This window comes from Pseudonaja textilis, chromosome Z, assembly GCF_049901715.1.
Source record: "Pseudonaja textilis isolate UNSWEBS1 chromosome Z, rPseTex1.2, whole genome shotgun sequence".
Classification (NCBI taxonomy): Eukaryota; Metazoa; Chordata; class Lepidosauria; order Squamata; family Elapidae; genus Pseudonaja; species Pseudonaja textilis.
The window spans coordinates 134,780,003-134,851,355 of NC_142008.1; the positions used below are offsets into that span (position 1 = coordinate 134,780,003).

The following is a 71,353-nucleotide window of genomic DNA, read 5'->3' on the forward strand; positions in this document are numbered from 1 at the left end:
TGATCTTTGGCCAAGAATCTCACCTTTAGCTCGATATTTCCCCTGCTGCCCGGGCACAGAATTGGAAACAGGATAGGGGTACATTTGAGGTGTCTGCAGAGAACAGCAGCAAACTAATTAATTCTAATAGTATCCTTACCTAATATACACTGTAAAGAACCAATAATATACAGTGAAAAGATATTCAGGTACCATTCCTCCCACCTCACCTGCACAGCTGGGCTCATATGAATCTGTGGGATGTAAGAAATATATTGAGTGCTGTACATGCCACTTTGCCCTGGGGTAATCACTGGGATGGAGGGTGTAGAATGGGTGCGTGGCCCTGGTGATGTAGGCGTACTTGTTGATTTGTTCTGGGAAAAAAAGACAGCAGTTATTAGATATGTGGCTATGAAAGCAAGTGCTGTTATCCCAAAACCCACCCCATTCCCAGAGCTAGTTATGTACCACAGAAAGAAGCGTCTTTGAGGGGTTGAATTCTTTTGCATTAGGATTCAATGTTGATTTCTTCACCTGCCTGGATGAGAGTACAATGGAAATGAGACAGGAACATAAACACGCAGCAGTATTACATACAGGTAGTCCTCGACTTATAACAGTTCACTGAATTACAACAGCTCTGAAAAAAGAGACTTACGACCACTGCAGCATCCCCATGGTTACATGACCAAAATTCAGGCACCTGGCAACAGACTCACATTTATGATCGTTGCAGTGTCCCGGGGTCATGGGATTACCTTTTGCAACCTTCTGGCAAGCAAAGTCATTGGGAAAACCAGATTCACTTAACAACCATGTTGCTAGCTTAACTGCATTGCTTTGCTTCACAACTGGGGCAGGAAAGATCATACAATGCAGCAAAACTCACTTAAACCTATGTTTCACTTAATAACATAAATTTTGGGTTCAACTGAGGTCATAAATCAAGGACTACCTGGACTCCGGTTTCCCCTCTTACTCACTCTGAAACAGGACCCTCTTCCTTGTCCTCTGCTTCCCCTTTACCCAGAGGACTGGCAGTCTGGGTCTGGCGTTCCATGCCCTCAGAGGATCCTTTCTCCTCCTTGCTGCTGCCTTCACAGAAATCCAGGCTGGGCTTGGGAGACTCTTCAGAACCTTCACACGAGCTGCCTGCCCCAACCAACACCTCTGGCAGTTTGTCTTTGACTTTCCCTTCAAGAGACTCCTTTGGCCGGAAGGGGTCATGGGTGGCCTCTGGAGAGGAGCTGGGCTGTAACTAGGAAGAGACATGGGGTAAGCAACTGTGGTCAGAAAAACTGCTTTTATTTTAGATTTCTATTTTAAAAGTGCTCAATGTTTTCCTCCTCTTTAAACAAAGGGGAATAAGAGAATGAGCTCACCTTAAACTGGGCTCCAAACTTCCTCAACTCCTCGAGCTGATTCCTCTTTTGTTCATTTTGGAGACCTAGAGCAGTGCAATTGCCACAATTGAAGATTTAACCAATCTCCAAGTTCTGTTAAGTCTTCTCAAAGCTGGTACTTTAACATTAAATGGGAGTAATTGGCTAAGGATTATGGGAGCTGTACTCCTATAAATCCAGATCGCATTGGTTTGTTGGCCAACTAAATTATATGCACCCGGTAAGATTTTTTTTTACTTAGCAATGATTATTCAATTTTGTATTAATGTTCCACTTCTCTGAATGAGCAAGGTTGGGGGGTGGGGGGATAGTCTTCCTTCATTTACCTCCAGGACAATCCTATAGGTTATACTGAGATGAAGCAGCTGGCTCAAAGTCATCTAGTGAGCTCTGAGTTTATTAATTAACTGTTTAGTTCATTACACAGAATAGAATAATAGAATTGAATTCTTTATTGGCCAAATGTGATTGCACACACAAGGAATTTGTCTCCTTGTGTGTGTAGACTCTGCCTGACTTAGCTCCCAATTTAAAAAAAAAACAGCAATGTGCAAAATATAATGTATCATAGCAATTCCATAGCAATAATATACAAAGCAACTCCAATCTGACATTTAGAGTAACAAGCAAAAAGCTCAGAGTCAAAAGAAACAAACCTTTGCTAGCCTGTTTGACCAAGTCTGAGGGGCCCATAATTTCTACAGTCCTGCCCGCTTCTTTGGTGGCAGAGCTAGGCACCTCTTTAACTAGAAGAGGAAGGAAAGGGTTAGGAGGCAAAACATATGCTACGTTTTACATCCAGATACTGGGCAAGGAAATAGGAACAAAAACTTGAAATTCACCTGCAAAGTATGGCAACTTCCCAAAGAGCCTTATCATTTATTCAAATCCCCTACTCTGCTTCTTCAGACAGACAAGAATTTGTTTACTATCTTAAAACTTTTTCAACTGATCAAACCTATTTAAAAACTGTAAAATTTCAAATATTCTTCTTATTAGGGTAAAAATAGGAGGGAAGAAAAACCAAGTGAGAACTTCACAAGTCAGCAATCTTTTCAGGCAGCAAGTTTCAAAAATCTAAACAAAGTTCTCAACCTTCTCAGAAACACTGAAATCATGACACACTGAGGAGTTTGGTGCAACACACCTAGGATTCTCTGGCCAGCTAATACCTATATAGGTTGCTTTGTTTTAGTCCATCCTTAGTTCCTTCAACCCAACCTGCTTTACTCTGAATTTAAGTACTTACCTTCAACAGCAGCTACTGGGATAGATGCTGGGACTTTAGGTGAAGGTGGGGTTGGGGAAGCACTCGATTCCATGGTAGTCCTTGACTCAGAAGGTGATGCAGGAGCAACAGGGATAGCTGATCCCATAGGGGGATCTTGGGAAGAGACTGGAACATTTGAGGCAGACTTCGGTGAACGAGGAGCATAGAGACGGCCCACTATACGTACAGTAACAGCAAAGATAATTAGATTAGGGCTAATATGTGATTTTTTTTAAAAAAATCAAGGCTCTCACAAAAAAAGACATCAGATTTGCTGCTTATTCTTTCTTCTACCTGTAGGAGATGCAGCAGAGACTTCCATGGGTCGGCTGGTTGCGGAAGACATATTCTTGGCCCCTCGAGTGGGTCGTTGAGACTTTGGAGACATTCTAGATGGACCTAAAACAACAGTGATGAATCAAATTAGACACACACCACAAAAAAAAAAAAAAATGTTCCTTTGACATCTATGGCTGTCTCTTATAGCAAACAATGGAAATTCTATCATGCCAATGAAATTAGAAGGCACCTAGTTGCAACTGACATTTACAAACTGACTAAGACATTTAAAATAAGTGAATGATGATTGAGTCAAACCACTAAGCTGAACCCTTATCTACAAGAGGCAAACTAATGAATGTGGGTAAATGATTGACCCTGCAGTCTGTGTGTGTGAGAGAGAGGGAGGGCAGGGGGAGGGAGGGAAGGAGGGGAGAGAGAGAGAGAGAGAGAGAGAGAGAGAGAGAGAGAGAGAATGGGAAGAGGCACTAAATGCTGCACCCTATCCAGGGGTGGGGGATTCAACCAGCGTTACTACCGGTTCAGTGACTACGTTCTGAGCATGCATGCAAAAAGTGCTTTTGAGGTGCTCCATATTTTTTAAAAACGTGAAAAGTCCTAGAGAGAAAAAAGTTTAAGAATACTGCTTTAGAGTAAAAAGTAAAGCAGAACAACTTCATTACTATGACTTTTCATCTTATCCTTTACCACTTAAAATTACATCATAAGAGACAGGAAACTGGGGTGGGATGGGGGGTGCTATATGAACTTCCAGTCAGATGGGCCAACTTTCTCCAAAGCTTTTCTGCCTGTTAAAGTGACTGTTTCAATCCATTCCAGTATTTCCCTTTTAAGCCTAAAATTCTCAAGCCTCACCTCCATTGATACCTCGTTGCTCAGGAGCAGAGCCAGTGTTGCTTTCTGAATGATGTGAACTCCCACGGGGTGGCAAGGAGCCCATGCCTGGCCTCCCTCCTCTAGAACTACTGCAGCGTATGCCTCCTCTGGAGCTTTCTCTAACACGTTGGGGAAGTGGAATATATTTGCCCTCTCTGCAAATAGAGAAATAGCCCGGTAATTTCTAAGAACAATGAAAAAAGAAACCACTATAACATTCCTCATCCCAGAAGCTGAGTGCAAAATGCAAGGGAACATTTGAAGCAAAGAGATTGGCAATCAACAGGTGAACCATTTTCTAAGTCACAGTGGGACGTTAAGATTATTTCTACGACAAATATATAGAGCACACTAGCCACAATTAGCATCATTTTATACTAGAGAGACATATGGCTATCCAAATGTTATTTGTTTTATAGTTTTGAATCACCCTAACGAATGCTGTCTGAGCTATGCAGAATAGCTAATATACTAATTACAAAACAATTGATATCATTGATATTAGACTAGATTTAAATATATACTTTTATTCATTTCACCAATACTGCAAACTTACCTGGAAGCCAAACTGGGACTATCTCTTCCGGACACTTGTCTTTGCACTGAACTGTGCTTCTCTTCTTCTGTCCGCCCATCATCATTTTCCATTGCAATACGCAATCTATATTGGGGGCTTGACTCAATTTCTCTAGCCAGCTGTGCAGCTCTGGCCTCTCGTTGCCGAAAAGCCTCTGTATTATCTTTTTCAAGAGGGACTCTGTCGTGAAAAAAAATGGGCCATTGGAAGAGAGGAAAAAGGAAATGCAGCAAAGAAATTCTACCGATCTACCCAAAAGAACAAAATAAACTTGTTTTGTTGTAAATATAGCAAAACCTCTTGATTTGTAACATAGTAAAAGACATCTCAGCTCCCAACAGTTCAAACTTTTTGATTGAACTTCCTAGAGTTTGTAAATTTAAAATCCATAACTAATTCTGATAAAGTTCTGCTTATTACTTATTGCATAAATCCATAAATTGCATTTTGAGGAAAATTGGATTGGGTTGGTGACATGCTACTGCAGATATTGGTGACATGTGCCCAAATTGACCAGTACTTACCATTAACAGAGACAACAGACAATAACACAATTTGCTCCTTCTTTCACTAAAAAGGTGTTATATAAAAGCTTTAAATGATGAAAGCCATAACAGGTACACGAGGTCATTTGTTGACCATGAAATATAAGGTTTTGATTTGGAATATAACAGGAAAATAAATTAACTAACTGAAAAAAGAAAATTAGGTAAACTGTATTTGTGAAACTAAAAAAGGAGGGAATAATGTAACTGATCTGTGAGATATTGGTGGATATGGGTATGAAGTAAAGCTGTAGATTTAATGATGAACAAAAGAACTAATATGTCAAACATTATGAACTGGTGCTATACTGATATAAAACCAAACTTAATGAATTTTGGAAAGAGTACTTAGAAATTTAAATGAGAATGACAACATAGTCAAAAGTGAAACTGAAATGGTCAGCTAAAGTTGGTTGGAGAATTGAATGTACATGTACTTTGTTCGCAGACAAAGTTTGTAGTCTGAGACTCTAGAGGAAAAATTGAATGACCATTGCCTATTACATACAAATGGCAAAATATTACGGCCAGGAGATAACGCTGTTCATTTTAGAAGTATTTTTTTATATATTTTGATAAATCAATAAAAATAAAAAGTAAACAGAAGTGTATCCCTAAAGAAGGGGACACAGATATGAAAACATTAAAATTTATATATGATAATAAAAAGATGGGTAATACATAGTCTACCACATCTGCTAAGAGGAATAAATGTTTGTTCAAAGACAGCAATAGCACTTACTTATATATAGGTTTACAGCCCTCTCTAAGTGGTTTACAGAGTCAGCATATTGTCCCAACAATTTGGGCCCTCATTTTAGCAACTTAGGAAGAATAGATGGCAGAGTCAACCTTGAGCCGATGAGAACTGAACTGCCAAACAGCCGGCAGCAGGAGTAACAAACTGCATCACTGTTTGGTTTGATGGTAGCAGTGCCTCAGATAGAAAGTCCATATAGAGAGTGGTAAGGACAGCTGAGAAGATTAAAGGAAGTTCACTTCAAATTATTCAAAATGCTGCTTATAAAGCGCCATGTGCTTAGAGCTCAAAGCATTGTTAGAGATTCCACACACTATGGTCTGTTTCTGTTGTTCCCCTCTGGGAAGAGGCATTTCTAGCAGGACTATCCCATTCTATAACAGATTTGTTCCCTATACCAGCCGTCTGGTAAACTCGCAAGATTCATTTTTCTCATTATGTGCACGTATACATCCAAACTAGACTGTGTTATTTCTCTGTGTCATAAATGTGGGTATATGCATAATTTTATGTTTATTTATATTTTTGTCATGTTTATGTAGTTAGTGTATATTGGAGATGGTGATCCTTTGAGAGCTGAATGCAACGAAATTTCATTTTAATTTATGTAGATTGGTGTAATTTAAACTGACAATAGTTAGTCTAAGTCTGCAGTATTGCATGCTAACCACTGCGTCACCATCAAGGTTCTTTAAATGTAGTAAAGAAAAAAAAAGATAAGGTCAAGAATGAACAAGCAGACTTGATACAAAAATCAGAAATCAGTATGAAATTAGTACACTGAGGTGGCTTAGCTATATAGAATGAATATCTAATAAAAATACCTTTATAAATCAAGAGTGAATAGATGTAAATGAAGACTGAGAAAGTAATGCCCTGAATTTCTGATCCTCAAAAAGAGGAGAGGAATTTAAAAAACAAAGGGAATATATAAACTGATGTAAAGGCAAAGAAAGCTAGTGGCTTGCATAGAAAGGTTTGAAGAGAGAATGATAACTCTTTTTATTTAAGAGTTAAATTTTCTTTTATTTCCTGATTTAATGTTTTTGTCCATTACTCATTTTTAATGTTTAAATAACAGTACAAAAGAAATAAGTTGAATATATATTTGCGCATACACACATATATTTATATTCCCTCCTCCCCCTATGGATCATAACTTTTGGCTTAACTTATTTATGTTTTTAGTATATGTATTTATCTTTTATGATTATAAGCCGCTCAGAGTTATCCTGTGGTATGATGGGCATCCAATAATTTTTAAAAAGAAATAAACAAGCAAGGAAGGAAAAGCAGGCTTCTGCTATGTCAGTATACTGTTAAATTCTTAGGTGCATAACAAAAACTAGTAATGTCATGAAACGAAGTGTTATATTAACTACACAAAGTACAACTGAATTTGTTAGTGGTCCAAAGTGGCCAGCTTGCAAGAGCCCTAATATTTAGTGCATTTGTATCGTCTGTGTTTTGTGCACTATTTTGTGCAATTCAAGAAGGCATAAATATGTGCCTTAAATTTTCCCCATAACAGCAGCCCTGTGAGGTGAATTGGGCAAGAGTGTATTTCTGCCGCAAAGTCATCCAACTGGCTTCCACTCCAAGAAGACTAGAGTGGTCTCTCAGTTTCTAGTCCAGCACCTAAACTAAACTGAATCCTGGAATCCACCTCAAGTGTAGATAAAGCAAAAGTAACGTTATTATAATATTCCAATGGATATGTCATTGAACATTCATCATGGAACATTCACTGTTTCTATCAAATATTTCATTTTTTAAAAAGTAGCTGTCAACAGCCTGTAATAAACAAGTGGAACTGAGGATTGAGAAAGGATAAAACTATTCACAAATACTGATATTCAAAGGATTGAGATGATTACCTTTTAATTGTCTTGACAATCTACTTTTCTTTATCCACTGATTTCTGCCAAATAATTAAAGACTTACAAGTCCTGGTATATTAACTCTCTTTTATTAAGTGTAAAAGAAAGAAAAACAATACTCTACTTTAATAGCCCAGCAAATTGTCATCAGGTGCTCTCTCCCCTTCACACACACACACACACACACACACACACACACACACACACACACACACACATATATAAATCATTAACTTACGTATATGAGGAAAGACTGCTATCATAAGTTGTCTTCACACCATAATTTTCCTCATTGAATTTGAACATCTCGTTGGGGTCCCAGCCATTAGACTGAAATCACAGATAAATGCTTTAGAACCTTTGCTGCAACAAAGCTTAGCAAAACAGCTCTAAATAAATCTATTTTGAGGACTCAAGCCTTATCAGTTACTTACCATATCTGATTCTAAGTCATAATCATCACTGTTGCTATCTCCCCCTTCCCAGCGTTGAAGTACTTTCTCTTTGTGCTCCCCATTCACTTTAGAATTCATGGCAATGGCAGAATCTGTGAACTTATCTACACAGGACAGAAAGAAAGGCCAGGATAAAAAGGATTCAAGTTCTCCCTCATGCCTCCTCCCATCACAATTCTGTTATTTTAAGGCTGTATTACCTTTGGTGGCGTAGTTAAAATCAACATTGCGGAAGTGCACTAACATGACATCAGAAGGCTTGAAAACCATAGTGTCTACAATATCCTCCCTCCTCGGCCCTACTGGCTGGTCGGGCACCTTCTTGTGCACAGCATCCACAGCCAGCTCAAACTGTTAAAAAAGAAATCTTAATTAATACAGGCTGCCTATTCCTGCTATAGAAAACCACATAAATTGGAGGGAAAATGCCATATCACAATCCATTGGTCATTAAGCACTATCTGTTTCTAGATATTAAACTTTGTAAATTCAAGCTGCTTAAGCAAGTTTTGTGAAGTTTGGGGAGAAAGGATGCTTCCTGTATCCAAAGTTCCAATATAAAAAATCAAACTAAATACAATTAAGCAATACACTTCACTGAACCTGTTAGCTAATATTCTAAGAAAACTAGTCAGCAAAAAAAAGTATTCACCTTAGAACTCAGGGTCTTAAAAATTCCTTCAAATGTGCTTCCACTTTTCACTTTCACATCACATGTTGATCCCTGGGAAGAGAATAAAAGGGTAGGAATACTTAAAAAAAGGAAATATGGATACTTCAAATTGCAAATCAAAGACCGCCCCCCCCAAAATTATACACCTATAATCTATTTATTTAGAAGGCTGTTAAAATAAAGCAAACTAAACTGAAGATATTCAAGAGAAAACCCTGACTCATTTGCACAATGCTCAATACAAACAATTCTTAAGGCACATATTACCGTGATAGCTGGAAGGGGAAACAGCAAACTGTTAGTCTTTGCAGGTATCCCACCTTCCTTTGGTTGAGAACCTTGCAATTTTTGCATTGTCTACCATTTTAAAATCAAGCCAAAATAGCTGGAACTAAACTTGTTAATATGAGGATCTGAGTTCAAAGAATAATGTAAATAAAATTACAACATGGATTAGTACATCATATGAGCAATTCCTATATAAAACAAATGTTCAACTCTTCCTGCAGGACAACCACATAAAATCAAAGTATTGAAAGAAATTCTATCATGTACTTTCTACCCTATAAACTTGCACCATTACATCTATCTTTCCCACATTCTCAATTTATTACCAGGAGACTCACCACAACTGCTGTTAGAAAGTGCAGCATTCGGGAATTGTTATAAACACCCTCAAATGCCTGGGAGGAATGAAAAATAGGATATCTGTAAGCATCCCAATGTTATAACACTCCCAATAATTAGATATGCAACTGAAAGATTCCAGAAAATGTATACACCTATTGTAACAAATATAGGCCTAAATAACTATTATCTCATTTGTTTTCACAATAAGAAGCTTGCTTCATGAATCTTATTATATAGGAGGCTTGGCACAGGTTCAAACTGTATTATTTTTCCTCATAAGTTTGGATAGAGGGTTCTATATTGAAAATAAAAAGTATATTGGGATTTTCACAATTCAGTATCTAAAACTGAAGCATTCAAATATTTGTCACAAATAAATCAAAATAAAGTGGTTTATGATACAGGTTGCGATAAAAATACACTTTTCTTTTTCAAAACAAAAACGGCCTCTCAGTGATTTAACTCCATCAATCTTTACAAAGTTGCAAATTTAGAAAAAAAAAAAGAGGTAAGTATAAGCAGACTTTGCTGCACCTTCACATGCTGAAAATCTACAGATAATTTAGTGTTACAAATTTGAACTACCTGTACATTTATTATATAAATAATGTATTTATTATTTTAATCCCGATATTATTTATACTTTGCTACTGTTATAGAAATTGCAAATAAATGAAATGTAAAGGCACAGAAATAGTTTTAACTGTAGTCATAGCAGATAAGGTTCTAGGGAGAGTTAAAAAAACACTAAAAAACTGAACCCTACTTACAGATATATTTATTGGCAAAGATGGTAGCAGAAACCTCAAATCTCCAGCATTTACACAAATCATACATATTATATATGACAATCCCAAATGGTTTATAATACAACTTACAGGAGATTGTGGAGGTCCTTTGCCTGTACTCTGGCCCCTGAAAATAAATCAGTCACACATGTAATTAATAATTCAAAATGTAAACTCTTCAATAGCCAAATTTGGTGTATAAATTCATCCTTCCTTAAGAATATAAATGAAAGGAGCTCTCTCCACTAACAAGAACCCCATAGTTTATTACCAAAACAATTATATAGACTTCCTAATTCAGCCAAAAGATAACTTTCTAAGTGCATGTACTATACATGAAAATTCATCCTCTACATATATATAAAAGTAGATATTGCTTCAATGACACAAAGTGTTACTGGCACATGCACCCAAGAATTTTCTGTGTATGAAAAGAACCTTAGAATGGTTTGCTTTGCCTCCAATTCATGATTTCTGAACTTTCTACATTACTTTATCTAAATTCGGAATAACATTTTGCACAATTCATTAAAATTCCCCAAGCAATTCAATTGATATATGGCTCAGCAAATGTTATTTGCTCCTGCTCTTTCCTAAACTAGAGATATATCCTAGGATAATGAAATGAAAAAACAAAACAAAACCCACCACCTTTAACCAGCATGCTGGGCAAAAGTCATTTTCGGAAGGCATTAGGGTTCATATACTGTATATTGGTACTCCTTAACTTGCAACAGTTTGCTTAGTGACCATTCAAAGTTACAACTGCACTTAATAAAGTGACATGACCATTTTTCAGGAAGGATCCCCAGTCACATGATTTACATTCAGATGCTTGAAAAGTAGCTCATATTTATGATGGTTGCCTTGTCCCAGGGTGATATGATCACCTTTTGCAACCTTCTGACAAGCAGTCAATGAGGTAACTAGATTCACTTAGCAACCAAGTTATTAATTTAACAACTGCAGTGACTCACTTAACAAACGTGGCAAGAAGTCATAAAATGGAGCAAGACTCACTTAACAAATTTCTCACTTAGCAACATTAAGCTCAATTGCAGTCGTAAGTTGAGGACTGCCTTTATAAGGAAGTTCTTTTAATTAAGCAGACCAAACCAGCCCACGACACTGCAATGTCTGAATAGATCTTTCGGATGTCTTGCTTTCTGATATTGTACATTGTCCTGCAATGAAGTCAACCGCATTTATTTCAGAGAGAACATGTCATGGTGCTCTGTTGGCACCTGAAATTAATCCTTGCCAAAGCAGTCAAAGTCTACTCCACGATAAGGCATCGCATCTCAGCCCAGGAGGGATCGATCTTTCTTTTTCGAAACACGGAACCGCTCCATGCAGCTTCCAAAAATCACACAACGCCAGAGATGGACGACTGGGGAAGACTTTTTGTGGGGGTGGGGGAGATCTAGCGGTATTCGCTTTCGGGTCTCGGCAGGGCTTACGCTGAGAGGAGCGGCACCCAGTCAGCTTGGCAAAGCAGCCCAACTCCACTTATCGGGTCTTCACATACTCCCCCCCCCTCCCACCTACCCCCTCCGCCAAGTCCTCCCCTCCCGTCAACTCTTTTGGGGCGGGAAAGCGACAGTATCTTCCCTTTCGGTCCTGGCCGCCAGGAACGCTTCCTTCACCTCGTTCACACAAACCCGCACCTTTTCGGTCCAAAGCCTTACCTGGTGCCGCTTCCTCCAGGGGGGGGCCCCTCCGCCGCTACCTGGGGGAGCCACCATTGTGGCTCTCGGTCCGCCCGCCGCCCCGGGGCTGAGGTTCCCGTTGGGGCTGGGCGGGGGTGGGTTGGCTTTGCGGGAAGCGGCGGCGGCAGCAGTCACGGCAGCGGCCGGAGGCGGCGTCGGAGGAGGGGGGCCCGAGGGAGGCGCAGCAGGTTGAGGGGAGGGCGGCGGCAGCGGTTGTTTCAACATGGCGCTGGCGGCGGCGAGAAAAAGGGCCCGGCGCCCCTACTCTCTCCTCAGCACGCGTTCAAGGCCGCCGAGAGAAAAGGAGGGCGGAAAAAAAAAGAAGCGGAAGAGAGAGGGGAGGACGACCGAGACCCTTGCCCCGCGCGTTTCTCCCGGGCTTTGACTTTATACGCTGCCTCTAAAGCGGCGAGTTAGAAACAAAACAAAACAGGAAGGTGAAGGGAGGGAAGGAAGAAAAAAGGCAGCCACCGCACGTCAAGAAGCCCAGCCGTTTCAGACTTTCAAGCCCCGCGATACAGGCAACACCGTGCGCTCCTGCCGGCCCGGAAGGGGAAACTGACTGGCTGGCAGGCTGTCGGGCGGGCGGGCCGGCCGTCGCGGAAATGGGAAAGGGTTGAACGCTACGAAACAGTGGACGTGGAGGGGGGGAGGAAAGAGAGCGAGACAGCGAGCAGAGGGACGCGTTTGTCCCCCCCCCAATACACCCGCGTTCTGTTGGCTTCGCCCGCGCGCGCGCCAGCAAAACAGACGCCTCGAAGGTGGGCCTCGGTCCCACCTGCTGCTGCCGCCGCCGCCGAGGGATCAGTCCTCCGGGAGGACGCGCGCTGTTTGCCCGCTTTTGCTCCCTCTCCGTTAGAGCCGGCAGCGCCTCGGGAAAGAGAAGAGGGGAAAGTCTCGAGCCCCGCAGGCAACGTGAAGGGAATGGCAAGCTCGCGTTGGGAAGAAGGGGCGGGCGGGGAAGAAGATGGAAGAGAGCGAGGCCGCAACAGAGAGGTGGGGGAGAGAAAAGAGGGAGGGGGCGGCTGTGATGTTGGCGCTCAGGGTCGCGACGCGAGCGGTCTCAAACCCCTTCCTGCCGAGGGAAGTGGACGGCTCTGTCCCCTGTCAGGTTCGTGCTTGCTTGTGAAGTAAGAATGGGGGGGGAAGGGCGACACAAATCCCGCTGGCCCGCGCGCACGAGAAGAAGTCAATCCAGTTGCTGCACAATGAGTCCCTGGGGAGGGCGGGGCCTCGCTCTGCGCCTGCGTTCTTCGCGCGTCCTCCTGCAGCGCACGTTCGGTAGGAGTTCTTATCGGCCGCCGCGCGCGCACGCCCTTCACGTTAACCAATCGAGAAACGAAAGCGAGCCCCTTCAGTTCCTTCAGAGCTTTGGGGAAGAGGGGGGCGTTCCTCCGGTAATGGCTGAGACCTGTGCACATGCATAAGAGGAAACAAAGGCTTACGCCTGTCGTTTCCCTCGGATCGGTCTGAGCATGTGCGAAACGAAAGGAAGGAAACGTGTCGCCCATGTGGGGAGCGCGTACAAATGGTAGGTTGATTGAAAATGCGCATGCGTGGGGGACGAGCACGCCAACTGAGACCAAAATGCCAGGATGTTGGTTACCCTGTTGACCCCGGATGACCTCATTCTCAGTATGATAGCTTTAGCTTCTGTGACCTCAAGGGCAATGTGTCTTAAGATGTCTAAGATTCGATAGAAATATTAAAAACCACAAAGAAAATATGTACCTCTATCAGATACACATCAGTAAGGGTTGATGTGACTTGAATGCACATATTACAAATATGCATAATAGTGATATACTGTTAGCCATGTTAGTATTTAAGAAAATTTTATTATTTTAAACTCAGTCAACAAATGCTGCAATTCCATAGATATGTACAAGAAAACCCCACTGATTAAATAAATGTGGACACGAAAACACATTAGATGCATTTTTATTTAAATTGTCTCTGAAATATGTTCCATTATCCTTCCTTTTTTAAGGTACTGTTATACAGAAATAATGAAATTGCTGTTTCTGACATTCTGAAAGAGGAATTACAACATGCAAACAGTCACAGGACTACCAATCACAAAAGATCTGTTATTGTCAAGTCTATTATGCTGTAATTGTGATAGGAAAGACAAAGAGCCACTAGCAGACTGGATTGGCGATAGGAATAGGCAAACCTGGAGTTTAGCTTAGCCTCAGTGACTCTCAACCCAGACTATTTCATAGCACTGTTGTGGTGAAATGTGGGAGAGGATATTACCATAATCTTCTGAAGGAACATTGAATTAAAAATTAGTTTCCTGCATTCCCTCATGCTCTTCACAGTTGCTGTATCATGAACATAAAGTGCATAACATATACCAAGCTGCTTACCTAGGCAATACCTACTTATACTTTCCTGGGAAAGAGTCATTGCAAAGCAGCCAACAGGAGATACAAGAATGACAGCAAAAATAAATACTTCTGGTGTCTCTAGAGGCATGAGAGAAATGAGCATTGCACTTTACTGAGGATATGAGATTGGGAAATGGGGTGAGGAATTCACTCTTACCTGCGGAAGAGTAACCTGTGAAAAACAAAGGTGAAATAGAATAAGGAACAACAGGAGTACATAGCACCTATAGCTGGATTTGCAAAGTCAAAATTAAATCAGGGTTTCTAGGTCTTGGTAACTTTAAGAGATGTAGACTTCAACTCCTGGAATTGGAGTTCCTTGTCTTGTTTGGGGAATTCTGGGAGTAGAAATCGAAACAAAAGTTGAGAAATACTGGATTAAATGATACCACCCTTTATAAAACAATGCATCTCAACTAGTTTATGTTCTGCTAAGCAAAAGTGCTCATGAGCACTTGGCCAGCAAGATAATCTACAGGGAATTTATCTGCTTGTGGATTGGAGTCTTTTTGTAGGAATTGGATCAAATAATTAGTATTTATACAATAGGAGATGGGGAGAATCATAATTATTATCTATTAATGGAAGATATTTTTCTTCCTTGTCCTCTGTCCTGGCTCTTCCGTTAGAGTGGAGTTGGGGATTTGATGCTTGGTCAAAAAACCCCAGTTTTCCAGGTATTATTGTTTGCTTTTTGCATTAGCCTCCATGTGTCCTGGGATAGATCATTTGATACATTTCGTATGTCTAAGTGCATCTCTCCTTCCTTCCCAAGTTCCTCTTGCTGTGTTTCAAGTATTTGTGAAACCAGAGAGATAAAAATACTGGACTACACATTGACCAGATTCATACTGCGTTAGAAGTGATAATGTGACTCCTTTGTTTGGCCTAAAATCAGATTATTTCACATTTAGAGAGCCAATTTTAACATAGTGGTTAAAGTATAGAAAGCCAGCTGGATGAACTTGGATCAGTAACTCTCCCAGCCCAGCTCATCTTAGATAATTTTTGTTGTGGGGAAAATAGGAGAGGTAAATCTATATATATAAAAGCCAAGTACCACTCACTCACTCATGAAATTTGGCACGTATGTTCCTCTTGGCTTCTAGATGCTCACTAAGAAAGGATTTTTTGAAATGACCATCAGATCATTACTATTTCTTAATACAGTAATTAACACTATCTGATCCTAAGGAGTTCTACTCCCCCTCCCCACCTGAAAAGAACTCTGTTCCAACTGCCAGTTGCTTCACAAGTTTGTGGAAAAGCAGTAGGTAGCATTCTTAGCCATCATGCTCCATTATCCTGTAGCTGAAAAACTCAGCAGTAGACACGGTCTTCTTGAGAGGACTCTTGTTTTTTTGTTGAACTGAGATATATTGATGTAATAGCCATCTTCTCTATGGCAGAACATCAGAAGGTACTGGAGAGCTCAGGAGTGGTCTGGGGCTCCTTACAGTATTAAATGTCAATACCTCATCAAAATATCTATCCCTTACACCTATGGAACTGCTTCCGGCTCAAAGTGGCAGGAGTGATATTCCCTTATGTGTTTCAATCATCGACCACCATTGAGCCAACAAATTATGAACCGGATTTCTCCTGCATAGCTCAATCATATAGTGTCGTTGCGAAGCAGAGATATCCAGCTAGTGTTATATATGCATCCTAGAGTTGCACAAAATAAATGCAGGCATAAACATATTAAATAAATACTGATAGTCCTTGACTTACAATACTTCACTTAGTGACTGTTCAAAGTTACAACTGCACTGAAAAAAGTGACTTATGACTGTTTTTCACATTTACGACCATTGCAGTATCCACATAGCCAGCCGTGGGATCAAAAATCGGATGCTTAGCAACTGACTCATATTTATGACTGTTGCAGTGTCCCAGGGTCATATGTTCACTTTTTGTGACTTCCGACAAGCAAGGTCAGTGGGGAAGGCACTTAACAGTCATGCTACTAACTTAACAACTATGGCACAAAAGGTCCTAAAATGGGCCAAAATTCACTTAACAAATGTTTTCACTTCACAAGAACAATTTTGGGCTCAATTGTGACCATAGATTGAGGATTACCTGTACATAAATACTGTATAAATATATTGTATGAACATAACCAAACTGTGATTTGATGATACAAACCATGACCATGCATATGATTTCAACTAATTTGAATCTTAGCAGATGTTATTTTAGAATTTATACAGCTTATTAGTTTTGAAAAGCTGCAATTGGTTAATGATCAGCATGCTCAGTTATAGAGTAGGACTGTTCTTGACATGGAGGAGTTCTTTCATTTTAACATTTTTTCTTCTTCCTGTGAGAGAGACATGGATTAAATAGATACAGGATATATAAATATTCTCCTCTGCTTCTCTCCAAAATTTTTCTCCAATTTTGTTATTGTAGTAGGACATACCTGTGACAAGTTTGCCATAGCAAACTGAATCAGGCAGGTATTATCCTGAAGGTAATGTATTTTGGGCCCTAGGTATAAAGACATTGAATTCTATTACTGTGTTCTCAAGACAATGCCTCTCAAAGATTATGTGTGGCATCACATCTGCCAAATTTGTTTTGTTCTTCCACAATTCTCTTTTAAACCATGATCAGCTTTTTAAAACCTGTATCCTCTCTCCCAAAACTTTCATGGATTGTCATTCTGGGACACTAGTGCTGCCTCATTTCAACATATTCATTTGGGTAAAAGCCTATTAAATTAGGATTTATTCTCAAGGGTAAACATTTTTTGCTGTTTTATATTAACTTTTATTAATGGTTGCCAATAGTCCTCAAGTAACCAGTTGGGAAAGAAATATATTTTTCTACTCTGTACAGATAAGTAATTAGCCTGGATAAACATTTGGAACATTTTAGGGTCTAAGAAAGCAGCAGTGGTTGCTTTATTGATATTTCCATCAATTCATTCATAAAGTTTTTTTTATCTATAAAGCCTAAAATCTGCTAGTGGTATCCCATTACCAAGTCATTAAAAGGGTAGCGGCCATAGACTACATTTTTCTATTATGTTATTTATATTATGAAATGATCTTACTTGAATAAGATTAGTGCTCACTCTTAACAGCCTTTTGGCAACTAGTACAGAGTTTTTCCATGAAGAAATTCAATTTTGAGTAGGGGGTGCCATCTCAGCTATTATATTGGTATAATGTAGTTTTTGTTTTGTGTTTTCTTCTTTAATTGTTACTTGGAGTTCATGCAGATTGAAGGAAAATATAAAAGAAATTTTTTCATTAATAAGCTCCACACCTGTCTCTTACCCTTAAACAATAGATTCGCTAAGGTGCTAATCCATAATATAGTTTGTTGGTTTACCTTAGATGTTAAGTGAATTCAGCCTTTGTGAGAATTAATAGATTACTGTTAAAACCATGGATTAGCATGATTAGCATAACAAAAACTGTGTCATTTCTGCCCTTTAGTTGTCCTATTGGACTTTTACAGTTGGTCAGATGGCATTGTGCAAAATGGATGCAGTATATGACATAACTTTAACAAGAAAGTATGAATACAGATATTTTCTATAAATCAATTTGTCCTGCATATTCCTAAAAAGAGTTCTAGAATCGATATGGAAGAAAAAAAGTGCCTGTTAGTTGATGATTCAGAATCTACTATTGGTGTAATTAAACAAGGAGGAGCTGAAAAAAAACTTTAAAAAATAGAATAGAAAACATAAGTAAGAGAGAACAGGTCTCAGCGTTTCAATGGAAGAACAGAACCAGAAGAAAATGGCAATGAGAGTGAATATAGCAATAGCAATAAGACTTGTATACCACTTTACAGTGTTTTACAGCCCTCTCTAAGCTGTTTAGAGACTCAGCATATTGCCCACAATTTGGATCCTCATTTTAGCCACATTGGAAGGATGGAAGGCTGAGCCAACCTTGAGCCTGATAAGATTTGAACTACCAAATTGCAGGCAGCCAGCAGGCAGCAGAAGTAGCTTGCAGTACTGCATTCTAGCCACTGCACCACTATGGTTCATCAAATAATTATGAATAAAATTTAAGAAACTACAATATATAAACATTTTGTGGCCAATACATGAATGAATCAACCTAGGAAGTTTATGTCCAGCAAAGGCAGGACTGAAAATGTTCAGAAATGCTATAATTTGCATGACAAATTAGGCAGAAGTGATGGCTTTAGCAGAGTTTGAAGCAGCATCCAAGTTTCCTGCCAAAAAGAAAGAATTAATTATTGGGTCTGGTCTTTGAAGCTAGTCCTTTCTGAAACTGGCCCTTTCTGGAAGCACATGACAGAAACTGCAAGGAGGGAGAAAGGGGGGAGTCACAGCTGCCAAGACAGCTGTGGGGCAATGCTACATGAGTTTTCATGGTGCAGCCCATGCCTTTACATTGCACTCTTTGCTTCAGGTACTTTTAAGGGTGGGAATAAAACTTTTCTCCTCTTCCTGGAAGGGAAATAGACAAGCATGCATAACTGGTTAAGCACTGTCTTGCTAATGAAGCAAAGCAATTTTTTTTAAGCATAGCTTTTGATAATGGCTATACTATTTTGCATATCCCAAGTAATGTTTTTTCTCTCCTCCAAATATCACCTCACTCCATCAGGCTAAACTACTGCTGAAAGCTTTTAAAAGCTATTACATTATATAGGTTACAGATTAATATAGCTGCTTAACTGATAGCATCCCAAAGCTTGGCTTTTAAGGGTTCATGGAAAGAATACACCATTGCTCATGTTGTATCTTCTAGGAGTCTTTAGAGGAAACAAAACAACCTTAATACTTTGAAGAGAAAATGCTGTTGCAAGATTGTTAGTGAATTGATTGGTTTTCATGTTGCTGATGGTTTGATTTCTTGAGAACAGATAGATTAAGCAACTATCCAGACAAAACTGAATCACCAACAGCACAGCCGATGTTAACAGCAATAGTATCAGCAGAACATAAAGACACTTCATGTGAAAGAGGAGGAAACGATTTTCTTAGAAACAGTCAAGCTCTTACCTTCTCCGTCCTCAATATGACACCTCCAGGAATTTCAGAAACATTAAAATAATAAAAAGGGGCCTTGAAACAGCCCCATGAATAGTGATAGTTTAGCATCCCAGTGATTACAAGACCTTGCATTGTCACAAGAAGAATAGAAAGCTGGGTGGGCTAAAATCACATGGGCAGGCCCCGGTATTTTTAATCCTCTTATTTATATTTAAATTTGCATAACCTATCAATGTTAATATATGTAAGGGATACACATATGGAACTCTATGTAGACAGTTTATAGTTTAGAATCATTGATTCTACATTAATTCATTATGTTTGTTTTATGGTTTTATTGATTTTACATACTTTTAATTAGGATTATTTGGAAGTTTTAGTTATTTCTATATGTTTGGTAAATCTCTGAAAGTAATATTTGACTGTAGTAGGATATAAATGTAATATAAAATTAAAAATTGATGTGTGTAATTCAATGTAAGTTAGAGCTGGCATTTCTCCAGGTATGTTAAGACAATTAATCCCCTTCATCCCCCAGGTATTGGCACAGCTATTGGCTATGTAAAGTGGATCTGGTGGTGGTTCTAATCCAAGAAAACAGCTTGAGGAGTCGGAAATACATAGATAAATCTACCAAAAGTTGTAATTACCGTATATACTCGAGTATAAGCCGAGTTTTTCAGCACATTTTTTGTGCTGAAAAAAAAAAAACCCTCGGCTTATACTCAAGTGAGATTCCCTCTGAAAAAAAAAATGGTGTGGAGCTCTGGAGCTGGGCAGCCGCTTCCCTGCTTCCGTGTTTCCTTTGCTACTTGTAAGCATGGGGCTAATCGGAAGCAGAAAAGTTCTTGCATGAGGATATATTGTTTTTTCTTTATTTAACTGTTTTTTGGGGGGGAAAGACCCACCGTCATGTGAGAATGCTCAGACACGAAATCTATCCGCCTGAAAATAAGTGTTTGTGTGTGGGGGCTCACGTTATTTTCTGAGCTCTAGGCTCGCGATCTCAGAAAGCAATGCGAGCCGAGGTGGCCGTTTCCTCAGCCCTAGCTGCTCTCAGTCCGCTCGGGAGGAGGAGGGGAGGAGGAGGTGGCGGCAGCGGCTCGCGTTAGTTTTCTGCGATCTTGAGCCTAGAGCCAGAAAACAACGTGAGCCGCTGCCACCACCTCCTCATCCCCCTCCTTCTCCCGAGCAGACTGAAAGTAGCTAGGGCTGAGGAGACGAAGCCACCTCGGCTCGCGTTGTTTTCTGAGCCTAGAGTCAGGGCGCTTTCATTGCACAGCGGAGCTTCTTGTTTCAGGAAACACCGGGTGTCATTACTGCCCCCTGAGGGAGGGCGATTCTGGGCTGCGCGATTGGGGGACTTCGTGGCTTTGGGTGGGTGGGTGGGAGCGAGGATGGACGGAGTCCGCGAGGCGGGCTTGCCTGCCCTTGCTGGCTGCCTCTGCTTCCTTAGGGGTGGGGAAGGGGCTCATCTGGACCAAGGGTGAGTCTCCCCCTCAGTTTCCCCTGAAGGATCTTCTGTCGCTTTTGCCTTCTCCCTATGTTTTCCCTCTGTTAAAATCCCCCCAACACACACACACTTATTTTCAGGCGGATAGATTTCGTGTCTGAGCATTCTCACATGACGGTGGGTCTTTCCCCCCCCCTAAAAACAGTTAAATAAAGAAAAAACAATATATCCTCATGCAAGAACTTTTCTGCTTCTGATTAGCCCCATGCTTACAAGTTGCAAAGGAAACACGGAAGCAGGGAAGCGGCTGCCCAGCTCCGGAGCTCCACACCATTTTTTTTTCAGAGGGAATCTCACTTGAGTATAAGCCGAGGGTTTTTTTTTTCAGCACAAAAAATGTGCTGAAAAACTCGGCTTATACTCGAGTATATACGGTAATTACAACTTTTGGTAGATTTATCTATGTATTTCCGACTCCTCAAGCTGTTTTCTTGGATTAGAACCACCACCAGATCCACTTTACATAGCCAATAGCTGTGCCAATACCTGGGGGATGAAGGGGATTAATTGTCTTAACATACCTGGAGAAATGCCAGCTCTAACTTACATTGAATTACACACATCAGTTTTTAATTTTATATTACATTTATATCCTACTATATATATCCTACAAAAAATGTGCTGAAAAACTCGGCTTATACTCGAGTCAATAAGTTTTCCCAGTTTTTTGTGGCAAAATTAGGTGCCTCGGCTTATATTCGGGTCGACTTATACTCGAGTATATACGGTACTTCCTAGCAGCTCTGCTTCTAAGGTCCTGGATATGCTTATGGTAAATTGTTAGAAACAGGACATTTCTGAATCCTGAAATTTAATCTTGATGGAAGTGTTATGATTATCTTTCCTATTACGTTTCCTTGAAAATATTTTTGTATTTCCAGGTATGCCACTACTTATCTGATGTTCTTCAGAGTTCCAGGTTTGGCTTTATTTTTTTTAACAGTCCACTATGTGAATGTGTAATCTAAGCTCCCAACATAGATTGACAGTTTTTCAGTACTTTTTTGTTTTTCTCCTGGACATGCATTAGCTCAAGAATTGAATTACCATGGCAATCAGTTATCAAGCAAATTATCCAGCATGTGTTGAATTTCATTACGGTATTTTACATAGGCTTTTTAAAAATTGTTCTTTAAAAAAAATACAAAAATCTCCTTTCCATTAACAGTTATTGTGTCATTATATATACATGTTTCTTATTTTGTGACAATACATTATTTTTATCCTTATCCTTCACCCATTCGTACCACCTCTCCCATGTCGCATAGTATTCTTGATCCTCTTTGCCTTTCAGTTTGATAGTGAATTTATCTAATTCAGCATAGTCCATTATTTTTTGAATCAAAACTTCATCTGGTGGTATTTTATCACTCTTCCAATTTTGTGCTAATGTGATTCTTGCTGCAGTTAAGATGTGTACAATAAGGTATCTTTTATCTTTACTCAAATTCCCTTTGATCATATCTAATAAAAATGTTTGGGTTCCAAATTCAGTTTATATTTTGTAATCTCAAAAAGCCATCTCTGTATTTTCTTCCAGTATTTTTTGACCTCTATACATTGCCACCACATATGGAAAAACATTCTTTCTTTTGTTTGCACTTCAAGCATTCTGGTTTCAAGGTTGGATACATTTTCACCAGTCGTGCCAGCGCTAAGTGCCATCTACAAAACATTTTATATTGATTTTCTTTGAATGCCGTCGACAAAGTCAGCTTCCAGTTCTCGGTCAAAGTCTTTTCCCACTCATCCAAATTTATATCATGACCCACATTTCTCGCCCAGGCAATCATGGGTCCCTTAACAATTTCTTCCTTTAGTTCTACCTCCAGTAAATAATTATATGTTCGTGTTATAAATTTTATATCCTTGCCTGTCAAGATTTGGTCCAATTTTTGTAAATCTTTATCTATCCTTAGCTCCTTTACATCTTTCTTAAATTTAGTTTGAATTTGCAAATATACCCACCAGTCTAACAATCCCTTGTTCTTTTAGTTTATCCAATGTTTTTAATTCCCCCTGTTCATCTACCAATTCTTTATATCTAATCAATTTTTTAATGTCCATTGTATTTGGATATAATATAGCTTCCATAGGTGAGATCCAGTTTGGACTTTTCAAATAATGCTTTTTTTCTTCTAATTTTCTCCCATGTTTGTAAAAGTGAGTCCCTTATCAAATGTCTATGGAAATAGGAGTGGATCTTATTCTTTTTATCCCATAGAAAGGCATGCCACCCAATTTGGAGGTCATGACCTTCTATCACCAATATTCTTTTATTTTTTAAGTTTATCCACTCCTTAACCCATAGTAAAATTGCTGCTTGATAATATGTTTCCCATTTTGGGAGCCCAAGGCCACCTCTGGTTTTACTATCTTGTAATGTTTTCACTTTTATTCGTGCTTTTTCCCTCATCCATATAAATTTCATTACTGTCCTATCTAATTCCTGAAAAAAATTCTTATCCAATTCTATAGGTATTGTTTGAAAATAGTATAGTTTCAGTAGTATGTTCATTTTTATGGCCGCTATTCGGCCTAATAGTGATAGTTGTAATTTTCCCCAATTGGCCAGAACTTTCTTTATCTGTGAAAGTAATTTCATATAATTATCCTCTTTTATGGAAGAGCATCTTCCTGTTAACCAAATTCCTATATATTTCAGTTTTTTGACACTTTGTAATCCCAATTTCCTTTCCAATTTTTTTTTTGACTATCAAGTTTTTGGTTATTACTTTTGTTTTATCTTTATTAATTTTTAGTCCTGCTACCTCCCCATATTCTTCTAATTCTTGAATTAGATAGGTCCCTGACTCCATTGGATCTTCCACAAAAAACACTAAGTCATCCGCAAACGCCTATCCTTCTTTTTTGCTCTTCAGTCCAATTATCTCCTTTCTTTGTCTAATCTGATTTAAAAGCACTTCGATGGTCAAGATAAAAAGCAGAGGTGACATTGGACATTCTTGCCTAACACCTTTCATAATCTTAAAGTTTTTAGTAATCTCCCCATTTATAATTACCCTAGGTTTTTGGTTCGAATAAATTGTGCCAATCATTTTCTTGAATTTAGATCCAAATCCCATATTTTCGAACTGTTGGATCAAGAACTGCCAGCTGAGATTGTCAAAGGCCTTCTGAGCATCCAAGAAAATCAACGCTGTCTGCTTTCCCGGGTGGGCCTCATAGTATTCTAATACATTTAATATTATCCTTATATTGTTCCTTATCTGTCTAGAACAGGGGTGGGCAAACTATGGCCCGCGGGCCACATCCAGCCCATTGGTCTTTTTAATCCGGCCCGCTGAAGATTGGTACAGAGTTAAGGTTTGATGCGAATGATTGAATGATTGCATTCATTTGATTTTCACTTGTAATGACAGGCATTTCGACACCAGGTGGTGCATTAGGCACAGTGACTTGATTTTGCGGAGCCTGAGCCATTTCCAATTATCGCTCTTCTTCTACTGGTCAGATCAGAACCCATCTGCAGCAATGTCAAAGAAAAGAAAAGTCGACAGTGAGTGCTGGATGTTTAATAAAGAATGGACACCTAAATACTTTTTTACTGAAGTCCAGTCAAAGGCTGTATGTCTTATTTGCCAAGAAACCGTTGCGGTTTTAAAAGAATACAACATCAGCCGTCACTTTTCCACCAAGCATGCTAATTACGCCAGCAACCTTTCAACTCAAGAATGTATGGCTACCGCTCATAGATTGGTAGCTAGCTTGCAGGCTTAGCAAAACACCTTTATCTGCGCAACTTCCATCCAAGAAGCAAGCACGAAGACAAGTTATTTACTGACATTCAAACTAGCAAAAGCCAGCAAGCCTTTCTCTGAAGGGGTGTTTCTTAAAGAGTGCATGGTAGAGACAACAAGAACAAATTTGAAAAAATTAGCTTATCACGCAGGTCAGTGACTAGCCATGTTGAAGTAATTGACGAACACTTAACTAGCAAGCTAAACAAAAAAGCGGAGTCATTTACATTATATTTTTTGGCACTGGACGAAAGCAATGACATAAAGGAAACCGCTCAGCTTTTAATTTTTATCAGAGGGATTAATGAAAATTTCGAGATAACGGAGGAGTTTTTGGCTATGGAATCCCTGAAAGGAAAAACACGGGGAGTCAATTTATTTAACAGCATGTCAGCGGTCATACAGAGGCACAAGTTACCTTGGAGTACGCTCGCCAATGTTACCACAGATGGATCACCAAATCTGACAGGAAAAAATGTCGGGATGCTCAAAAGAATCCAGGACAGGGTGAAAGAGGACAACCCTGAGCAGGAGGTAATTATCCTACACTGCATAATTCACCAGAAAGCACTGTGTAAATCCGTGTTGCAGCTTGACCACGTAGTGAAGGCAGTTGTGAAACTCGTTAACTTTATTCGAGTAAGGGGACTTCATCATCATCAGTTTATTCATTTTCTTGAAGAAACTGACGCTGATCACAGGGACTTGCTTTACCGTTCTAATGTCCGCTGGTTAAGTTTGGGGAAAGTATGTCAACGTGTGTGGGAGCTCAAACAGGAGATTATTTCATTTTTGGAGCTACTTGATAACACTGACAATTTTCCTGAGCTGAATAACACAGATTGGCTTTGTGATTTAGCTTTTACTGCGGATATACTGACACACATGAACGAGCTGAATGTAAAGCTACAAGGGAAAAAACAGTTTGTGCATGAAATGCAAGCAAACGTCAGAGCCTTCAAAACCAGGCTAGTTTTATTTTCGAAGCAAATGTCAGACAAGTCATTTACTCATTTCCCCACACTGGATACGTTAAAAGAGGCCCCGCAACATGTGAAAAAATATAGGAAATCACTGGATGACCTGCATGAAGAATTCTGCCGTCAGTTTTGTGATTTTGGAAAAATTGACAGGGCACTTCAGCTGGTGTCATGTCCCTTCTCACAAGACCCGGAAACGGTGCCACAGGAATTGCAGTTGGAACTGATTGATCTCCAATGTGACATGGTGTTAAAGGATAAGTTCAACTCCCTGAAACTGGATGAGTTTTATGCTTCATTAAGTGCAGCCAAATTTACAAACATCCAAAAGATAGCACAGAGGATGCTGGTGTTTTTTGACTCTACATATGTGTGTGAACAGACTTTTAGTGTGATGAACACCAACAAAGCACCCCACAGATCCCAGATGAGTGATGAACACCTCAGATCTATTCTGAGAATTGCCACAACAGAATTACCACCAGACTTCGATGCACTGGCAAAAATGAGTGATCAACAACACTGTTCTCATTAAAAGGTATGTTAATACTTTAATGCTTTTTTCTGTTTATGTTTGATATGTACTGTTAACAAATGCAGTTTTTTTATATGTATCGTATCTTGTGCTGACCCGGCCCGTCTGTCAAATTTTAAAAGTCAGTGAGGCCCCCGAGCCAAAAAGTTTGCCCACCCCTGGTCTAGAAGTAGAAAATCGTTCTGGTCAATATGAATAAGTTCATTTAATATAATTTTTAGTCTTTCCGACATTATTGATGCGAATATTTTGTAGTCTGTGTTCAGGAGTGAGATTGATCTATAACTTTTAATCTGTTTGTGATCTAAATATTCTTTAGGAATTAGTGAGATATTCGCTTCTCTCCATGAATCGGGTAATTTGGCAAGGTCTAATGCCTCATTGTACACATCTAACATCACTGGTTCAAGACATTCATAAATACATTTATACAGTTCCGCTGGAAGACCATCCAGCCCTGGTGTCTTATTATCTTTCTGCCTTTCAACTGCCCTTTTCAATTCCATCACTGTTATTTCTTTATTTAATATCTTTCTGTTCCTCTCTAATTTCTGGGAGACCTTTTATTTTCAAATATTGTTCTATATTCTCAGGGTTTATTCCATCCTCCCTATATAGTTGTTCAAAATATTTTTGTACTATTTTCTTTTTCTCAGTCATTCAATATTCTAATTTTCCATCCTCCTCCTCCAATTCTTGTATCAACTTTCTTTCTCTTTCTAATCAATTTATGGACTAACCACCTCCCTGGTTTATTTGCATGTTCAAAAAAATTCTGTTTTGCCCTTTTCAACTCTCTCTTCCTGATCTATAATGTTCAATTTATGCTTCGTAAGAATCATCTTTCTCCTCAATTTTTCATCTTGTGGGTTTCTTTGTAATCTACTTTCTAGGTCTTTAATCTCCTCCTGCAATTTATTCTGATTTTGCCATCTTCCCTTATTCCTTTTTGCTGTATATGCTGTTACCAGCCCCATCAAGACTGCCTTTGCTGTATCCCATAAATTCTGTAATGATGTTTGCTCCACTGTATTTTCCTTAAAAAAAAGTTCCATTTCTTTCTTAATTTTCTCTACAAAATCTTTCTTCTTTAAAATTTGGGGATTAAGTATCCAACTTCTACTCTTCCTTTTCCTTCCTTTCCAAGTTATTTTTAACGGGTTATGATCTGCCCATACATTTGTCATAATCTCTGTCAAATCTAGTTGGTTTCCTAGTTCTGCGTTCATCCATGCCATGTCTAATCTAGACCACGATTTGTGTGGGTTAGAGTAGAACGTGAATTCTTTTTCCCCCAAATTCCTCCTCCATTGATCTATCAAATTTCGTTCCTGTGTCATATTGAAAAAGGATCTTGGCACAATTTTCCTTTTCTTTTTGTTCTTTGCATTACTAAAATAATCCTTATATCTACTGCCACATTAAGGTCTCCCACAATACATACATTATCTTGTCCCATCTCAACAGTTCTTTCATGTAAATCCTTATAGAATTGACTTTGGTTGTCATTCGGTGAATAAATTGTAATTAATAACATTGGTTTGTACCTTAATTCTAGTTCAAGTATCAAAATTCTCCCTTGTAGGTCTACATATTTTTCTACTGTCTTAATTTCTTTTTTAACATATACTGCTGTCCCTTTCTGTTTTTGATCTGCCAGGGCTACAAATAACCTTCCTAATTTAGGATATTCTAAACATTTCCAAAATTGTTTTTTAATATGAACTTCTCGCAGGCATACTATTTCTAATTTCTGTTTGGCTAATCTAGATTGTATCTGTTTCCTTTTAATGGGTGAGTTTAGACCATTTATGTTTAATGATAATAGCTTCGTTTCCATTTCTGTCTTTCTACTTGTGGGATATTATCTGTCTTTTGTTAATTCTAGTCTCTCTTTGCAGGCGTGTTCTTAATCTTCTTCCTTCTGTCTCCTCCTTGTACTCTCCTTCTTGTTCTAGGGCTCTTGTTGTTGTTCTTCTTGGCTTTCTGTCTCTAGCTCCTCTCTACCGCTGCTGTCTTCTTCTGTTCCTCCAATCTGCTCATAGAAATCATGCACCTTGTCTAAGTTATCTATCCTGATCCTCTTTTCCTGCCATGTTACCAACAAGCCTTCTGGAATTAACCATTAAAACATTATGTTCTTCTGGATAAGTTGTGTTGCCAAAAACTTATAATCTTTTCTCTGTTTGTGCACCTTCTTGGGAACCTGCTTCAGGGTTTGCACTTCTTTATCTTTATAAACCAACGTTTCATCTCGCGTTATCTTATATGTCACATACTTGTTTCCTGGCAAATCGCATGTGGACTTCCCTGGGTAACCTGTTATGTCAAGTGTAACTCGTTTGAACTCTATAGGCCTCGTTGATTTCTAGCAGGATCTCTCAGGTCTCCCTTTGTAAAAATTCTGCCATAAGCACATTCAGATCTTCATCTCTACTTTCAATGATATTTTGAAACTTCAAGTAATAGGCAGCGCGGTCCATCTCTAGGTGGATAATCTGTTCTTCTAATCTTTTATTTATTGTCATCATCCTGTTGTCCATTAGTTCCAGTTTTTTTTCATTTTGTACTGTTCTAAGTTCCACTTCTTCTAGTTTCTGCTCATTCTTTTGCATTGTTTGCTGTATAGTATCAACTTTGTCTTCTAATTTATTAATATTGCCTTTCATTTCCATATGATTTTGCGAAATATTCTCTTGCATTTTTATCTGTTGTTCTTGCATTTTAAGCATGATTTCTTGAAAGGTCATTAACGAAGCCTGTATTGTTTGCATATTGGCTACAGTTTGTTTTTCTGCCCCTGACATTCCTTCAATTGCCTTTTGACCAGCCGGTGATGTAATTGTCAATGTTGGACTACATGTTGTCTTCTTTGCCATTCTCCAGGCTGATGTCATGGCACTTGTCTTATTTTCAAGCTCTATTTATTTCTACCTATTTATTATCTCCTTTACAATATATTTTAAACTAATCTCTTACTTTCAATTTATTCCTTCTTCTTTTCAAATCTCTTTATTATAATTACATAGAGTTAGCACCACTTGTTATCCCTTTCTCTATCTCAAAGTCAATATCACTATATATCTAACAATATCCTACTCAAAGCCCTCCCGCATTTCCTTATGCACAAAGTATTAAATTTATTCTTTTTTCCCTTTTATCTATAATAAAAGGGGGAATCTAATTTCCGTTTATGTATAATCACCTAGATATACAGTCCCCTTAATCTCTTAATGTTGTAATCAAAACTTATTTATCACTATATTTCCTTAATTCAATATACAATACTTAATCAAAGTAATTATAACCTCAAATATCGCCCCGATAGAGAAGGAGACAAAAAGGTCCCCTTTTTAGTTTCTTAATTCTCATTTAACTTAGAGCTGTAATCCAGTAGTCAGGTATTTGTCAATTGAAAGATCTATATCTGCATGTATCTCTATATATCTTACTCAACACCCCTTTTCTATTTCTTTCTATACACAGTGTATTGTAGTTTCTCCTTTATACAATAAAAGAGGGGTCAAGGTTTACATTCTCTATACTCACAACAACATATTCTTCTTAAACTCTTAATATCCTAAGATTATTTATCACTAGGTTCCTTAACCCAATAATCCTATCTAGTCAAGATAACTATACCATCAAGTTATTTCAAATTAAAGAAGGAGAAAGTCTCCTTTTTGATTTCTTATACCCACAATCTCCTTAAAACAGTGCTCTAATAGACAAATACATTTAAATCATACAAGTCATACAGCTCATGTTAATCATATAAATCAAACTTATATTTCAATACCAGCCTATTTTGTTATCTTTAAAGTTTACAGTTAATATACCTCACTCAAAGATTTCCTTTTCTTTTCTCTCCGATCTCACCGTCTCAGTCCAAACCGTTTTCCATTTTCCTCTCTTCCGCTTTGTCTTTCTACTACTTCCTCCAAGTCTCTGTCTTTATGACTCCACTCATATCTTCTCTGTTTCTTTCCAATCCTCCTCCATCGTCTCTTTCAGCCCACTCTCTGCCAAATTTTCTTCTTCTCTGCTCCCATTAATGTCCTGCCATCTCCTTCCGCTTGAAAATTGCTCAGTCACTCCTTTCTCCGTGTCTCGCCTTTCTCACCTCCATCGTCCCGACTTTCCTTCTGATCCTTTCAACATCTCTCCACTCCTACTTCACCTCCTTCTTCCTTCCAAGACTTTCTTTTCTTTCCTTCATATCACTCCCACATTCCGATCGGATTTCACTTTCTCTTTCTCCACTCGCCTTGTTGGTCTCGTAATCGCCCTCCATCCAAGAAGCAGAGAGAAGTCAATCGTCTCTCCCTTATCACCTTCTTTTCGCCATCTCCTCCTCTGGCTTCTCTGGATTTTCTTCTTCTCCCACCAGTTCTCGTCTTATTTCAATCTCCACTTTTCAGCTTCCTAGAACTATTCACTTCGAACTTATACCCCCTCTCCTTCAGTCTCTTTCCATTTGTAAAAAGTGCTGAATCACAGCTCTTTCTTACTGTCTCGCCGCCTGTACTATGGGGTTATCCCTCCTCACCGGAGCTCTTTTTTCCTCGGAAACAAGTTCAAACTTACTTTTGGCAAATCATCACATTTGCAACTTTGGGATTTTAACTTCAATGACACTTTCTGTTGATAATCTTCTCACTTCCTCCTCATTCATGGTTTAGCCATGGCCTCGGGTCTGCCATAATAAAATGACAAACACTTTCACTTCAGGTGTTTTCAGGGGTTTCCCTTCTTGCCACCTGGTGATCGCATTTCGCCTCGCCATCTTCGGGGCTTCCCCTCTTCTCTGCTTGGCTCTCGAGGCTCCTCATGCCCTGAAAGGTCCCCAAAAGTGAAAAAACAGGATCCAGAGACGGAGACCGCTCTCCCTTCACCCTTTCACCAAGGCATCACCGCCGGAAGTCCATTTTACATTAGACTTATTATCTGGACTTCTGGAACTGGTATGATATGATTCTGATCTTTTTAGAAAACATTGTCCATTTTTTCCAGTATTCAAGCAAGGAATACGGTAGCATCTCATCAAAAATGATGCTTTAGTTTCCACAGCAACATAAATGGGAACTTTTTTTTCAAAAAGTTGAGTTTCCAAAACTCATATGGACATTTATGCAGATCTCTTCTTAAAAACACAGCTGATATGTCACTTTCAAATTTTAGGCATAATCATCATAACACTACTCTATATTCATCCTGTTGTCATAATATAATTTGTATCATCTTGACCTAGCGCAATGGTGGCTAACCTTTTTCAGCTCCCATGCCAATAATTGTGCATGTGCTCACTTGCACTCGCTCGCATGCCAGCACCCAGAAGGCAATGCGTGTTGGCTCCCTCATGCCCCCTGCACATGCATGTGCGACCCCCCTTGTGCTGCGCATCTGCACATGCGACTCCTTGCACGCCATGTGTTTGCACATGCGTGTGCAACTCCTGCATACACCCCCTCCACTCCCTGCGTATGCGCACTATATACCAGACAATCAGCTGTTGGGTGGTGGCGCACATATGCATACAAAGTGGGGCTCTTCCAGGAAATCTCTCACATGCTGGGGGAAATGGTTCTACGTGCCACTTCTAACATGGCATTGGTTCACCAACACGGACCTAGCATGTTGATTTCAGCATTTTTGTCTGAAGCTATGAATTATGCATGCCATGTGAATTCTAAAACATGCTTATTGGCTGGGTTTATAAAACCCACTGAATCACATTTGTTTTAGCTTCCCAAACACTGCTAAGGAAATACTAAGATCCAGGAAGCAACATGGAATCCCAAATAATGAGCAACAACAGGCTGATTCAGGACAGCGATCTCTCCAGTCTCTGCTCACTCAATGAAAACAGGATGTTTGAGTGCAGGAGTGGAATAATGAATCAGATTTTAGAAAGAGGGGGAAGAAGGTGGCAAGGATGAAATGCATGATGTACATCCTATTGAAATGTTTCTTAGTTAAGTAGCTGGCAGATCAGCAGGGGCATATTTTGGTCACTTGGCTTGCATTTGGCAAGGCATGGGTGGGAGGCAGAAATCTGCAGAAGCTAAGCAGCTAATCCATACAACATTTTTGTTGATAAACCTGAAGAAGGCAGGTTGAGTCTAGTGTAGGATTTTCTCTGGAAGCGTATGGTATGTACTAAGGGATTCCAGCGTGTACAAAATATCTCCCCAGAGCAGCCTGGCAATCATAAGAAGAGCAATAGGCAATTGTTCAGGAAGAGCTGAGGCAATACACACTGAATTGGAATTGTAACAGTGGGAAGGGGCATATAAAGGGGGATAAGGCCTAAACCATCCCATTTGGGCAGACATGCACTAGAATCCAAGAAAGTGTTCTGTCCAATGAAGATGTAAGTCAGATAGGGAACACCCCTAAAATAAAAGCAGCACCCATCCCATACCTACATTAAGTTGGTATGGAAGGTAGTGCTAAGCTGTCTTGGGACTGGGAGTTAGTGCAGCTGTGAGAGGGTCATCTTAGCTGTGAAGCAGTTACAGACGCTACTTGAAATCAGCAGCTCGCGTAGTTTTGTGCAGACCTCAGTGTGTACATCTCTCCTGCAGGAACTGCATTGGTTGCCAATTTGCTTCTCGGTGCAATTCAAGGTGCTGGTTGTCACTTTCAAAGCCTTTCATGTCTTGGGACCAGGTTATCCGAGGGACTATCACTTGCTGGTCACATCTACATCTATCTAGTGGGGAGTCAAGGAATGTTATGGGTCCGGTCCCTTAAGGCAGTACATCTGGTGGGACCCAGAAGAAGGGTCTTCTCTGTGGTGGCTTCCTCTCTCTGGGACATTATCCCACTAGAGATTAGACTGCCCCCCACCTTAACACTCTTTTGGAAGGCACTGAAGACGTGGTTCTATCAGCGGACGTGGAGAACCCAGAGCGGGATGGAGCACAATAAATGGCTAGTACGAATGTGTGCTTTTACCAGGATGTGAGGTTATTGTTTTATTATCTTTCTTTTTATTATTTTTTCTTTTATATGGTATTTTTATATTCCTGTAAGCCACCTTGAGTTACCATATGCGAGTAGATGGCAATATAAATTTTCTAAATAAAAATAAAAATTAATAAATATATGACAAAACAGGGGAGACAGTATATGCCAGCTTGATGTAGTGGTTAAAGTGGCATTTCACACCTTGCTGGTGTCCCCCACTCTCTCCCTCTCTCCCTCCCTCTCTTACAAAAATTTATTTTTGCAATAATGGCACTCTGGCAGGTGGTGATATTCAGCTACGTAGGTAGCAGTGGCAGCTGTTCTGCCTCAGGCATAAACGGGTGGGATTCAAATTTCTTAACAACTGGTTCTGTAGGTGTGGCCTTATTTGTGGATGTGGCTTGGTGGTCATGTGACAAATTGGTATGGCTAGGTGGTCATGTGATGACGGGTAGGCATGGCTAGTGGCCATGTGACTGGTGAACCAAATATAAGTGGTCCTCGCTTAATGGCCAGTTGCTTAGCAAGTGTTCTAATTTATGACTGATCTCCCCAGAGCTACTTGACCTGTTTTTGGAGTTTTGATAGCCATACGCACACACGCACGTACACACATATACTCTTATGACCAGTTACAACATCCCACAGTCATGTGACTGAGGTTTTCTAGTTTTTTGCCAGTTTCCAACAATTCCTTCTGGTTTCCAGTTAAAAATGCCCATTAGGGAAAAGGACTTTTTAAACAACTGCTGTTCTCTTAATGACCAGAAGATTCACTTAACAACCATGGTGTTTGCCTAACCCGGGGTCTGCAATCTTAAACACTCAAAGTGCCATTTTTCTATTTTCTTTTAAACAGATCTCTCTCTACGTGTGTCTCTTTCTTTCTCCTCCCCTCATCTTTCTCTCTCATCTCTCTTTTTCTTTCTCCCTCTCTCTTTTTCATCAGTCTCACCTCTCTTTCTCATCTCTTTTTCTTTCTCTTTCTCATCTCTTTTTCTTTCTCCCTCCCCCTCTTTTCATCTCTCTGTTTCTCATCTCTTTCTCTCTCTCATCTCTCTCTCTCTCTCTCTCTCTCTCTCCCTGTCTCTTCTCTCTTTCCTTCCCTCCCTCCCTCCCTCTCCCTGTCCCTCAGGGGGAAGGAACATATGAACTGGTGCTGGGTGATGGGAATCTGACAAACCAGTACTGAATACCAGATGGCTGACAGGGAGTGGGGCAATCCTGCAGTCTCCCCCAAAATAACGCTTCCGGTGAGGAGGAAGAGAAGCGCATTGGGAGGAGGCTTGGTGGGTGTCAGAGGGGTGGTGAGCGCTTCACGGCTCCTGAGGGGGTCAAGCCTCCCTGCTCCCAACTTCTTCACATGAGGGCATCGCTGGCTGCTGCCTCCTGCTTCTCTGCAGCCACACTAACAGTATTCAATCTGGCTGCTTCCCTCCTCCTTCTCGGCCTCATACATACAGAGCAAATAGTCACACATCTCACGGTGCTGGTGGGACTCACCCACATGCTGACTTCTTGCAGAAGATCCTCCTGGCACCGTATGTGCACGCTCTACCCGAGAAGAAGAAGAGTTGCCAAACTTTTCTTCCTCCCTTCCCTTCTCAGCAGAGTTGCTTGGAAGACAGTGCCTGTGGCCTGGCTGTCCCTTTATGGTCCCCTCCCTTACCATCACCCCACATTGAGGTACCTTAAAGGGACAGGCTGCGGCAGCTGCCTTCATGCTGTGAAGGGAGGAAGAAAAGTTCACCAACTCTTCTCCTCTTTCTCAGGCATACACAAAGAGCAGGCCGTGCACACATTATGTGTGCATGGCGCCAGAGGGACTCACCCATGCACAGAAGGTCCCAGCCTCACGTGTCCATGCTCTGTGTGAATACCCAAGAAGGGGAAGTCTTGCCAAGTTTTTCTTCCTCCCTCTCTTCTGACACACTGGCCAGACAGGTGAGCAGTGTCACATGGGGCAAATGTCCTCCCAGCCAGTACAGCCATGGAGGTCTGACCTCATACGAATGCAAGTTTGCAGACACTCCAGGATTCCAGGCTGTGGCTGCAAGAACTGCAGACAGCCTTCCCCACCACATACTTCCTCCTCCCGTTGCCCCATGCGAGGCAGGATACCCGACAGAAAGCACCTTGCCCAAATACACAGCCCTCCATGACGGAGCCATTCCTGGGGAACCAAGCAAGAACTTACCAGTCCATCCCAAAAGGGAGCTTCAGATTGGCGGTGGCAGCGCTTGGGGAGGACGGCCCTCGGGACCCTGGGAAACCATTTTGTGCAGCACAGCAAAATTTACTTTAGCAACTGGGAGTTGCTGCTTTGTATTCTGCAAGTCCCCATCCCTTCAGGAAATGGCTCCGGGTAGCAGAAAAGAACAGGATTCAACCTGTCTGCTTCTCTGCTGCCCGGAACCGTTTCCTGATGGGGACTTGCAGGACCCAAAACAAAAATTTGCTGTGCCAGAAAAGAGACTCTAGTTCTAGACCAGCAGGGGAGAGAAGCAACCGCTGACCTGCCGGAGCCGACACAGAACTGCTCCATGTACTCTCCAGAGAAGGCAAGCGGGGTGGTGGTGGTGAAGGTGACTGGCAGCAGTGGCAAAAGGCAAGTGGGGGAGGAAAGGTGAGTAGCATCAACAGGTAGGCGATTGGGGCTTGCTTGCAAAGCCTCACTCACCGATCACGAAGGCAGGGAGCAATGGCTGGCATGCCGGGTGGGCAAAAGCAGACTACAGGCAGCCATATTGTGCATGCACGATAAGGACTGACTGGGCAGGGAGGGAAGGGGTGGGTGGAGATGGGCAGGGTGGGTGGAGATGGGCAGGGCCAGCCAGTGGTGTGATTTGCTGGTTCTCTGAACTGTGCAGAATCATAATAACCAGTTCTATAGAACCGGTCTAAACCAGTAGAATCTCACCCCCTGGGCGTAAATGCAAGATAGTATCCAAAAATGAAACTATGCCTGGCTGATGTGGAGCCAGAGTACAGATCTTTGGCTCATATCAGTCTCATATTCTCATCAGCCCCACCTGTATACTGCCGACTATCAAGAGGGTCCCCTTGCATTTCCCAGCTCTTGGTGTAGAGATTGCAGGAGGGAGATGGGTCACTATTCTGTCCCTACACAAATTTTGGGCGGAAGGCAGTTTTCTAATGTTTTTCCATGGCCATTGAGTTGTGCTGTTACACGGTGCTGCTATGCCTTCTTAAAATTTCTCCCTTCCACAGTTCACCCTGGCTTCCTGCTTCCCCTGTGACTGATTGGTTCTGGATGCTATGCGGAACACTGACACTATCAGAACATAAAGATAGTCCTCAACTTATGATCACAATTGAGGCCAAAACTTATGTTGCAAAGTGAGACACTTGTTAAGTGAATTTTGCCCCATTTCATGACCTATCTTACCACAGTTGTTTAGTGACTTATTGCAGTTGTTAAGATAGTAATATGGTTAAGTGAATCTGGCTATAAATGGACTCTCAAATTGAGGCGTGGATCATAAAAAAGTGGGAAGGGGGGAAAGGAAAGATGGCCAGGTTTGGAATTAGCCTTTTTGGTGTGAAAATTCCACAGTGTAGGTTGACAGAAGGTTTTCCTTAGAGAAAGCACTCTGCGTATGCTCAAAAGTCGCATAGAAGCACTTCCAGCCTTGGTATAAGAACAATGTGTATGGCGTGGCGTTTACAGTACTTCCTGGTTACCATTCGAGGAATTGCGGAAAGGCGGAGAGTTCCGCATATATCGTTGCCCGAGCAACCGAAGCAAGACGCTCACTACCAAAGAACTCCCCTACTCTCTCCGCGTCCCACGAGCATTCGTCAATCTACGTCACGGGCCGCCATGGTAACGATTTGGACGCAGCGTCCAACGGAGAACAGCTTACGTTAACAGAGTATCTGAATTTCCAGTGACCCTTCTAGCCGGGTCCATTTACTCTCTATGGTAAAGCTCGTTGTTTTCATCGCTTCGGCCTTTTTTTCCTCTGAGTTGATGACGAAGACGGAAATGAAAACAGGAAAACAATTGACACCGACGACCAAAAAAATAAATAAATAAACAAACCCGGAAGCGGAAATAGTGCAAAAAAGCCAGGGAGAGTGAGATAGGGGGACAGACAAACCCTTTCTCCTGGAAGGAACCCAAGGCCGAGATGGTGAGTGACAGATGCGCCCAGCCGAACCGAGGCCCCTTTTCTTATTCCCGGTCGCACGGAGACCGTTTCCCCTCCGTTCGGCTCCCATGTCCGCCCTTGAGAAGGCTCGTCTTCTCTCCCCGTCCCTCCCTCAAGTGGGATGTCTTGGGTTGCTAGGTCCAGGATCTGGAGTGTGTGTGTGGGGGGGGGGGTGTCTTTTACTTCGCAGGCTAGCTCAACGTACGACAGTGATACTCGTCAATCAAGCGGCTTCCCACCAAACAACCGCGCGGGCAGGTTCTGAATCGCGCAAGCAGCAGCAGCAGCGTGCGGGACTTTTCCCGTCAGCAGGAGCGTGACGAGAAAGGAGCCATGTCATGTGCATCGGTTCACTCCAATGGAAGAGATCTTTAAGACGTGTAACGCCCTGTCTTTGAAATGCATGTGACAAGCAACTCCCGCGTTTCCAGTCTGTACATTATTGCTTGCAGATAAGCTTCTTCCACTCCAATATCTTTAGCTAGTGGTGTTGCTCGTCTGTCAATTTTTGCTCTAATGCCTAAACCTCAGAAAAAGTACTGCATCTCAGAGCTTTTGTTTTTCATGCAAAAAACCCCCACAACCCCATGTATTTAATGGCATTTCTAAGTCCTTGGTTACATGCCTAAAAGATATTGCCACAAGAAAATTTCAGTTGTAGGACCTTTCTTTATATAGGCAGGATCATCCCACACCATTTATCTTGTTCTCTATTAGATATAAGTTTTCCTACTTATGCTGATTCACGTTCAAAGAAATGCACATTTCAAGGATGATTCAGCATGTTTGCTGAACTTGATAGTATCTACTTTCATTTTAAAAATCCAAAGGTTTGAGCAGTGGTGTCAAACTTGTATTGTCATGGCATTGTCATATGATGTATCGCGACTTTCCCCCTTCGCCAAACTGGGTATGCGTATTGCCAGCACATGATGCATCTGGGCTGCAGGCCGTAAGTTTGACAGCCCTGGTCTAGAGAATCTATATATATAAAAGCGAAATACCATTTACGCATCATCACAAAATCTCCAGAACCATAAAGTCTACAAACTTGAAACTTTGGCATGTATGTTCCTCTTGGCTTCTAGGAGAGGATTTTTCGAAATGACCATCAGCGTATTACTATTTCGTGTATTATACACTCTGATGCTAAGGAGTTCTACTCCCCCTCCCCAACTGAAAAGAAATCTGTTCCAAATGCAAAACACAAGCAGAGGAGAGGAGTTTCAGTTTCACAGCACCAAGCAGCTTTAGTACAGAACAGTTGAGCTAAGCCACACCCAGGCTCCTTGCTGTCTCCTTGCTCATACAGCAAATACTGTTTCAGTTTCCAAACAGCCCTCAACTCTCTCAAACACTGACAGGATGCTAGCCAGATGAATACTGATGGATGCTGGTAGTCAGAGGCAGAATTTTTTCCCCTTATTTTCCTCTCCAAAAACTAAGCCGGATCACATAGTTTCATAGCGAAGCACGGGTATCGAGCTAGTAGATTATAAAATAGTTCAGGTTCTATTGAATATAATCAATTATTCTAGTCCTGCCTTAGCCATGAAAGCTGACTCAACTTGGGGCCATTGATGTTCTTTCTCATCCCAACCTACCTCATAGGATTGTTGTGGGGAAAAATAATAGGAAGGAGTTTTAGGTATGTTCGCTGCTTTGAGTTACTTCCAAAAATAATAATGATGGGATAAAAATTAATAAAGTGATGTAAACTGTTCCTAACGGAGAACAGAGATAATAAGTATGTTCTCTTTTGTGAGAACACAACATTTTGACTAGTCTCAAAGAACATGGAAAGATTTAATTGCATAATTATACAATAGCTTTTGAGAGTTAGCTATACTGTGGAAAGAGTTAGGTTCTTGCATGAAACCTTTACAGGTTTTGCCAAATGAGTTGACAGTTGATGATAGTTCTTTTTTTGAGGTTTTGACATTTTGAAAATACAAATAGGTCACTGGTTTGAAAAGACAAGCTTAGACTGAAAATTCCATGTAAAACATTAAAAGTTTTTCCCTTGATATGCAAGTGCTCTGTGTAAAAATGATTTCAAGCATGGGAAATACTAAAGTAAGAACTACACTGCATATGTTCATGAGGTACTTAAGCATAATCTTTTATTTTATCTATTTTAGGAGATGGTTGACTGAATCTTAAATTTGTTAGAAATACCATTTCAACAGATGTATTTAAATTTGCAAAAGAAGTATAATTTTCAGGAGTATGCATTTTTATCCAAAATGCAATGTCTTGCAAATTAAGATCATCCTACAATGTATTTGGTCTCAGCATTCTTTGGAAGTCTCAATATCCAGCATTCATCTAATGGAAACTTGCCAATGTACTGCAATTTATATTTACCAATCTTTGTTTTTTCCTGTATTAATTATACAGAAGTATGATAGTTCAGTCTTGATGGTAAGATTTATTACGCCATTGTGACCCAATCACCCCTCACCCATACAATAAATATAGGGTGATATTTGGCTTACTAATTCAATCTGAGAATTTATTTTGTCTAGAAAATAATATTTAGCTTTGCTTTCACTAAGGAACAGTGCTTATTTTTAGCTAGCCCAGTTATCTAGACAACATTGCTTTTGCTATCCCAAAATGTACAAGCTTTACATCATTCATTGACACAATTGTTCGTGCCTTGTTTCTACAGTTCCTCACAGTTATGTTTCTGATGGAAAAGTGGCTCTCTTCATTATGTCATTTTTTAAAATACTCTGACTTCTATTATTTTGGTTTTTAAGACTGATATCTTAAGCCTTTAAGCATGTGTGAAATGCTCAGAAGTGTAAAGCTGTTAGGGGTATAGTGCTCAATCAAACAAAAACAAAAAAATCAACAACCCTCTGTTGATTAATAAGAAACATGCGTGAAAAGGAAACGGTTCATTAAAAAAATCCCTGAAATGACATTATTTATGCAGATGGCTTCTACGCGATAGCTTATAATAACGCTTCTGTTTCTCCCTCTTCAGGTCACAAGACCACTGATACCAATAGCAATCCAATCCTGGCACTGGATGTATTGTTACCTAGCCCTACCTGGGTGGTCATGAACGGAAGCGCACTGCCATTATCACCAGTTGAGGGAGGGATGGTGGGAGAGCCTGCCTCTCTTCCCTCCTTGGGTTGGCGGGAATTCTGTGAAGTCCATGCTCGCGCTGCTGCAGTTGATTTTGCCCGTCGTTTCCGGACTTTTCTTGGTGAGAACCCCCAGTTTGCCACCCCAGGAGCTGAAGCTGCTTTCTCGCACCGCTTTGCAGAGCACTTCCTAGAACATTTTGAGGCTGAGGTGAGCCGGGCTTACACCAGTGACTCGCCACCCCGCTGTGACATTGCTCCTTTCACTGGTTGTTCTTCTGCGCGGGACCTCTCGGAGACCTGCAGTGACTCCTCGGTGGCTTCCCCTGTGGAGCCTCCATTGGGCCCACCCTCTGGCCTCTCTAGCAGTCAGTCCCGCAGCTCTGAAGATGTTTCTGGTGTGGCAGCCGTTACCGCTACAAAGCCAAAGCTGAAGAAGCGCTTTTCTTTGCGCAGTGTTAGCCGCAGTGTCCGAGGTAGCGTACGTGGCATTCTGCAATGGAAGACCTCGGCTGAATCATCTGGTGGTGGAGATGGGACACCCACTGGAGCCAACAGTAATTCCAATTCTTCAGGGGGCGGTGACTCAGAGCGTTGGACTCACCGATTTGAACGTCTTCGACTCAACAAAGCCTCTCCAGCCACTCTCCGAGTCGAACTGGCTAGTGTGCGCCGGGAAGGCCTACTGAACTATATTGTGGCTGATGATGGGTCAGGCGGGGGCAGTAGGACACGCTGGCAGAAATGCCGTCTTCTCCTGCGCAAAGCAGGGAAGGGAGAAGGGGAGGGTTACCTGCTAGAGTTCTACATCCCACCAAAGGTAAGCAATGAGTCATTGTGTTCAGGCAAGAAAAAAGTCATGGGGAGAAGTCAAAAGTTTGGGATTCCTAATTTAGGCCTTGAGAATAACATTACAACGGTCTTTTTTTTTCTTTCTACCCCAACCATTAGGCAACAAAGCCACGGGTCAGCATTGCTTGTTCCTGTGTAATGGATGTACGAACAACAACTCCACTGGAGATGCCAGACAAAGAGAACACTTTTGTGCTGAAGGTCAGAAAAAGATTGATGGGGTACAGTTAAAATTTGGTAATCATTGCAACCTTAGTAGTTATGTATTTATAGCCAAGGGATGTGTAGAATTGATTTTCCTCTTCTGTTGAATCAGAATCCATCACTAACCTCGGGCTGGAGTTTGTTTTTAGCAGTTGTCTGCTTCTTGCCTCTTGCATTTTCATTAGAGAAAATTAATGGTCCTTTCTATCTTCCCTCTCTAACAATGTTTTTTACATTTGGCAGTGGTGATATTTCTGAGCAGATTTACTCCTTCCACATTTTTTTTATGTCTTTGGGAGGAGAGGAATCCATCTACCCTTTTGTATATAAAGAGATTTCTTAAATGATGTGATGGAGAATATGCATGTTGATGAAAGGGATTTGGGTTCTCAGTAATTCTTAAATTTTAAAACCATTGGGAATTCAAGCAGATAACCACAAATGCATCTAGCAAAGAATTCAAAGCTGAATGAAGGGAGGAGTAATCAGCTGCTAAAATATCTTTTTGGTTGCTGATTTTGATTAGTGTCGGAGCTCTTCTATCAAAAGCCAGAGATGAAGTTCTTGATATTTTGTCTGGGTATGTAACCACCTTAAGATAGGAACAGATGAATTAAGCCCTTGGATTTGAATTGTGCTTACATGCATGCATAATTCTTGAAAATTTATTTATTTTTTATTCATTACATTTTTATGCCACCTGTCTCCCCTGCTAAATGGGTAGTCTGAAAGTAAAAATAATTAAAACAATAAAACTACACAGATTGAAATATTATTAAAAGCTGTACTAAAGCCAAAACTGAGAGAGCTAAGAAATGAATGGGATGGAGATCAGGTCTTCATTCAATTCAACTCAATTGAGTGTTTTTCAAGTCTATCCTCACTGATACGAGTTCATCCTTTCAGAGGGAAATGGGGCATTAGAATAAAACTCATCTTAGAATGTTGGGTATTTATTATCTTTCCCCTTCTTCCAAGCAGTCAAGTTCCTTGGAGTATATCCTTGAGACTGTTGACTCACTGCAGATGCGATCATGGTTGGCTGACATTCAGGAATGCATGGGCCTAGGGTAAGTTAACCTAAACATCAAGAAAGGCCACAGCTCAGTGGTGGAATACATGTACAGGTTTAAAGTCCCAGATTCAGTCAACAAGTAAAGAGAGGAGAGTGATATGGCCTAACAAAAACATGATGGGAGACTGAGACGTTTCCTCTGTTGAGTTGCTAGTTCTATAAAATAGACCAGAAGTGAAAAATGTGCAACTGTTCAGATGTTTAGACAACAACTTTATCATCTCTCATTATTGGTAATGCTGGTTTGGTTTTTTCTACACAGACCAGGACATAATAACAAACAATATGATTCATTATCCAGTTTTATATGAAACAATTTCTCATGACAGCTTATAGAAGGAAGTTTAGGGTAAGAGTGAGAGAGAGAACAGATATGCAGGTATTAACAATAATGTTCTTACTATATCTTAATTGAACAGTGGTGGTGCAACCCTGAGGTTTGGATGGCTATGGAACAGGTACACAATTCTTACTCTTTTAAACAAGCAATCGGATAAGAGCTCCAGGTTATCTTGACTTTTTGCTCTTTTCTAAATAATATCTGTTATTAAAAGGCTTAAATACTAGTGAGCACTTTATCAGGTGCATAGTGTGACTTGATTGATATAACAAGAAGTAGAATCTTTCTTTGCCATGGCCAACATCATACGGTTAGATATATGTGGCCTTGGACTATGAAAACATTGCTAATGCTACTTGTCTCCACAGAGAAAGTACTGATAGCCTGGAGCAGCCATGCATGAATCACTCAGATAGCATGCCCAGCCGGGAACTTCCCATGGTGCCAAGTGAGAGCAATGAACAACTCAGTCAAGGTGTGTATTTCAGCACAACATATACCCTCACTGTTATGCCCTGTTAATCTCTTGGTAAATACAAAGAGGCTTTCCAATGATGTCTTTGTGTGCAGTCAGTCTGTTTGTATTAAAATACAGGTAATACTCAGGTTACAACAGTTCACTTAGCGCCCATTTGAAGTTACAACATAAACTCCCAAGTACTTAATAACACAATCCTGAATTACAAATGTTGCAGCATCAAAGCAATCATTCCCACTTAGACCTGTGGAAACTCACTTACCTTGTGATGATTTAGCGAGTCCTCAGTTCTTTTACCTGATTCAGTGCAATTGTGGAGAACAAAGGCCTAAAGTATTGCAAGATCTTGCGCTACTGATCTCATGTGAACCAAGCCCTGAATAAAATCCGTGGCAAAAAGTTTTGCAAATGGAGAAGCCATCCCTCTGTTTTGCCATGGATCTGTACAGGCCTCCAGTTGTAAATTGAGACTACCTGTATCTGATAGGTCTAGCTATATAGGCTTGCTGGAACCAAAGTCACTATTTCATTAGTATCAATAATGAAACTAGGGTGGTTTTTTCCATTCCTTTGCCTGACTTTGCTTTCTGGGGTTGACTAAATTAAAATAACAGTGAACATTGATTGAAAAATGACATATAAATAATTGACTAATGTGAAGCTGAGGAGTGTCTTAAACAGAGGAAGTATTATAGTAGCCTTCTGAACTTCTGTCTAGATCAGATTACCAGCTACACTAAGCAAAGATACCAGCCCATAGAAATTTATCCTACGCCATTTAAATATTGGATGGACTTTTTTTAATTAAAAACTTCAGGTTTCTTTTTAACCAAGAATATTTTTCTAGATTGTTTAAAATATAGGTGGAGTCATCATAGGGTGTGACTCTAAAATCAGAACTGGGGAGACCAGAATTCAAATCTCAGGCATATAAGAAGTTGATTGTGTGAGCTTGAGTCAGTAAATCTCAATTGAATCTGTACCTTCTAGGATGCTGTGGCAATCCAGCAATAACTGCTCACCAATAAAATTTATTTAGTATGGCTTTTTTTACACATTATACCAAAAGCAGCTTTCAGGCACAAACTACACATTCAAGATAAGCACATGAGAATAATGTGAATTAGTATTAAATCCAGGATTTGATATTTATGAAAAGAAAACCAAATAAAATTTTGAGAAACACTACTAATTTCTCAAGAAAAATAGGTAAAAATTTTAAAAAACCATGCTATATTGGCAACAATATAGAAGTGCTTTTCCATGGTTGTCTCCAACTTCCAATCAAGCCTGCAACTGTAGAGTTTCCTGATGGTCTCCCAGCCAAGTAATAATCAGCTCTGGCCTTTCTTAACTTTTTTTCAGAATCTGCCACAGTCAGCTAGTGCTTCTGTTTGGTGTAGATTAAAAACAAACTGTGTGCTCTCTTGAGATGGCAAAGACACCTCCTTTGGGAATAGCGTATAGGTACAAAGTGCAGTTATGAACCTTGGAAGAGGAAATGACCTGGTTTTTAGAAAATGGAACAGGATTCACGTAGCAACCGTGTTATTAATTTAGCAACGGCAGTGATTCTCTTAAAAAATGTGGCAAGAAAAGTCATAAAACGGGGCAATACTTAACAAATTTCTCACTTAGCAACATACATTTTGGGCTCAATTGTGCTTGTAAGTTGAGGACTACCTATAGTCCTCGTCTTATTACTACAGGTGAGACCAGAACTTCTGTTGCTAAGCAAAGTGGTTGTTAAGTGAATTATGCCCAATTTTACCACCTTTTTACTACAGTTGTTAAACAGTCACTGCAATTATTAAAAGAATCACGCAGTCATTAAGTGACTCTTGCTTCTTCCATTAATTTTACTCGCTACAAGTTGGTTAGGAAGGCCACAAATGGTGTTCACATGACTCCAGGAGGCTGCAAGTGGGGTCAATACAGTCTAGTTGCCAAGCACCCAAAGTTTGATGTCATCACGGTGAGGACAATGCATCGGTTGTAAATGCAAGAATCAGTTTTAAGTCACTTTTTTGCTGCCATTGAAACTGAACAGTCACTAAACGAATGGTGGTAAGTCAAGGACTACCTGTATAAGAGAGAGAAGAAATATAAGGTAGTAGCATGGATTGAGAAGGAAGATTTTTCTCTCTGACTGAAAAGCATAAATGAAAAAATGAGGCATTAAGAAAGTCTAAGGAAGGATCTAGACTTATATTCATATTCAGTATTTCTTGTCTGTTTCAACTCATTGTAATCATGTATAGAATGGAATGGAATAAAACAGAAACTTTATTATCATTTTAAATGTACACTAATCATCAAACATTAAAATGAAATTTTGTTGCATTCTGCTCTCAAAAGATAACCATTATGCATATACCCACTTACACACACGTATATGACACAGAAAAACATCACAGTCTAGTTCAAATGTGTACATATACATGGCGAAAAAAGAAAATCCTGCGAATTTAAAAGACGAGTGGCGTAAGGAACAAAGCTGTTACGGAATCTAGCAGTCCTTCTATAAATACTTTGAAACCCAGAGAGGAGTAACAAAAACAGATCATGAAGCAGGTGTATGGGGTCTCTAACAACGTTTCGAGCTCTACGCACACAGTGCTTATAAGTAGTATCCTGAATAAAGGGAAGTGAGCTTCCTATTTTATTTTTTTTTGATTTTCCAGCTGAGCCCAGCTTGTAACATTTCCTTTCCAGGTGCCTACCATGGACTGATGGAACGCCCCTCAGCCTCCATGTCTCCCAGCTCAGTCTCTATTGCTGCCTCACACTTTGATTCAATGGAGCTGCCTCCTCCTCAGCTGCTGCCTCGGGTGCCAGTCAATGAAGGGCAATTTTCCACTGGCTTCCTCCATACAACTTTCCCTGAAACTCCTGAAACCACAGGTATCACTTTAAAGTAGGATGAGTTGGTGCTTAGTCTAGATTTGAGGAGGACCAGAGGAATTTCTCCCCGCCCCCGCCCCTCCCGCTCCTGGACTTCCGATTAGGGATGACATGACGGTGGAGGAAAAACTGTAGTTGGCAATCCCTATGGACAAGCCCAAAGTGGGCAGGGTTTGTATCACTTAGCCTGAACTTTATTTTTCAGAGATAACCTCTGAAATCGTACGCCATCTGGCCAGGGTTTCCCTTGGGCCACGCAACCTCAGTATCTTCTTGGGTTGAATGTTGTGGAAACAAGATCCAAAGTGAAGTTTGGCTGTCTTCCGTTGCTTTTCTCCTTGCTCAGGTTCCTTCCTTTTCCAAGGGGAACCCGACCCGGGTGGAGGTAGTCTTGGTGACACTGAGCACCCACTCTCTGAATACCCATGGTTCCATGGCACCCTGTCCCGTCTCAAAGCTGCCCAGTTGGTGTTAGCAGGAGGAGCAAACAGCCATGGCGTCTTCTTAGTGCGTCAAAGTGAGACACGGCGGGGTGAATACGTCCTGACCTTCAACTTCCAGGGGAAAGCCAAGGTGAGTGTAGCAGGAGGAATCTATCAAATGGTGCTTATTTTATTTATTAGATTTCTTTGTCTCCCACGTTGCCTCAAGACTTAGAGGCTTTGGGACAGGATAGGCTGGACTCTGGTTCAGCAGTAGTTTTTCACCCAGCTTTCTTTTCCAACCCCTAGCATCTGCGTCTCTCCTTGAATGAAGAAGGGCAGTGCCGTGTTCAGCATCTCTGGTTCCAGACTATTTTTGACATGCTGGAGCATTTCCGGGTCCATCCCATCCCCCTCGAATCAGGGGGCTCCAGTGATGTGACGCTTGTCAGCTACGTAGTTGCTTCACAAAGGCTGCATGGTGAGTGTAGGATGAAATGGAGCCGCGGGGTGGAAAGAGCATAGACATTATTGCTAGTCCATATCATGCTCCATCTCCCTCCATCTTTTTCCACTGTTGTTCCAATCTGCCTCTCCTTTGTTGCCCCACTCCTTGTCCATCCAGTCTTTTCCAGCCCTATGCGGCATGCATGTTGCAGGAGGGAGGATAAACCCATTCACCCCCATGTTCACTGCTCCCTCTCTTCCTCATCCCCAATCCCTATTTCTGATGTGGGCATCTCTGTCACAGGCCGGGACCGGGCTGGGAGCCGAGCGCCAGTGTCTGGGTTCAGTGGGGACCCTGACTCGCCCCCCAACCTCATCTCCATCCTTGCTGCTGCCTCCGCGGGTGACTGCGTGTAAGTGTGCAATAGGTACCACAGGAGGAAGGCAGGGATATGACCGTGTGTGTGCGTGTGTCACGGCCCCCACGCCATAGCCATCGCTATCCATGGGTCATGTGAATGCAGTGTCTACGCCATCCACTGTGTCTGACACCAGGAGGCAGGGAAGAGATTTCAGGGGCTTCTTCTGGCATTTCCAGGTAGGCCTAAGAAAGGCTTCTGAACAGAACCCCGAAGAGTCACTAATAGTTTCTCTAACCAAATGGAACCACAGTCTGGTTTGGCATAAGGCACCTTCTAGCATTCTGCAGAGTGAGATCTTAGAACTATTATTTCAATTATCATTTGGACAACTCATTCTATGATTCAATTGTATTAGATATAATAAAACTCTGCAGAAAAGCCTCACTTGTGATAGACAGCCCAAAGTTAAAGATTATCTACCCAAACTCCAAATAATAGTACTTCTGCCTCTTTTACTCCTTTCTTCTAGACATTTACTTATTCAAGTGGCTGAAACAATTTTGAATCTGGTGATATTTGTCTCTCAGATAACACCCCCGGGGTAAGGTTATAATGTAACATGAAGAATACTATTAAACCAGTTTTCCACCAATCAGATCCTTCAAGATGGTTTGGGTTAGACTGTTTTCGCCATTTGCTTGGTCTTAATGAGAGTTATAATCCAAGACATCAAATAAATTCTAGGTTGGAGAAAAATTTATTAGGGCAACTGAGAGTGAAAAATGGCCAGCATGATTGCCCTAAACTTTGTCCCCACTATGAAGCACAGGAAGGTGTCCATAATTGAAAAGTCTTATAGCTCCCAAATATGTTATAGAGATAAAGTAGGTACTGTATATTACATAGGTGTTGTCTCATAGAGGAGAAAAAAAGAAAGGTACAACATATATCTAAAATATCACATGACATTTGTAACAGAGTCTAAATATTTATGTTCTTAAAAATATTAGTTTTTCTAGCTTTAAACAGAATATTCAGCATTAAATATATAGGTTGGAATTTCATGGCATACCTGGACAAGACAAATCATTATGGGTTCACCTGGTATATGTAACCATTCAGTGGTGGGATTAAAATTTTTTTACTACCGGTTCTGTGGGCGTGGTTTGGTAGATATGGCAGGGGAAGGATACTGTAAGATCTCTTGACAGAGGTGGTATTTGCCAGTTCTCCAAGCTATTCAAAATTTCCGCTACTTGTTCTCCAGAAATGGTCAGAACTTGCTGAATACCATCTCTGTAACCATTCCTTAAAGTAGTTTAATGAATGTATTATCTAATATTGCCAGTATAAAACACATGAAGAATCCCTTCAAATTTTAGGAATATATGAAATTTTAACTTCATTGGAAAATAATGTTCTATTGCTGGTTTCACAGTATGTTGCCAATATTCCGTGAGAAATGTATAGAGCATTGTTTCTCAACTTTATCAACTTTAAGAAGTATGGACTACAACTCCCAGAATTCCTCAGCCAGACAGTTATGGAATTATGGGAGTTGAAGTCCACACCTCTTAAAGTTCTGAGGTTGGGACATGATAGTATAGACTAATGGATAGGAATTTCAATGCTGCTTTTATCATACCTTCCAACTCTCCATAATTATTAATCTTTTTCTATTAATATTTTGAATTGCAGTCTCTGAATGGTATCTATCAAATTTAGAAAAAAACCCTAAAATGTTACAAAGAGCTTTATGTCCTTAAAATGCACTAACTGTAGACTGACAGTAAAAACACCTAAAATTAAATAGGTAAGATTGCTTTGAGTAGGTAATAGCCCTATTAATAATCTAGTTCAAACAATTTCTGGCCCACATAAATTCTGGCTTAAATAAACCTGATTCTAAGAATAGAGTTCAAAAACATAATGCACCTATTTTTGCACATGTGTAAAACTACCGTACTTTTGTGCATGTGCAAAGTGTGCAATCCAGTATAATCAGTTTGCACAAGGTTCCTGGAATAGGAACTTGCCTAACCAAAGGATTGCCTACAAATGATTTAATGACTTTATGCAGAAGCGCAACGCTTTAAGCCAATTTTGCATATTATAATGGATTATAGAAAATACCTATTTTGGTACAGCTTTGTTTAAATGTGGAGCACAGCCGCAAGGTATAGTAATCACCCCCTGTCTTTATACAGTCTTTCAACAATAGTAACTTGATTTTATTCAGGAGCTACATCCTCCCAAAAAACAAGTTTTAGAAACCAAATCAATACAATAAAACCATTCCCAGACAAATCCTAAATAAGGGGTCCTTGGTGCTTTCTGAGCTTGCTTGTTTTCTTGCAAACATTTCATTATCCAAGGTAGGTAACATCAACAGTGCTAGTTACCTAATTTGGGTAATGAAATATCTGTAAGAAAACAACAAGCTCAGAGAGCACCAAAGACCTCTCACGTCAACCCTGAACTACAGATATTCTCCTTTATTAATTCCTGAATGATTGCATTTGACAAGCTTTGGATGCCGTAACATAGTGGATGCTGAATCTGTTCATGAAGAGTGTCTTGCTGAAATAATACTAGTTCTCAGTGTTTATTCTCTTTTCCTGCTTTAATTCCAGACCATCTATCTCTCTGTCTGTCCATCTGTCTCTTCTCTCCCTCCACAGAGCCGAGCATCTCTCGTAACCTGCCACTGCCACCTCCTCTTCCTCCAGCCCGGCCATCTCATGCTCCTCTGGACCATGGATTGCCAGAGTCTAAAGGGCAGACTGAAGAGGAAGCTCAGATGGAGCCAGAGGTGGATGAGGGAGCATCTGTGAGAGTTGGATCCCTTCCTCTGCCAGAAGAGTCAGAAGGGCGAGCCAGGGCTGTGAACAACCAGTACTCATTTGTTTGAACACAGGGGTGATGTGGAAAATAATAATAATAATAATAATAAGGGAACAAGCCCTCTTGCTCTAACTATTACTAGATGGAAGATCTGATGCTGACCATAGGTACCAGATGGGCTTGAACACCCGACAGACTTCTAGACCTTCCTTGAGAAATCTTTGAGGTGGGGATGGACCTCATCCCCCTCAGTTCTTCCTGCCCTCTTTCCCTGGGTATGGAGGGAGCCTCACTTTTGCTTACCCCCTCTCCCCACCCAATCTAGGTACACGGCCCTCTTGGGGTTCTGCTATCAGCTTTCAACCCCTTTAGTCTGCACTACTTTGGTCCTGTTTGGGTTGTTGAGAAATTGGCCTGTCCTTTCCCTCTTTCCTCCTCCTCTTCCTCCTCCTCATACCCTCTCCCTTTCTTCAAGCCTCTGCAGTTGGATAGTCCACAAGAAACACTACCTGGAGGAAAGGAGAGTGGTTGTAGCTCCAGGATAAACGTTGACTTCCATCATTTGTACCCTTGCCTTTCTTGGTGAATGTATGGAGTTTCTGAATGTAATCCTTTCCCCTCACAGTTTCTCTTCGTGGGGAAAAGTTGGCTGCTTTCCCCCCACCCCACCCCATTTAAATATATATTTATATTCTTTTCTCTGCTTCCTTCCCCTCCCCCAAATCATGAGAACTGGTGACTTACTAAACAGTCTATACCCCAGGGAATCACATCATGCTATGTAATACACCTTTGGGGAGACTGTCCTTTTCCTCTTATTCTCTATGCTCCCTTCCCTCTCCTCTTTTAAGATTTATTTTTCTACTGTGGACTAGTTGGACTGCTCAGGCCCCCTCCCTGCCTTTTCAATTTTTTTCTGTCCCTTTTTTAATTATTCTGGGATACAGTTCTGTGTTTTGTTTATGGGGGGAGTTTGTATAAAAAAAAATAAAGGAAACATCATTTACCTTTTTAAAGTGAACTTTTTAAAGAAAAAATATAGTAAGAAAAATGAATACAATCTGACAGGCGAGGAGGGGGGAGTAGCTTATTTTGGGGTAAAATGAATATTTGTCAGGTATCCTTTTGTTTTGAACTAATTTTCCTGCCTTGGTTGGCAAATATGGAATCAAGTGAAGATATTACTTTACATTTACCGTAGTTGCTTAAAGACCTAACTGGGATCAGCAATTACGCCACTAAGCGAAGTGATCCCTAGGGTGACCACAAGGTCACATCACTACAATTGGTTTTTTGGTCAGAAAGAAACAAGACAAGTTAGTTTCACATCTTTGGTTTGATTTTGGTTTTGTTTGCCTCCTAACCACTCCCCAAATGCTGGAGTACCATCTTATGGCCTTGAAAGTAATGTGATTGCATCACAGTCTGTGGTTTGAATGCTGCCGTTGTTCTGTGTAAGCAGCTTACAGTGCTCTCTTGAAATCTGTTTCTCTCCAGTCTCTGCTCTAATGGGTAGTGGAATGAAAAAAAGTAAGTGATTTCTGTAGGCAATCTCTCGTTTGCCTGACCCTTTCCTGCTGCCGGGATGTCAATATGTAGAAGAACAACTGAGTTTTCCTTTTTGAAATCGTTTCCTCTCCCAGAAAAGGTCAGACGAAGGAGAGATTGTGATGACATTGCTTTCAATCTGTATAAGAACAAACAGTTTACTCTCTTGAAATCCCTCTCCAATTTCTTTGTTCTGCAAGGGGGGAAAATCTGTAAGAACAACACAATTCTTGTTGACTTTAATGGGTAATCATTTGACTGAGGGACACCGCATGGGTTATAAATGAACTATAAAGTTATTTTTGCCAGCATACCTGGTACAGTACGCTTGTACTGTCGTTGGATGAATGATCACTAAGCAAGGTTTACCTGTATAATGCTTGGTAATCATCAGACTTCACATATAAGCTTCCTCTTAGTCCCATTTTGAGTGCTGATTGCTTAATGGAAATTTCTCTGATTTTGAAGTGTTTTGCATTGACTTTTCTCAATCTGCAGGACCGAATGAAGGAGTAGGGTATATCTGAAAACATACTCTTCTGCATGGAAAATACTCTTGAAATATGCCCCTCATTTTTTTGAAAAATAAAAATGGGGGAGTAGGTAGTGGCTGAGTTCACACAAAGTGCCAAATTAAAACCACAAATAGTACCGTGGCTTAGTCTGGAAATACAGCTATGGCAACTAGACTTATTTTTCTTTGGTTGGTTGGAGATGTTTGACTGGCCATCCAAGCAGCTTCTTCTGTCTGAGCAAGCTGGTTAAGGGAATCTGAGTAGGCAGAGAGTTGTTGGATGTACCAACTCCTAAAATCCTTAGGGCTACTCCTGCGCCAACCTCAGATTTCTTCCGCAGGGTACATGGTAATACATCAATGAAAATTCTCAGTCATGCAGGTAAGAATTGGGCCTCTACCCTTATGGCTTCTTCCTTAAAGTGCATGGCAATTCTATCTGAATGACAGAATCATCATCGACTTTGCCATGTACCTTGGGGAAGAAATCTGAGGTTAGCGCAGGAGTAGCCCTAAGCATTTTAGAGGGAGAGGGAGAGTGTGTGTATAGCAGAATTCGGAAGTTGCTATTGATAACTCCCTTGAAGTAAGACATGGTATCTACTTGGAAGCAAAGGGTTGCCATAAACGGAACGGTAAAAAAAGTTGGATGGAGCCCAGTTGAATGAGAAAGTGAATCTTTAAAAAGTTGACCATGAAAATAATACAATAACATAACTGTCTCCAGCTTTGTGCTTTCCTGATATGTTTACTTGAAGCTTTCAGGATTTCTACCAACCATATTTTTTGTTAACCAGTGGTTTCAAAGTTGCAATTCCAGAAAGTGCCAGGTTAAAGATGGCAACTCCACAGATGCCATTAGAATTTGTGAACTGTCCAGTATTTCTTCCCAGTATCTAAAGGCTGCTTCTGCTAGATTCTATTTTTGTTGCTTTTAAAATAGTTCTACTTTCTGTTCCATGAATTTTCAAGAAGGCATTCAGATTTCCAAAAGCTAATTAAAATAATATGTTGTAAAATTAATAAAACAACATTTAATTAAAAAAGGAAATTGTGGTGGAATTAAGTACAGATAGTCTTTCACTTATGACCACAATTGAGCCTAAAATTTATGTTAAGCGAGACAGTTGATAAGTGAATTTTGCCCCATTTTATAACCTTTCTTGCCTCGGTTGTCAAGTGAATCTCTGTAGTTGATAAGTTAGTAATAATGGTTGTTAAGTGAATCTGACTTCCCCATTGACTTGACTTGTCAGAAGGTTGCAAAAGTTGATTATATGACCTTGGGACAGAGCAATGGACATTAATAGGAACCAGTTGCCAAGTATCTGAATTTTGGTCACAGGAGGTTGTAACTGAAAAACGCTTACTCACTTTTTTTCAGTGCCATTCTAACTTTGTGTGGTCACTAAAGAAACTTGTAAGTTTAGGACTGCCTATCTTGAACAAAGAAAGCTTGTGTTGTCTTACCTAAATGCTGGGCCATGATTATTTCTGAATAGAGCCTTTCATGGTTTAGATACCACTTAATAGGTACTTGCCTAAACTCTGCATTAGCAATGTCAAGAGAAGTTTCTTGGAAAAGCCATTTTATGGAAACAGGAAAGGTTGCAAACTCATCTCCAAAGGGCTATATGTTCCTGTGACTATGATTATTTTCACCAAGATGTTTCAGGTCTGTAGGATTGTAGCCAATCTCCCTGAATATGGCTGCAAGAGGAAAATCGACTCCAGATTGAACAGAAGCAGAGGTGGCATTCATCAGATTCTGACCAGTTCTGGAGAACCGGTAGCAGAAATTTTGAGTAGTTCAGAGAACCGGCAAATACCACCTCTGGCTGGAGATTTTATAGTATCCTTCCCCTGCCACGCCCTCCAAGCCACACCCACAGAACCGGTAGTAAAAAAAAATTGAATCTCACCACTGAACAGAAGGATAGTTTGAATGATAGAGAAAGAACCAAGGAAAATGTCAAAGATCCTGGATGACTTCCACAATCAAGTATAACAATATCAAGTTGCACCATCCACTGATATCTGAAACTAGTATCCATGACAGAAGACCCCATTTTTGAAAGACACAAAAAAAAAGTGGGCGGGGTTTGCTAAAATGCAACTTTGAGAAGCCACAATCCTAGAAGAATGTTCTTTGGAGAGATCAATTAAAGCTTTTCAGTAAGTCACAGCATTTCCAGGCTCACAAAAGAAAAGTAATACTTTTAAAGAAAAGAAAATTAGCCCTATTGTAAAACATGAAGGACAAGGAGGCCCATAATGTTATGTGGTTGCTTTGCTGTCTCCAGTATCAGATGTTTGAATCTGCTGGGCACTATGAAATCAAGATTATCAAAAATTCTGGAGCCAAACAATTTCTTAGAAAGTTATTTCTCAGTCACAGATCCTGGGTCCTCCAGCAGCTAAAATGACCCAATGGTTGAAAAGCAAACATTGGATTCTTCTGAAGTGGCCTGTCATGAGTCTTGATCTGAATTCAATAGAATATTTGTATAAAGAGCTGAAACATGGAGCTGGAAGAAGGAACCAATCAAACTTAAGACCATCTAAGTCTGGTGAATACCTCAATGAGGTTGCACTAGACTCTAGAGAAAGGACACAAAGTCAGTTTCCCAACCTTAGCAATTTTAAGATGCATAGATTTTAACTCCCAGAGTCCCCCAATCAGCCCGGCAGTCTTAAAGTTGCCAAGGTTGCGAAACCTTGTTGTTAAGTTAAACTGGGAATGTTCAAATCTGCAAAAGATGCTTTTGAGTACTCCAAAGCATGAAGCTATTTCATTTCTGACCTTGAAGCTAAAACATTGCACAGTCTTAAAAACAAAGTTCCAGAAATAAGTAAGCCACTTGCCAAGAAAATTATGGTGGTTCCTCTATTATAATTAAATCATATTTTAACTCTAGGATGACATCCACGGTAAGGGCAAAGCATGAGCCCAGTCAGCTATAGTTTATATAACAAATACTATTATTTCTTTTTTTTCTTTTTCAGACTACTGATACTTGTAAGAAGCATTTTTAAAACTCATTTACTATAGATACCATGTTAATTAATTGAGCTAATTGCAGCTATAGTTGACGGGGGTAATTCTATAAATCCTAGCATCTATTCAAGTAGAATATTAATGGTAGAGGCTTCAACAGTAATCACTAATCATTGTTGCTTTGGCAGATTTTTGTATTTCTATACAGTCGAGGTGACCGCATGGAAAATCTGGAATGGGGAATGTTTCTTAATTTGTTGAAGGGAGTAAAAATATATTCCCGCTCATGGAGCCCTACTTTGGCCAGTAGGGGGTGCTGTTGGCCTTCGTAGGTGTAGTGAACCTTAATTCACTTGATCAAATCATGTTAATTAGCAATTTAACTTTAGCATAACCTTCCCAATCTGGTGCCTTCCTGAGTAGCTGAGCTAAATTTCAAATTCCTAATCAGCCCAGCCATTTCAGGTTGAAGCAGCTGAAAACTGGTAGGGAAGCAGATAAAATCCAAATGCCTACATCCTCAAGCAAATTTCTGTTTTGAAGTTTTGTTGACTCTTAGCAGGAATGTAAGTGTTTAATTTCTGGGTCAGAACTTGAGTTTTGGGGAAGCGTATTAGCTCTATAACCCCTTTATTACTAAATATCATGTTTAAATGCCAATTGAATTAGGGTAATTTACTTATTCAATCATTTTGGTATAGGGAATTTTGGAGCTTTTTCTATTTCATTCTATTTATCTGTGTTGGTCTGTAACACATATAGATAATCCTTGACTTATGACCAAAATTGAAATCAGAATTTCTGTTGCTAAGCAAGGCAGTTGTTAAGTGAGTCATGCCCAATTTTACGACATCATTTTGCCAGGGTGGTTGAGCAAATCACTGAAATTGTTCAGTGAATCACGTGGTTAAGTGAATCCAGCTTCTCTCATTGACTTTACTTGCTGGAAGGTGATTGGGGAAATCACAAATGGCAATTATGTGATACTGCAGCTATGCTGATCTGGTGGTCTTCACAATTTTTGCTAAGAACCAATGAAGTACTTAATCAAAAAAAGGTTCTATTTCCACTTGGAAGTTTTAAGAATGCAAATAATAGTAATATCATTTTTTTTCTGCATAAAATCTGGGCATGAAGCTTTGGTTCAAAAGTAGGAGAATAGTTTTTTTTTTTAAGTATTCATCAAATAATAACAAATAAAAAACCCTGAAAACATAATCTCTTCAATCAACTGAACAGCATAGGCTTAACTCAGAAGTCTTCTGAAATAAAATTTCTAAATAAAATTTGCCTTCATTTGTAAAATTTCTAAGCTTTCAGCTTTAAAACTTCAAAACAAGTTCTGATTTCTAGAGGAAGCAGATTCCACAAAATAGGGATTATTACAGAAAAGCAACCCTTATGAGCCTTCACTCCTCATATCTTGCAAAAGGAGGTGTGTTTCTGTGCTTTTGGGGGGGAGGTAATCATTTTTTTCAGGATGTTCAATTGGGTAGAGAGAGTCAAATTAGAAAAGTGATCTGCAGATATTTCAGTATTAAAATAGGATTTTATAAGTGATGACTAGAATGTTTACTTGCACCTTGATGCCTAGGAAGATAGTCCATGGCCCGGAGCAGGGGTCAGCAACCCACGGTTCTACAGCCTCATGTGGCTCACCCCTCTACTATGGCTCTGTTGCTCAAAATATGCATCATAACTGCTAATGTGTGACACCTGCTGGCATGTGATTTATTGAGCTTTTCGACCCCCCCAGTAGGCCAACCATGGATAAATCCAAGAAGTGAAAAGTTTCAGAAGAGAACAGAACATTTAACTACATATGCTAGTTTTGTGACCGCTCAAGAAATAGTCAGGCATGGGGAGTTCCGGTTTGCAGGGCTTCGGTGACAGACAGGAATCTGCAGTCGTGCACGGTTTCTGCCTGGGCTCACCGCTGGAGTGCCCTGAGCCTGCTGGTTTCGGGGCTAAGCCACCCATGGTGAAGAGGGGGGAGATCGCCAGTAGGGTTGAGGAAAGCCGTGTCTCTCCTCCTCAGCTGGCCAAACTCCCTTTCCCGAAGGCGGTAGGAGCGGTGGTCAGAAATGGCCACCTCAAAGAAGAACTCAACTGGAAAAGAAAGTGCAGGAGGAAGATAAGAAATGAAAGTTTTGGCTGACTGGGTTAAGCTAAAAAACAATAATTAAGGTACCCTGGAATTTAAATTTTACAAAAGATAACATCGCTCCCAAAGAAGAGTCAGAAGCAGCAAAAGAAAGTGAAAAGGGAAAGTTTTTTTTTCTTCTCTCTCCTTCCTTACATTGACAACTAAGAGATTGGAATGAGAAACCGGAAAAATCCGCTTTGGCATCAATAGGCAATTAAGCTGAAAATATAACTAAATGCCAAAGGGACAATAAAGAGTTCTGGACATTAAAACCTTTTTCTTTTATAAGCAGGAATGGAGAGGAAAAGAATAAGGGCAGGATCTGGAGGGAGGAGACTGCCCGGACTTCAAAAGAATCTAAAGTTAAACTTCAACAAGACTTCTAAAATATATATTTTAACTTGAGATTTTGCAACTAAATAGTAACCCCAGGAAGAGAAAGTGAAAAAAAAGTGTAAAAAGAAACAGCTTCTGTGTATTTGGATTGTCTGGTGACTTGGATTTTTGGTTATTATATTTGAATGATTAAAACCAATTGGGTGTTTGTTTAAAATTTTTTACAATAGCATCACTTCTGGATGAATTGAAAATGGATTAAAAAATACAAAGAAGATGCACAAGAAGGGAAGGGCTCTTGGCTTCGTTTTTCAATTTTTAGAAATGGAGATCTGCAACTACGAGAAACAACAAGAAAAGACTGCAAAACAAGAAGACTGGGACAAAGAAGAAGCCATCTTTAACGAACAAGTAACTCTATGTGGGGAAGAAAGGGGAAAGTGGGGAAAGAAAATGGAGAATTTAAGACTTAAAAAAACAGCCAAAGAAGGGAAAAATAATTTGAAAAGTAGATATAATGTTGGAAAGCAACAGAAAAGGGGAATACAGAAGAGGGAAATGGAAGTGGAGAGACGGGGGTAAAAAGGGGAGAGAGAAGAAGAGAGGGAAGAAGGAAAGGAAGAGAAGTTACAAAGGTTTGGAGCAAGATGTAAAGAAACAGGACCTATTTAGAAATAATGGGTGAAAATCTAACTGAAAAAGGGATTCTGTGAAGGTACATAAGATTGTATTGTTATATTTGTAATAGAAATAATTTTAGAAAATTGGAAACAACATATGATTAAAAAGAGGGATAAAGTAGTTGGTGTGGTTTGGGGAAATGTTTGTGAATAAAATAAATGAAATAAAATAAATGAGAAAATTGGATTAGGAAGGAACGGGAACATTTAAATTAGTCAATGTTTTATAAAATATAAGTGAAGAGGGGGGGAATTAACTATGGAAAGTTTATAATTGTTCCCATAGAAGTATGATATATATTTGAAAAGTAATGTGTAAAATGTTAAGATTTAAATGAATATTAATATTAATGATAGAATTGAATTGGAACGGATTGTTGTTTTAATTATATTATACATTTATAATTCTTTTTCTTTTTTTTAAAGAATACAGTGTGTAGTTTTAGAATGTGCCAAGAAGAATCCAAATGGAAGTTATGTATTATATTAAGTGTTATAATTTTAGGAGAAAGATATAAAGGCGTCATACTCCAATCAGTGATTACAGGAGAAATTTTGTTTAAAGAGAAAAGATAGTAGACAGTTGAAACAGGACAGACAAAGAATATAAGTACAATGATTTGAATTGAGAGGAAAAAAAATAAAATAAAATTAAGAAAGTTAAAAGAGGGGAGAAGCTATGTAGAAAATGTAGAATAGTAATAAGATATGGAATGGAATATAAAAGTGAGCATGAACTTGAATTTGTGTCTGTACGAAGAGATGTAACCCAGGATTATGCTGCTTTCAAAAAAGATGTTTTACTTGTATTTCTTTTCTTTTTGTGAAAACTCAAATAAAACTTACAAAAAAAAAAAGAAATAGTCAGGCATGGGAAAGGTTTTGTGGCTCCCAGTGTTTTCTGTGGGAAATAGGTCCAAATGGCTCCTTGAATGTGTAACATTGCTGACTCCTGGCCCAGACTCTAGGCATAATGTAACAGAAGAACAGAATTGGAAGGTATCTTGGAGGTCTTCTAGTCCAATCTCCTGCTCAAACCCTATATCATTTCAGACAAATGTTTGTTCAGTCTCTTCTTAAAAACCTCTACTATTATATGGGCATATATGGCTTTGCTACAGGTCAATCCCTCTTGTTTTAAATGCCAGCTGTGGGATAATCCTTGTGTCCTGACACAATTTAAACATTGAGTGCTATCTAGCAAAATGAAATCCAATGGTGAAAAAAGTAAGATTCTACATTTAGACAAGAAAAACTGAATGCACAGGTATAATATAGGCTCCATAGTAATAACTGTGAGAGGGATCTTGGAGTCCTGGTGGACAGTCACTTGAAATGAGCCAGCCGTGTGCTGCAGCTGCCAAAAAAGCCAGTGCAGTTCTAAACTGCATTAACAGACTGATAGAATCAAGATCACGTAAAGTATAATACCACTTTATAGTGCCTTGCTAAGACCATACTTGGAGTACTGCATCCAGTTTTGGTCGCCACAATGTAAAAAAAGATGTTGAGACTCCAGAAAGAGTGCAGAGAAGAGCAACAAAGATGATTAGGGGACTGGAGGCTAAAATATATAAAGAACAGTTGCTGGAATGGGTGTGTCTAATTTAATGAAAAGAAGGTCTAGGGGAGACATGATAGCAGTGTTCCAATATCTAAGGAGCTGCTCCAAAGAAGAGTGGGGTCAAGCTATTCTCCAAAGCACCTGAGGGCAGGACAAGAAGCAATGGGTGGAAACTAATCAAGGAAAGAAGCAACCTAGAACTAAGAAGTAATTTCCTGACAGTTAGAACAACTATTGTAATCAGTAGAACAACTTGCCTTCAAAAACTGGATGCTGGAAATTTTTTAAGAAGAAATTGGACAACCATTTGCCTGAAATGGCATAGGGTTACCTGAGCAGGGGGTTCAACTAGAAGACCTCAAAGGTCCCAACTCTGTTATTCTGTTTTTCTGACTTTAGAAAGATTCCATTTGATCACATTAGCAGCATCCTTGGTAGAGGGCAGGCTTTACTGTTAAGTAGAATGAGATGGTACCCAATAAACTGTTGAGTTTGCTGTTAGAGATTCAGTGAGGTCTTCATAAAATTTTCTATCTCATATGCCAAAATAATTTGGCTAGCTTTGATATTCTATGCTTGAACCACAAGGAAGAGTTACATCATTTGTAGACTATGTAGTCTTATGTAAGCCATTTAACCTTGGTTTTCAGTCCAAAGACTCCTAATATAGTTTATGAAAAATAGTGTCTGCCCTCAGGTTCAGTCTAAAAGGGGAAAAATCATAGTTGGCACAATAACTTAGATACATATAAATATTTTGATGAAATGAGAACATTTTGGGGCAATCCTTTTGGGCAGCTATAATAATTATTTGTTTTCTCTAACTTCTCTATCTGACTAGTTTATTTCCCACAATACCCTTAATCTACCATCATTCTGGAAGATGGTGGGGACTTGAAGTGAAGCTAGGAACAACCATGCAGCACTGTTTAGGGATCCTATTTACAAAAAATGGTAATCCAGTAGAGCAAGTTGATTGAGGAAGGCTCCCCACTATGCCTCAAGACACTTTGCTGAAAGGCTCAAGGCCACAACAAATGGCTGCTGCTTCTTATAGCATATATTTGGGCTAGTGAGTAGTATGGACTAAGTGACTATACATTCCCCCCTTTTCATCATTTTGGGTAGATATTTTTATTGTAACTTGCTGTTAAACTTGCTAATTATATTTATCGTCCAGATTTCCTTTTAAGAGTTCAAGGTGACAATACTGGTTTCAGTTTTCCTCTTTCCTATCATCTCCCGAAGCAGATTAGATAAACAGGAGGTGGCTGATCAAAGGTTGCCCAGAAAAAAGCAGTGTAACTGGGAAGGGATCCAGATGTTACTGAATAACTCTTGCCAATCAAACATAGCCAGTGAATGAAGGAGTTGCGATTCTGCAATATTTGGAGAGCAGTTTTCCTAACTTTGCACTGTCCTCCCCAGTTTCATTTGCAGAGGTGATATTTAGCAGGTTCTGACCATTTCTGGAGAACTGATAGCGGAAATTTTGAGTAATTCGGAGAACCGGCAAATACCACCTCTGACTGGAGATTTTACTTCCCCTGCCATGCCCACCAAGCCACACCCACAGAACCAGTAGTAAAAAAAATTGAATCCCACCACTGTTCATTTGGTTACTCAAATTCTGTCTAACTATATCTAGCATCTTCAGGAGGCTTGCTGAAAGCTGCCACTTTGTCCCTTTTAGAGTGTATGGAATCTGCATGATGCCTCTTCTAGATATGTCCTGAATTAGTTTTTGATTAATTAAATCAGAATTGGACAATTAGACTGCTGTTCTTTGAATTCCTGGTTACCATGGTTTTAAATACAAAGCAGCAGGAGTGCAAAAACTTGGATCGCCTCAAAATGTCAGTAAAGAGATGCAGACTGGCCAATTCCTGAACTTTATGATCACCTAGATTTTTTTGCAGCCCTCACTAAAACGTTCTTAAAACCAATAGGAAAAATGCAGTGATCAGCTCTAGCTACAAACTTAATCCAGAGGAAACTGGCAGCTGTCAGACTGTGAACTAAATCAAAGCCAAGCTGTATTGGAGTCTGTGTGATTTACCAAAGACCTGTAAGGATCTCAAGTTCCCAAGCTGTTAAGTGAAGAATTAAGTTCTCCAATGGAAACAAATTGTTAAGAATACTCAAAACATTATTCCATTTCCCATAGTTACCACATGTGGCCATAATTGATGGATCTTAGGAATCTGATTACAAACATTTTATAAGACCACTGTTTATCCAGTCCTGTATAAAATTGCAATTTTATGCACTCTTGCCTGACAATAAAATTAATAGAATTTTTCTTTGAATAGACATGCATACCAACAGTTACTAAAGGCATGTATTTGTTTTCTGTTTTTGTCAGGCCTAAAACTGTACAGATTATCCAGTGTTTAATATAAATGTATATTTTGTGCTTAAAACCACCACCAAACACCAAGTACCAAACAGTCCAAATTCTCTGCCTGGGGCTGGGGATTACAGAGGGCAAGGCAATTAGAAAGAATAGAACTATAACACTGTATTTTTTATTCAGGGAGACAAGGCACAGAATCAACAGGAAATCTGGCTGATCAACCCTCTCGTAAACTTAATTAGTTGTTCCTATCATTAGAAGCCCATCTGTGCATTGATGAGGGCTAGAAACTTGCAGGAAGCCAATAAAAATATCCTTAGGATATCACATTCAATTTTTATTACCAAAGGCAACCTTAGCAATGGGATGCTGACTGCACATGGCCCTGCCTAAACCCCATTAGGTTGTTTCTTCTCTTTAAATCTCAGTATTCCATTTTAGACTAGATGACACCATGCAAAAATAAGCATGTGCATTTATTTAGCAGTAATCCACATAGAGATCTACCTGGCTTTTGGTTTATGCATACTAAACCTTGTTCATTCTCCTTTATTGGCTTACCTATTCTCTGTCATTCCTCTCCTCCCAGCCCCCCTTCCCATCTTAATTCCCCTTTCCCTCTGAAAGTCTCCTCTTGAGCTCTCTAATCCGGAGGAGGCAGCTGCATCTATTTTGGGCCCAAGGAGCTCCCAGCTGCTCCCCATATAGGGTAAAAGCCGGTGCCCCAGCAGGGGACAGACATGGACACCACCTCCTTCAAGACGGATCTTGTGGCTGGAGAAGGTGGGTGGGGAGGTAAGGGGACCTGTCATTCAGGCAGGGTGGGGGGAAGGGAGCGACACCGAGGTACGAGACCTCAGTGAACCTTGTCCCCTGCGCATGCAGCTGTGGTGCCACAGTGCTTGGCATGCAAGCCTCAAGACCACATTGGTGCAAAAGCAATTCAAGAAAACGTAGATACGCATTTAATGAACGCAGTGGTAGCTGCAGCACTTAGCCCCAGGCCTGGGCTTTGCAGCTTCCCCAAAGGAAAGACAAATGGGGAGACTGAACCAGAGGTCCACCCCCATTCCCCCAAATATGCTGATTCTTTAGAAAACTTGAAAATAGGGTGCAAAAGTCATTCATCGCCTCTTATGGATGCTTCCCAACAAAACTCGTATTGACACGTCACAAGATAGAGGTTGCCTCTAGCAATAAACGGGCTGATCTTGCCACACATTCTTATCCATGAACGTTCCAAGGAGGGACACCTAGTGAAAGGGTATGCAGAGTCTGGTTTAGGATGATACCTTGTAGAAGTGTAATGCCAGCTTATTTGCAGGGCATCAAATCTGGGAAGTCTAATTTACAGAGATGCAGTCTTAGCCAGAAGGATAGTCAAGATGGGGCTGTATATAAAAGATTGAGATTTTAATAACATGGTAACAGGTGCCATCTTGACTTTTTTTGACATTCCCCCTGTTGCTTGGAACCTGTGGAAGATACAGATTTTCCCCTTCTTGTCATCTCACAATTACTTTGTGAAATGGGGTTAATGAAATTACTGGTGCCTATAGAATTTGGCCCCAGAAGGTTTTATAACTGAATACAAACCTTTGTCTCCCTCGTTATGTCTTGGATAGTGTTTTTATGGTAGGAAATAGAATTAAGAATTACACAATGATCATACACAAAGGCTGATTTTTAAAATGGTGTTTGCTTTGAGGCCAAGAGTAAAGAAAGGGAGGCAGAATTAATGCCATTTCCCTGAGATATGACATCTAAATCAGTCTTCCCAACAGATACAAAACTTAAAATTCTCCATCAGCAGGGGTATGGGCCACCCTGGATAAGAAATCTGAAACCTGTAGCCAAATAGCCCAACCTGTTTGGGAAAGTATCTGATTTGTAGGAATCCTGTCATCTTTTGTCCTCTGTTCTACCCTTGCTAAAAGTGGCCAGGAGAATCCATTGGGGTAACGGTATGTGGTAATGACTTTTGGAAAGAGGAGAGAGAATCCCAGCCAAAGCAATGGTCAAATAAGAGGCAGCCTAGCCCACAGAAATGTGTGGGTATGGTAAATATCTCAGAAGTGACTCTTCCTAATTTTTTGGGCTGCAAGGTGAAGGGGAAAAAGGTAGTTTCAGGCTTGCAACATTGACGTCAGCTTGTGATGTCCAGACAGAAAGCATATCTTGATGAACTAATTCTACTTTATTGTAAGTTTATATAAACAGAATCTTACAAATCTGAAAGTACATCTCCCCCACACTGCCTTTACAATTTAAAAAAAAAATCTAGAGAGGATCCCTTCTGAAACATTTGCTGTGCCCACATCCCTTCTGTGTGTTAAACTGCTTTTTCTCCAACAGTTTCCCTCTTTGCCTCCCAAGGTCATTCCCACATACCATTACAATTGGTCAACAGCAGTATTGGGCTTGCTTTGGCAGCAAATGCCAGTCCTGTACTGATGTAGTGTCTTGGTACCTCAGGCAAAAGATCCCAAATGCCTTTCTTTTCCCAGCCTGGAAATTAAATGTGCAATAAATTAAGCAACTAACTACTTCCTGTCCTTTTATGAAAGCCAAAATAATTTGCCTCAGGCAGCCCTCTCACTTGGTGTAATACTGTCTGGCCTACATGGAAATTTTGTAAGTTGTAGTCCGTCACATCCAGAGAACAACAGCTGAGATATTAAACTAGGCATCAGGTCACTTCAGTTTAATGCTTTGCTGAACTGTGAAGCTTCTTAGGTGAGCATTATTTCTCTGCCTAATTTACCTCGCAAGATGAGGATGAAACATTACAAGTGATATAACTTGCAATTGACAATTAAATTGTTACTTTCAAGGAGAGTACCACAAGCTGTTATTGGCTCTATGCAATCATCTCTGGGACCCTAACTGTTGAGGATATGAAGGTGGAGGATAGGAAGTAAAGGAGTCCCTGCGGGTTTTACTCTGCTAGTCACTGTCAACTCTAGGGTGTGTATGCTTATCTCCATTTTAAAACCATTGAGCCAATGCTGTCCGAAAACATTTCTATGTCATGTGGCCAACATAATGTCACTGAGCACTGTTACCTTTCCACTGAAGTGGTACCTATTTATCTACTCACATTTTCATGCTTTCAAACTGCTGGGTTGGTAGGAACTGGGGCGAAGACAGGAGCCACCACATTGTGTGGGGCTTGAGTCTTAAACCTGTCAGGTTTCTAGCTGACAAGCCCAGCATCTTAACCACTGAGCCACCACGCTGCCCCATGAAGGTGGGAAGTTCCAAAAAGTCAAGACAGTGACCACGAGATTGCAGACCCTCCTCCTGTTTACCCGAAACCATATTTTTTATACACAACATCTGTAAAAAGATACAAGGTTTCAATCTCCTGGTCACAGCTATCATCTTGATTTTTTTTGACACTACCTTCCTCTCCTTGGACATTTTTACCTTTGCTTTTGGTTGGTGGTTTGTGTCTACAGCTGCCTCCTGGCAGGCAGATCTAATTTTATACTCTCTTCCAGGCACAGAAAAAAAATGTTATTCTGAATTATTTTTCTCCACCCCACCTCCCCAAATTAGCACAATGATTTTAACTGGGCACCAACTAACCATCATCAACACCCTGATGGTTTTGTTCAAAGCATATCTCTGGACAGGCTGTGAGACCTGAAATACCCATCAAAGAAAACTTGAATCTTTTACCTTAAGTGATTTATATAGAGAGAGAGAGGAGAGGCACAACCAGGTCTTAACGGAAGTGTTGGCTTATGAAGAAGATTTATGTGTGAATGTAGCTTTAAAGGAAGAAGGATTTCTGAATGAAGAATTTCAAAGCTTTCTCTCTGATACAAAAAGAGATCCACAAAATCAGTTCATTTGTACAAAAGCTAATAAAACAGAGTGTGCTTTCCAGTGTTGTCTGAATCCCATGTATGTGTCTTATTGTATATGACATATTGGATGAAATTCTCCCATCTCATCCTGAAGGTTTTGAGATCCTACAGAAGGAGAACAGGAGATTCTGGTTATCTAAGCATGGAAGAAACGAGCCAGCAAATTTGATGATGCACAACAAGTCTTTTTGTATTTATACAAGTGTGAAGTCACTGAACATTTAAACTTGGTGGATCTCCAAACCTCATGTGATCTCTTATCTTCAGATATTTGGGGGGGATGCTTGTTTTTTAATATCTAGATATGGACTTGCATGTTTTGATTCTCAGATTAATTAAAAAAACAATTTATTAACAAAGAGATCTTGCTCTCCCTTTGTCTTAGAAAACATTAACAGCTGTATCCCACACTTCTAATGAACTGAGAAGGCTTATCCCATTTAAACCTTACAAGTACACTATGTTGTTATCAAGGCTGAGAGGTGTGATCACACTGAATTTCAAAACTGAGCAAGGCTGTGATTCCAGATTCCCCTGGACCTACTCCAACCTTATCCATTCCGCACACTACACAGCTCTCATGAGAGTTCCCTTGGCCCTCAAGGACCTTAAAGCTTTTTCAAAGATGAACTGGTTATACGAAGCATTAGGCAGCTACTGGATATCAGGATACAAATGAATTTCTTAATCCAGCAAAAAGAGGTAGTTTGTAACTGATGTTCTATCTTTCATTTTGTTCCCTAGTTCAATCTTTCCTCTTGTGGTATTTTTCAGTGCCGGGACTGCAATTCTCAAAACTGCAGCTGATTTGAGTAGGGCAGGGCTGTCAAACTCCATTTAATTGAGGGCTGCATCAGAGTTGTGTTTGACCTCAGGGGCCAGGTTGGCATGGCCATGGTGGGTGTGGCCAGCTTGAGGTCATTCATGTCAGGAGCACCTGTGGTGGCTTGGGGAGCTGGTGGGATCCATTGCCTCCAGCAGAGGAAGGCGAGATCGAGGAAAGCTTTGTTTTCAACTGCAATGGCCTCCTGCAGCTCTCTGCCAATGAAAACGGAGCTCTCAAGCTCCGTTTTCACTGGCAGAGGCTCCGCGGGCTGGTCCTTTGCTATTTCCAGGCTGTCCCCACGAACCAGATCTAAGCACCCCATGGCTGTATCTGGCCTCTGGGCCTTGAGTTTGATACGCCTGTAGTACAGGGTTGGACAGGAAGACCTACAAAGCCATTCCAACTCTAATCTATGAAGTTCACCCTGATTCTTCAACATCTTATCTGCAGCTGTACTGAACAGAGTATAGATAGATCATGGAATCTGTTTGGATTTGTTTTGCTTTTCACTACAATATTGGGTTTTGGACCTGTTACAAAATGGGAGATCAATGGTAGAGCTTTATAATTATTGCACTCCCAAGCCATATATTGGTGCAATTGCCATCTAGAAGCAGAAATCTGTCCTAGTTCATCAATTATGTTAAACCATTGTTTGTTAAGCAATGTTTATTGCAGTGGTTCTCAAATTATGTGTGTGGTTCCCTGATCCCTAAAAAGATACATGAATTTTTATGGGTCTCTTGCAGATAAATTAAATGAATCCATTGGTATTACGTTGGACAAGTAATAAATATATCGGTTATTTTTAATAACTATAACTCAGGTTTTACAAACTTCGTGCTACCACAGCTGCATACTGTAGACTTGCACACAGGAAGATGAGTTTTGATAGCATTCCCACTTTACTCATGCTGGCAAAGCTTAAACAAGTGTGCAAGAGCAAAGTTATGGAGCAAAAAGCCATAATGTCCGTTGACAACATTTTGGCCTGAGCAAGCTTAATCCATTTTTTTTAAAGTTGTGACACTACAAACCCTGCACCCCCTTTTATCCCCTTAGCAAATAACCACTATTGATGCATGGTTTCTGGATTCCTTTTTCAGGAGGGGTCAGGTATGAGTTCCATTCCTTGTCTATAAAAATGATGCTATCTATCCATATAGATCATTACTGCTTTGATGCTGATTTATGGTTTAATTATTGTAATTATATATGGCGTTAAGGTTTGAATTTATTTTATTCCACTCTGTTTTGGAATTCTAATGAAAAATGTTGCTAAAAACTATTATAATCAGTATCACACAACTTAGTTTCGCGAGAGGCCACAATTAGATAGGATTGAGAATAAATCGAATGTTGTGGAAAGGGCAGAGGTGAAAGGCCAGAAGAAAAAAATACAGAACACTACTTATGCCATTTCAAATTTGATTTTGTTCAAGATTTTAATTCAACAAAAAAGCAGTGTTGGGTGTCCCCTCCACTTTGGCCTCTGCTAAGCAACTGATATTGAAAACTTTGCAGAAAATACAGTGGGTATTTGGGCGCCCTGTGATCAAAAAGTCCAGATCTCTGCCTCCCTCAGAACTTTGAGATTGGGGAATGAAGAGTCTATCTTGATCTTCTCAGATGTTAAGAGAATATCTGTCATGAACAGAAGGGGGCTTTGGTGACAGGGAGCTTCCAGGCCCACCATTTACAGACTTTGCTCACCTTGGGTTGGTCCCACAGTCACCCCCTTTGGGCCTGGCAGTATGGCCTGAGGTAACCCCATCCCTCTGCGGAGAAGCTCTGGAGAAGGGTGATAAGTCGAAAATGAGATGGGGTAACTGACCTCACCAGCTGCAGCTCCTGGCACTATAAGTTGAAACAAGGACATGATAGGGAACCCAGGCCATTAACCCAGTCTGAGCCCCATGCACTTTCTGATGTGCCCCCGCTCCCCCGCAACTAAATAATTTGGGGATGACCTAAGGTAACTGATGGCCATGGCTTTATTAAGCCTGCATAAAGTTCCCCCTCTGGAGATTCCAAAAATGTTTGTTTGAATCTTTCTTATATGTATAATAAAAACACGATGCCTACATCAGCCAGAACATGGTTCTGATGTTCTGATTTCTGTCTCTGGTTAGCATCACATATGTGGGAAAAGGGAACAATAGAAGCCTAAATTCACTTTTAGCACCATACATGAGAATATTAAGAAAGGGGTTAGGTTTAGATTTGAGAAATAGGTTTAGGAATAGATGTCCAGAATTCCCAAGAAGAACCTGGGTAGATGTGGGAAGCAGGGATGGAAAGATTTTCCCTTGTACCTCATTTCTATTTTCTTCTCCATTCCTTACTATTTCAAAAAAGAAAATCATAACTAGCAATCTATGGGGATTTGCCACAGGGCTAGTTTTCTACACCAATGCTCCAATTCTCAAGGGTACCGAACACCCCAATTCTTTTCCAGAATCTGCTTTCTCCAACCCTCTCTTCTTTTCTCCAAGCCTCCCACTCCTTTCCATTCTCTCTTGTGGCCACTGACTTTGCCAATCCCAAAAGGTTGCAGTGGTAACTGGAGCTATGCGGGATGCAGCAGCTGGGCTTGTTATTAGCTCTAGGGAACTCTACACCCTCCCTGTACAGCGCTTAAATTCATAGGTTTCCCATACTGGTCCATTGCATAATTTGACCCGGAGCCCCATGCAGGTGGACTTCTGGCTTGCTCTTGCGCAGAGTGGCACCATGGCGACCATTAAATAGCCCATGGGTTCAAGTCAGTTCTATCTCTGGAGTTGGACCACAGAAATTAGAAGTACCAATATTAATTTTATAGAACTTCTTTTGCTTTGTTTTAACACGGGGCTTTGATAATCTCCCAAAATGTAACAAGAGGCTCCTAGAAGTGTTCTCCAGCACACTTCTGGATATTTGCTTCAAAACTCACAATTTCCAAATATAACATAGGCTTAGTCCCTTCCATTCCTTGCATCCCACCCTTGTGCCCACAAAACAGACCATTATTTCAAGCTAATAAATAGATCAAGGCAATGCCTCAGTTTCCCCATTGACTTGGCCCAGTTGGAATAAGCCAATTGGCAGGGTTTACTCAACCAACAAACCAGAAACCACCATGTATAATTGCTAGTAGCTGAGTCCATGCAATATGCTAGGCCTAAGCCAGAGAGACAAAAAATTAATGATGGCTAGGTGTAAAATATGTCTTTCAACACAACAGATGAAAAACGTCCCTTCTACTAAGAAACCCTCATGTATGCAGTAAGGATCTGACAAGGCAATGTGTCACCCTAGTCAATCCATTTTTTTCCTCTCTGAATAGCATTGCTATCATGAGGAAGAGAAGTAATATTTGAAAGTTGAGAAGAAGGGTTTTCTCCTGGGTTGTTCCCAAACTATAATGTTACAGTTGGCGCTCCCTCTCCCGAATTTTAGAAGGGTTTAAGACACATGATTATAATCTGCCCTCTTAAACCATTTTTAGTGCGTTTTAATTGCTTTAAATGGTTTCTGATTTTATTTATTTACTTTTTACCATGGTGTTTTGCTTTAGAGGTACTTGATTGCAAAATTAAATATTTTTTTCCTTTTGGTTTGCCAGCACGAGGGCTTCGGTAGATAGTCAAACATAAAAATGTTTCCCACCCCAAATAAAATACTGTGTTGAAGAATCTGCAGCTTTTTATTTATGTGACTATCATTGCACACTTATTTGTAAGACAAATTGGCCAAGATAGCTTGGTTAAATAAGGAGAGATGAATGTGAATATGAGGTTGACCTTCGACACATTGGATGAGCATTTTGCTTTTCCAAATTTCAATTACAATTTTTCCTAGTCCTAATTGGATTTGCTTCTTGTTCTCTTCATGTTCTCCAGTGTCCATCCTTTGATTTGTCAGCTTGTCAAGGCAAATGAGAAGACATTCTACCTGGGGCTGATGAGAACTGTAATCCATCACAGCTGAAGAGGGCAATCTTGGGGCAGATTGAAATCTGGGATATCAAAGGAACACATTAGAAAGATACTTGGAATATTTTACTGAATTCAAGTGAGCAGTGTATGATGGCATCTATCAGAGGGATCCGGAAGAGGACAGCTGGTCAAATCTCAGTGGTATTAATTATTGTATTTGAGAACTGATGGAGGACTGGCAGAGGATCAGAAGCAAAGAAAAAGACCACAAATAATGCCTCTTTCAGAAAAAAGATCAGAAGAAAGCATAACTATGGGAGCATGTATGGATATGTGTGTGACAAATATATCAATATTAAATGCATCAAATTATAGGGAGGTCTCAAAT

At 40.3% G+C, this 71,353-nt stretch overlaps 3 protein-coding genes across 8 annotated transcripts in view; 2 read left to right on the forward strand and 1 right to left on the reverse strand.

Annotated features, from left to right (window-relative positions):
• Positions 1–12,059, reverse strand: part of ATXN2L (ataxin 2 like) — a 16,058-nt gene extending 3,999 nt beyond the window's left edge. The window contains exons 1-17 of one of the 3 annotated variants that reach the window (XM_087917642.1): positions 11,828–12,059; positions 10,230–10,266; positions 9,348–9,404; positions 8,701–8,772; positions 8,249–8,399; positions 8,028–8,152; positions 7,832–7,923; positions 4,388–4,588; positions 3,811–3,986; positions 2,950–3,054; positions 2,635–2,832; positions 2,042–2,125; positions 1,365–1,429; positions 966–1,240; positions 451–520; positions 210–356; positions 24–93 (exon numbers count right to left, since the gene is read on the reverse strand). In XM_087917642.1, coding sequence (XP_087773768.1) covers positions 24–93; positions 210–356; positions 451–520; positions 966–1,240; positions 1,365–1,429; positions 2,042–2,125; positions 2,635–2,832; positions 2,950–3,054; positions 3,811–3,986; positions 4,388–4,588; positions 7,832–7,923; positions 8,028–8,152; positions 8,249–8,399; positions 8,701–8,772; positions 9,348–9,374 — 1,858 coding nt within the window. In that variant the 5' untranslated portion in view covers positions 9,375–9,404; positions 10,230–10,266; positions 11,828–12,059. Of the gene's footprint in view, positions 1–23; positions 94–209; positions 357–450; positions 521–965; positions 1,241–1,364; positions 1,430–2,041; positions 2,132–2,634; positions 2,833–2,949; positions 3,055–3,810; positions 3,987–4,387; positions 4,589–7,831; positions 7,924–8,027; positions 8,153–8,248; positions 8,400–8,700; positions 8,773–9,347; positions 9,405–10,229; positions 10,267–11,827 lie in introns of all 3 variants that reach the window. The other 2 variants (XM_026711686.2, XM_026711688.2) reach the window with 2 other exon arrangements.
• A 1,192-nt stretch (positions 12,060–13,251) lies between these two features.
• Positions 13,252–32,980, forward strand: LOC148124426 (general transcription factor II-I repeat domain-containing protein 2A-like). Its single transcript, XM_087917645.1, has 5 exons — positions 13,252–13,379; positions 21,632–21,669; positions 23,824–23,926; positions 24,134–26,029; positions 32,614–32,980. The coding sequence occupies exon 4, from the start codon at positions 24,851–24,853 to the stop codon at positions 26,024–26,026; it is 1,176 nt and encodes a 391-aa protein (XP_087773771.1). The 5' UTR covers positions 13,252–13,379; positions 21,632–21,669; positions 23,824–23,926; positions 24,134–24,850; the 3' UTR covers positions 26,027–26,029; positions 32,614–32,980.
• A 3,797-nt stretch (positions 32,981–36,777) lies between these two features.
• Positions 36,778–51,212, forward strand: SH2B1 (SH2B adaptor protein 1). 4 transcript variants are annotated; one of them, XM_087917648.1, is made up of 11 exons: positions 36,778–37,155; positions 40,169–41,094; positions 41,226–41,327; positions 42,309–42,400; positions 42,825–42,863; positions 43,114–43,220; positions 45,939–46,127; positions 46,474–46,700; positions 46,859–47,030; positions 47,301–47,409; positions 50,040–51,212. In XM_087917648.1, exons 2-11 carry the CDS (start codon positions 40,246–40,248, stop codon positions 50,056–50,058), a joined length of 1,905 nt encoding a protein of 634 aa, XP_087773774.1. In that variant the 5' UTR covers positions 36,778–37,155; positions 40,169–40,245; the 3' UTR covers positions 50,059–51,212. The 4 variants fall into 4 exon arrangements, with proteins under 4 accessions (XP_087773774.1, XP_087773773.1, XP_087773775.1 ...); XM_087917647.1 differs by lacking the exon at positions 47,301–47,409; XM_087917649.1 differs by lacking the exon at positions 42,825–42,863.
• The last annotated feature ends 20,141 nt before the right edge of the window (positions 51,213–71,353 follow it).

Excerpts from the sequence above, each read along its gene's own strand:
- SH2B1 (XM_087917647.1), top strand. The coding sequence starts at position 40,246 with ATGAACGGAAGCGCACTGCCATTATCACCAGTTGAGGGAGGGATGGTG. Across the intron at positions 42,401-42,824 it reads CAGGAATGCATGGGCCTAGG|TGGTGGTGCAACCCTGAGGT; the intron begins GTAAGTTAACCT and ends TTAATTGAACAG. Across the intron at positions 46,701-46,858 it reads ACTTCCAGGGGAAAGCCAAG|CATCTGCGTCTCTCCTTGAA; the intron begins GTGAGTGTAGCA and ends TCCAACCCCTAG.
- LOC148124426 (XM_087917645.1), top strand. The coding sequence starts at position 24,851 with ATGGAATCCCTGAAAGGAAAAACACGGGGAGTCAATTTATTTAACAGC.